Source organism: Martes martes, assembly GCF_963455335.1.
Source record: "Martes martes genome assembly, chromosome: 2".
In the NCBI taxonomy this organism is placed as follows: Eukaryota; Metazoa; Chordata; class Mammalia; order Carnivora; family Mustelidae; genus Martes; species Martes martes.
This window is the reverse complement of record NC_137889.1, coordinates 81,240,401-81,312,489: the sequence shown is the minus strand read 5'-3', so window position 1 is coordinate 81,312,489 and position 72,089 is coordinate 81,240,401. Positions and strand designations below refer to the sequence as shown.

General features: G+C 35.3%; 1 pseudogene across 1 annotated transcript; it reads right to left on the bottom strand.

The window, feature by feature from the left end:
• Positions 1 to 14,516: 14,516 nt before the first annotated feature.
• On the bottom strand, positions 14,517 to 67,782 carry LOC308338295 (cell cycle progression protein 1-like; annotated as a pseudogene). The gene is made up of 3 exons: positions 67,706 to 67,782; positions 65,787 to 67,107; positions 14,517 to 14,641 (listed from the first exon to the last, which is right to left on the bottom strand). The product of its transcript is annotated as a cell cycle progression protein 1-like (transcript).
• Positions 67,783 to 72,089: the final 4,307 nt, after the last annotated feature.

Sequence of the window (72,089 nt, the reverse complement as noted above, 5' to 3'; positions counted from 1 at the left end):
GTATAACTAGGTATGTAGAAAAAAGGTAAATATAAAAATTTTATATCATAACAAAATACTAAGGCTTTATCAATTTTGGGGTTAATTTTTTTTAACATCGTTATGGACTGAGGACTTTCAATATATTTTTGAACTTGGCCATCCAACTGACCTCACTGCCAGTACATTCAACCCATTCACTCCCAAATGTGATTTTTACTTTAATGTTCATATCTGAGACTCACTGAATAAAAGGACAGAAAAATATGAAGATAGGATATCTTCTTGTTTCCAGAAAGCAGGTGTAATTTCAAAAATGCCCGTGGTGGTGCTAAAAGAACAATGGAGCCAAATAAAAGGGCTACTATTGGTCATGTTCTAATACACTGAGGATCAAAAAAAAAAAAAAAAAAAAAAGAAAGAAAGAAAAAAAAAGAAAAGAAAAATGATAGTCAATTATAGTGGTTCTTACCAGTGAGTTTTGTCCCCTAGGAGACATTTGAATTGTCTGAAGACATTTCTGGTTGTCACAACTGGGGGAAGTGCTTCTGGCCTCTAACAGCTCTAACAGGTTGGGGCAGAGGTGCTGCTAAGCATCCCACAGTACAAGGGACAGCTCCCCACAAAAAAAGAAACTACAATTTAACTTCTCAGTAGAGCTTAAATTGAGAAATGCTGGTCAACTGAAACAAACCCAGTTCATAAACGTATTCCAAATAGGGAAAACCACATAAATGTAAAGTAAGTTTTTTTCATGCAAAAGAGGAGTAAGTTTAATACATGTTTTGAAATTGCTGTTAATGTGTGACTCAACTTGTCACCAACTAGACCATAAGACCTGACATTTACTGACCACCTGCTTGTACTCACTAATCTTTGTCTTGCATTTTGCCTTAAGCTCTTCTTCCTAGCTTAACCTCTTAAGTCAGGGAAATGAAACCCAAAAACACCCCTCAGGTGATGGAGACTGCTCTGATAAGACCTCTCACTAGCCCAGGCCACCCGGACCTTTTGAGTTAACCCCTCCCAACTCATCATTGCACAGATGGACCATGGAGTGAACCCTGTAATGATCAACAACTACCTTTATTTCATTATACTAAAATCTCTGCCCAAGGAGGAATCTCAACCTCATTTATATAACATAAATGTATGTTTAGGCATTTTTCTTTAAGGTGAAAACGTATGCCTGTCTCTACAGAAGATGAGAAGTCGTCCTTATCTAAATATTCATCCGAACTGAGGAGGGAACAGAAGGCAAGCTGAGGTCAAAGCAGAAGCTGACACCCCACGCCACCCCCATAGAATATGTGAGATAAATGTCTCAGCAATTTACAAGAACAAAGCATTTCTATCAATGACCTAGCTTCCAAAGGAAATGTAGATACAATTAAATGTCCTTATAACCTGCAGCCCAATGACAGATACTGGAAGCTGGCAGAGTTTAATGTTCCTCCAGGAAGTTCCCAACTACCTTCAAGTTAATGCCTTACTAGAGGGGTAAACAACATTAATTTGACAATGCCAAGGCCTCCCATATCCTGTGAATCTTCTTTAGCATATGAAAGTTCTTTCAGAAACCTCCCTTTTTCCTTACCTCCTCCAACCCCATAATATATAATCAGCCACCCTTCAACAACCCTGGAGCAGCAACTCTTTCTGCCCATGGATCCTATCCCTGTGCTTTAATAAACCACCATTTTACACCAAAGACATATCAAGAATTCTTTCTTGGTCATCGGCTCTGGACTCCCCCTCAACTGAACCTCACCCATATTCTAAAACCCCATCATTAACCCTAAACAAAAGGAACCCATTCACCTTCTCTCTGGCATTCTTGACTTTGGAAGTCATTCCCTATAACCTTCTTATTTGCTGCAAGTTATTTATTTTTTTTCACCCTGCATGGAGCCCAACATGGGCTTAAACTTATAACCCTGAGATCTAGGACTGAGCTAAGATCAAGAGTCAGACACTTAACTGAGTCACCCAGGTTCCCCACTTATTTGCTACAAAAAAAAGTTTTCTTTGAGGGGCGCCTGGGTGGCTCAGTGGGTTAAGCCTCTGCATTCGGCTCAGGTCATGGTCACAGGGTCCTGGGGTCAAGCCCCACATCAGGCTCTCTGCTCAGCAGGGAGCCTGCTTCCCACCTCTCTCTCTGCCTGCCTCTCTGCCTACTTGTGACCTCTCTCTCTGTCAAATAAATAAATACAGTCTTAAAAAAAAAAAAGTTTTCTTTGTGCAACAATTCAACCTGGTGCCTTTTCTGACTCACCAAAGAGCAAACTCATGCTTGTTCAACTGCAAACTAATATGTATGAATGTGCTGATTTCAGGGTTTCATTTGTTTTTATTAAGAATACGTATGGTTACAGATACTTATTGTTTGTTAACTATGTGATGGGGAATGGTAGACAGGAAGAATCATGAGTGAGCCCAGCTGAACCAGAAAACCAAGAAATGTATTATAAACAAGAAGAGTGGTCAGGCTTTACAAAATAATCAGGTAGAAATAGGTCTTAATGTTGGATTGCAGTTCAGTAGTGCAATCAAATGTTCATAAGAGAAAGTAGACAGTGAAGACTCAGTCCTCCAGGAGGGAAATCTCTGTATGGTTCTGCTAATTTTAATGCAGTACTAACAAGATATAGTGAAGTAAACTACATGAGGTATCTGTAGACAAAACTTGATGGATAAAGGAACAAAAAGGGGAGGTGCAAGAAAAGGAATCAGTCTACAAGGTCTGTGAAATAGCATATGAACCTGTTCTAAAAGAGGGAGCCACACCAACTAGTGTAGAGTTGGAATTGTAAAAACAGGTCTTGTTTTCAGACCAAGAATCAACTAGTTAATACATCAGAACCTGATATCTTGGCTTGAAAGAATGTTATTTGGGGAATATTATTTGTAAAGATTATGCTGTCCAAGAGTATGAATGAAAATGCTAATTTTGTAAACCCATAAATCCAGAGTATCAATATCTTTGTAGTGATTGAAGTATCAGTATAACAAATTAGATTTGTAATCATTGAGCTATTTTATGTGTATTTGATTTATTTTATGAGGCTGAAGCATTTAAAAGCATTTAAAAGACCTCTTACAATTACAGTCTTATTTTTATTGACATTCAGGGCTTGCCTGAGTTTTGTTTTGTTTTGTTTTAATTATTTATTTATTTATAAGATTTTTTTTTATTTATTTGACAGACAGAGATCACACGTAGGAGGAGAGGAGGCAGAGAGAGAGGCGGGAAGCAGGCTTCCTGCTGAGCAGAGAGCCCGATGTGGGGCTCGATCCCAGGACTCTGGGATCATGACCTGAGCCGAAGGCAGAGACTTTAACACACTGAGCCACCCAGGCACCCTATTGCCTGGGTTTTAATCAACTTTTATTTCATTGTTCATTTGTTTAAAGATTTATTTATTTGACAGAGAAATAGATTGTGTGCGCCCACCAGCGAGTGAGAGGAGGAGGGGCAGAGGCAGAGAGACTCCCAAGCAGACTCTGTGCTGGGCATGCCACTCAACCACCCCAAGTCAACTTTTAAATGGTCAGAATATGGGATTTATAAATGTATATTTTTATTTACTAGAAATGTAAGTAGTATATAAATATATAGGAAATTTGCCTTAAGTGTTTATAAGCTTAATAAATTGAATGATAAAAAACAAAAGAAGAGGTTAAGTGTGCCTTTGCACCCACAACAGTCTCCCAAGCCTTAGTGATGGGAAATGGCCATAAGGAATAGTGCTAGTATTAACCAACTATGGCTCACAAGCCAAATCTTGCCTGCTGTCTATATATGCAAAGCCTTACTACATTTTTAAGTAGTTGAAAAAAATCAAAAGAGGAATAGTATTTTGTAACAGGTAAATTATATGACAGCCACATTTCTGTGACCATGTTTAATCATTGTGCTATTGAAACACTGCCACACTCATTCATTTACATATCGTCTCTGTTTTTGTAGTACAATGGCAGATTAGGTAGTTGCGACAGAAACTGTATGCCAACAAAGCTTAAGATATTTACTATGTGGTCCTTTACCGGAACTTTGTCAGTTCTTGGGATAGCAGTTGTAAGCCTGGGCTTCAGGACAAGACAGACTAGGTTTAAATGCCAAGTCTGCCCCACTTGTCATGACTCTGGCAGGTTTCTTAAACTTCGAGAACACCAGTGTGAGATGGAGCCAATTTTAGTAACCACCTTACAGAGAGGCTGTGAAGGATAAATACACAACACATGTAGGCACCGAAAGGGGCTCCTGGAAATAGGGAATCCTTAACAAAGGCTTTTTATTAACACCTTCCTTACCGCCATGTCTGGAGTGATCCTGGAGGACTGCAGATGCTATCAACTTGGTAATGTGCAATTTTAAAAATTGCGCACTTATTTACAATCATTATTTATTTATTTATTTGTTTTTAACGATTTTATTTGACAGAGAGAAGAGAGAACAAGCAAAGAAAAAGAAGAGAGAACAGCAGGAGAGGGAGAAGCAGGCTTCCTACCAAGCAGGGAGCATGATGCAGGGCTCCATCCCAGGACCCTGGGATCATGACCTGGGCGGAAGGCAGATGCTAACCAACTGAGCCACCCAAGAGCTCTTACAATCATAATTTAAAACTCCTATACCTTCTAAACATCAGACCCCTGATGCAAAGCCAGTTGAACTTCCTTTGAACTCGGCCTGGGTCACAAAGAGTTGGTAGCAGAGGAGAGAATCAGTGTCTGTCTGGCAGAACCGCATGAGCTTTGGAACCACGCAGGTATCAGATGAATTATAATTCCTCCCCTGGCAATGTGGCTTATAGCAGTTCAATATGCCTTTATGAGCATTGCTTTTCTCATCTACATAAACACAAGATATATAACAGCATCACAAATGCAAATACAGGTGACCTGCTGAATCTCAAAGGATGAGATCCAGATGTTCACAATTTTTTAAAAAAGCTAAACATCCTTTCGGTGCACATGCGGGCAGGGTTGAGAATCACAAAACTAAAATGTTTATGAGAAGTCTAAGTGAGATAATGAGTGTCAAACTCCTAGCAGAGGACCCGAGACAACCAATCTTCTAAACCACAGCACTTGCTAACACTCTGAATGTCATCCATTCAGAGGTAATGGAAACTTGAAACTGGGCTTTTTGTCTTCATCCCAAGAAATGAGGAAGGACCATTTCCGTGCAGTAACAGCAGGTGACGAACAGACTTTGCATACAACTGTCCCCCAAACTTTGGGGGGAAAATATCTCTACCCAACAGTCAGTATGCCCCCAAACTCTCCATACCAGAAAACAAGATTGTTCCCAGACTTACAAAATCCTGTTAATGATCAGTAGCATGAAAAGTTTGAATATAAAGAACACATTCTCTAAGGGTGATATTTCTATCAAAATCAGACCCTTTCTCCTTAAACAGCATTGTGAGCTTATTAACACTTTAAAATCACTGGAAAACCTGTAAGGCAGTGCTTACATAGTCCTGATGTACTCAGAATGGTTCAGCATCAATACAAAGTCTCATTAACCTTATCACTTTCTAGTCCTTGAGCACAATGGGGTATGCCAGGCAGCTGCCACTGTCTGTGTGCTCTAATGCATAAACTTAATGGGCTTGGAGAACAAGACTTCCAGCAGTGCCATGAGCTATTCAGAGGTACTTTTCAGCTAGCTAATATGTTATTCTGAACCACCCAGCTATTATTGGAATGTATGGAGCCCTTAATTTTGGTTTAATGGTGTTTTTGTAAGGGAGACTTCAGTGAAACTTAGACCATGCTTTAAAAGTCCAAGAAAAATAAAAAGGGCTCTCCTTGACACATAGTCCTAGTGACATTAAACAATGCCATACGATGAGGTCCTCACCTTCCTCCTAGCTGTTACCTAACTGGTTTTGAAAGATATATTTGCCTTATGGATTCAGTTGTGCAAAGTGTAAGGAAACTTCCAAAATAAACTAAATTCCCTCGGAATGATTGTAAAATAAAGAAAACATCTTTAACAGGGCTTAATTGCCAGAGATGTCTAAAAATTTCCTTCTGAGGTTAGGAAAAAAGGAAATTAGAATATTGAACAAAGTATCTTTGTACCTGAGATCCACAAAACCACTACCACCATCCCCATCCTCACCACATCCCATAAATATAAATTTCATTGGTATAGTATGTCGTATTTAAGAGATGTTTATCATACAGGTAAGCTTTGTGAATAGCTTTGTGGAATGATGTAATCAAAATTTAGTCAGGAAACCAATCTTTAATGATTGAATTATTTTTAAAAAGACTGATTAAATGATTGATGATTAAATGATTAACATGATTAAAGTGATTAAAAATTGTTAAATGATTAAAAATTATTTGATTAATTTTTTAAAGTTAAAAAAAAAAAAAGAAAGAAAGAAAGCAGGGCTCTTGGGTGGCTCAGTCCTTTAAGCATCCGCCTTCTACTCAGGACATGATCCCAGGGTCCTGGGATCGAGCCTGACGTTGGGTCACTCCTGCTCAGCAGGAGACTTCTCCCTTTCCCTCTGCCTGCCACTGTGCCTGCTTGTGTTCTCTCTCTCTGTGTCAGATAAATAAATCAAATCCTTTTAAAAATAAAATAAATTAAAATTAAATTAAAAAAGGAAGAAAAATTTAGAAATCTATAACATGAGAAGAGATACCTATTTTATGCTGTTTGTTCAATTAGTGGGTACCACTGACATTCTTCATACAAAGATTTCTCATTTGTAGAAAATGCTATAATACATTTTGTTAAACGGAATCAGATTGGGTATAGTCTCAAAGAGCTGGGCCATGGAAGAGCAAAGCAGGGTCAATCTTATTCTGGTCAGTCAGTACAGTATACTCTCTTGTTGGAAGTTGGAACAGAAATCCAAGAATCCTTGCATCATCAAATGGTTTTTATTACTCACTAGATTGTAAAATAAAAAAATGACTTTGGTGGTCACCTAATTGAGTTCTTGCCACCCTCTTACCCCACACATTGATTATATACCACATATGCACTGACTATATACCTTTTTACTTTCCCCCTGTCTGTGGATGGTACTTTAAGGTGAATAATTTAAAGACAGTTTTCTGGACTTTTCTCTCTTTGACTTTCGCCATACCCAATCAGCTATAAAGTCATCTTTTTTTTCCCTTTATGTGTCAGATGAATTCCACTTTCTTTCCATTCGTAACATCCAAGTGCAAACTCATTCCTTCTTATTTAGGCTACTGAAATACTCAATTTCTCTCTCTCGCTATAATCTCTGTTGTACAGTACTCCTTAGTCAACATCAAAGTATTAACTTTCTAAAATGGAACTTTGGTCATTGGGCTGGGATATTCTTTGTTTGTCCCTTTGCATTCATTTTACACACTCTGTACTCTTTTCTGTGCCTGAGAGGTTAACCTCTGCAGACAGCATCAACCAATAATCATGTTTTCTGGTTTTTCTTTGAGTTTGCCAATCGGAGTTACCAACAGGAGGTTAGAAAGTGAGTAGGATAAAGAGGTAAACATACCTTTCATTCTGGCCACCACACGCTGGGCTCTGGTTTAGTGGTAGCTATAGAGCTCCAAGATAAGGACACATTCTTCTAAGATGGCAGCCTCCGAAACCTTCAACCTCTTCAAATTCTGGCAATCACATTCTCCTTCTATGTCTCCAAGTCTAATGTTTTGAGCCCCACAGTGATTTTCCCTTAATCTTGTCCACAGTCTTCCAGTCTTTTTAATTATCTCTTCAGTTGCTACCTAATATGATTCTGACTGCTATAATTATGCTACATACTGAACAGGTACTTTCAAATGTCTTCTTATGCCTCTAATATAAATTCCACTTTCCCATATCTGATTGTTAACCCCACTAAATTTGACCCTAATCTATCAATCCTGATGATCTTCGATTGTTCAGTTACAGGAGCATTACTCTGTAATCAGATTACCTCATTCACTCTGTTCCTCACATATCACCTGCGTTCCCAAAACCATTCCTTGATAAAAATAATCTGCCCTAACTGATCAGCCTCTTTTTCTCTTAGATCTGCTTTCCATGTTCCCTATTGCACTATTAGCAGGTATATTTCTGCTATATGACCTTCCTCTCCATCCATGAAAAATTGGGCCAGGCATACATAAAAGACTCAAGTTCTCAGGAATGTAAATTATTTCTGAACAAAATTATTGGGACTAGATTCTTTAGGTAATGGAGTATCAGTAATAGGATTGTGGTTTTAAAAAAGGCCCTATCCTTGAGGTTTGTTTGAAAAACTCTTCCTTGATTTGAATGAGGCACTGAGATATCATCTCCAATAAATTTTCTTATGCTAGCTCAATTTGACTTCTTTAACTGTAAAGCAAAGGAACCATCACTAACACACTAAGATTCAACATTTCTTTTCTCTTGTAATAGTAGCATGCCTCACTTTATATATTTAAAGCAATGATTTCCAAAATAGGTTGTGAGCACCAGAGATGACTAATTAGTGTGGAAAAAAATATTGGACTATTTTCTATCAAAATAACTTTAAATGATTTTAAAACCAACCTGTATTAATATTTAATATACAGAGTAATATTCGTGCCATCACTCAGCCTATAAGGCAGCAGGTGAGATGTTCTACACATACAGGAAAGAAAAGGGATAAGTGGGAGTTTTATAAGGTAGATAAGTTGACAGTGGTATTATTTCTTCTTTATTTACTTTCAGCAAAAGTTAAATTATAATAGTTTATGTGTACCCTATTAGATTGGTTTAAATGCTTATTTAAATGCTGGAGTTTTTACAACACAATGACATGAGAAAGACAGTGATTCTGATTTATTTTTGTAACACTCAGAGGATCACTGTTTATGTCATGACAAAGTACTTTAAAGACCTGTCAAGCTTAAAGATAAATAAAGCATTTTTCTTTTACAAAGATAAGTGTTCCAAATATATTGAATTTTTGGTGATAAAAAATTGCTATCTGTAGTGTGCTATCTAGCAGATATTTTTTTTAAAAATTCAACCTTCATGTACCCTTAAGATAAAAATGATATTTTAATAATAAATGAAAGTAACTCCATTTTGAAAGCAACTCCTTTGAATTTGGGTATTTGTTAAAGTTTCTTTCAGTGTGAAATTTTATTGTAAAAATATGTAATTTACATAGACTTTAGTGTTATACATTAAAACATGGAAATAGAAATTTCAAATCAGTTTCAAATTCTCCAAATAGACAGTATTATTAAGCTTTTAGCCATTTGCTCAAAATATAAAACGTGGCAGCTTCCAAACAACTCAGGCAAGAATAATCAATCTGCATCAGTTAAGATATAAAATTAAGAGCTAAATTTCAGTTAAATACTTTTCATAATTAGAATAGAAAAATGTGTATCATAATCATCAAATATTGCCAATTATTAACCTCTCCAGATAAATCTCTATATATTTCTCAACAGTAACAGGCATCCATTTAAAATCAAATATTGTAATATACTTAATTCAAAACCAAAACTTTAAAATATTCAAAAACACAGGATTAAAATTCATTTTTCAATATACTGAAACATTTTCAGTAATGTTTAATAAAAGCAAAGAAGTTTGGGTATGACTAATAAAAATAATGTAATAATTTAAAATGTCATTTATTTATATCTTATACTTAATTTTTCTCACATATATACTACATAATATATAAATATATTATATAGCAATACATGTATCTGATTTATAAATAAATTATATAGCTATATAATATAGCTTATTGTATATGTATTATATATTATATATTATTTCTATAGTATTTATATAGCATATTTATGTAATAAATATGAAAATGTATTTACAATTTACAAATAGTTACATTTTATAAATAGCTTTGTATTCATTATTCTGTAAATAAATTATACGTATATACTTGTCTATACTTGCAGGTGTTTATTTTTTTTTTAACTCTTGGGAAATGGGATCAAAACATTTCAGACATGTCAGCCTCAGTGATGGAGAATTGAAGATAAACAGAAGTGGCCCTAAGTTGATGATTTTTGTAACTGTACTTGGGGTTTTATTTTTATATTTTTTTTATCTTGGGTGTTTTTGAAATTTCCTATTGAATAGCTTCAGAAAGTAAGATAGTCCTATAGTTATAACTGTAATAGGTTAAACTTGTAAACGGACAAATAATTTATAGATTTCTTGAATAAGGGAGAAAAATACTTTGGGGAATCAAAGCCATATCAAGTCTGTCCTCTACCAAGAAAACTTTCTGAATCAAGGTTTATCTGTTCACTGAATTCCTGTCAAAGCTTGTATAATTACTCTTAATTTCATATTTATGAATTTTCATATTTTTGTAAACATTTATGTTGTCAATTTTACTACAGTTGACCCTTGAACAATGGAAATTAGGACTGGTGGTCCCCATGCAGTTGAAAATCAATGTATAACTATTGTCTCCCCACAAACTTAAGTACTAATAACCTACTATTGACTGGAACGCTTACCAATAATGTTATATGTCTTATATATTATATTGTTTTGTATATTATATGTCTTATATACTATATTCTTACAATAAAGTAAGATAGAGAAAATTAAAATGTTATTAAGAAACTCATCAGGAACAGAAAATACTTGGATAGTACTACATTGTATTTATATAATTTATATATAAATATATAAATTATAATATATATTTTATATATAATATAAATATATTGTATATTAAAATATAATAGATATATTTAAAATAGTAAATTTTATATAGTATATGTGATATATAAATTTTATAAATATATAAATATATTCTAATATTTACATATAAATATAAATATGTATATATAAATATAAATATATATTTACATATAAATATAAATGTGTGTGTGTGTGTGTGTGTGTATAATCCACATATAAGTAGACCCACACAGTTCAAACCCATATTGTTCAAGGGTCAACTGTATTTTGCTAGTTACTTGGAAGCAATCATTGTGTTTCATAGTTATGTATATTTACATTTTGATCTTCTCTTCTGTCCTTATTTTCACTTGACCCAAATAGATCTTGGTTAAATGCAACTCTTAACCTTGAAAGAAGTTGGTATAAACTTGTCACCCAGCTGGACAACGTTACTTTAAATTCAAGGTCACTGATCTCAAATAGATTCCAGTGTATTTCCATGTTCTTTTCATCCTCCTATGTTTCCTCATGGCTATGTTGTGGCTTCTTTTTCTTCAGACTTCCGAAACTTTGTTTATTCTTACATTAGAAGATCTTGCCTTCTATTTACTGAAGTAATCATAAGAAAATTTAAAGAAAAAAATTAATAAATGCACCTACACATATCCCTGCATCTATGACCTCCTTTGCTCCTGCAACCTAGGTCAGTACTTTACCTGAGCAAGATCACACTTTGGCTCACCTGCTCAGACTTAGCTCTCATAATGACCCCTTATCTCTCCTCCATCATCACTATTTCCTTCCTGGGCTTTCTCTTCATCAGCATACAAACCACGTTTTCATTTCCCTCACCTTAAGAAGTGAGTCCACACTGCCCTCCAACTTCTCCCTTTTCCTCAGATTTCAAAGGAAGCCTGATATTTGTTTATAGGTATAAAAAATATTTGTCGCTATATGCTAAATCCGTTCCCTTTGGCATGCTCAATCAGGCTTGTACCTCTACTTCTACTACAAAACTCATATCAGCATCATCAATGATCCTTTGATTGCCAAAATCAGTGTTCATTTCTCCAGACATCATTTTCCTTGATCTATAAGCAACTTTGTCAGAGTTGATTACTCTATCCTCCTGAAACTCTTTTTGTACTTCCTAGAAGATATACTCTCTGGTTTTCCTCCTTTCTCCTGGTTGTATTTTCTTTTCTTGTCTGTCTGTCATTACTTACCTGGCTGTTAAACATTGGAGTCCCTTAGGGTTGTCTCTTCTGTTTCCCACATATATGTAGTAGCTTGGTGATGCCATCCATTCAATATTTATATTTTAATATATTTATTATATATAAAATATGCATACTTTAATGTGTTATATATAATTATATATATGTATATATATATACCTTGCCCTCCCTTCAATCTACCCTCCATATATGTATATGAGAGAATAATTTCTATAATTCCACTACCCTAATAATCACTGTTTATAATTTTTGTAGTATTTCAAGTTTTTTCAAAATAAAAATAGTAGGGTATTTTTATTGTAGAAATAAAACTTATAATGTAATAAGTATAAAAATAGAGAAAGTGGTCAGAAGGTAAAATCATCTAAATACTGAAGAAGGAAGAAAGAAGGAAAAAGAGGAAGAGAAGGAGGAGGAAGGGGGAAGAAGAAGAAGAAAAAGGAGAAGTAGCAGCAGCAGCAGCAGCATACTCTTAAAACGTGAAAGCTTGTCTCTAGTCCAAGTATCTCTCCTCAGACTCCAATGTCCAACTGCCTAGTCACCTTCCGTAATAGGGTGTCAACTCAGTATGTTAAACTTTACACGCCTAAAACTGAGCTCCTTTTAATTTCCCCAAACCTGCGCTCTGACAATCTTCCACTTGAATAACTTTACTCTTGAGTAACTCTACTCTTCTATGTGATCAGAACAAAAATCTTAGTCTCTTTCTTTCCAGGGCCTTCAGTCTTTCTCCAAATAGCAGCTCAAGTGATCCTGTTGAAAACTGTCATATTATCTTATACCCATGCCCAAAATTTCTCAGTGGCTTTCCCATATTTTATAATTATACAATGGGTTTTAACAATAAATGTCTGTGGGATAACCAGAAAATTAAAAAGCTTCTGTTTGTGCCACTACCACTATTACCAGATGAAAGATTATTAAATGCTGGCCTCCTGAAAGCACCATCAAAGTAACTGGCTGATAATGCAAAACTGAAATTATTGCTTCCTGCAGTGAAGGAGAACCCTGTTTTTTTTTTTTTTAAAGATTTTATTTATTTATTTGACAGATCACAAGTAGGCAGAGAGGCAGGCAGAGAGGGGGGTGGGGAAGCAGGCTCCCTGCTGAGCAGAGAGCCAGATGTGGGGCTCCATCCCAGGACCCTGGGATCATGACCTGAGTTGAAGGCAGAGGATTAACCCACTGAGCCACCCAGGTGCCCCGAGGAGAACCCTGTTTTGAGAGGATTAGTAGCATCTCAGAAAAATGAGAAAAACTGGGTTACTAGTGAGGCTTTTGGGTATAAAATAGATTTTCCAATATGGAGGTTTATTTAGAATGGTAAAGATCATGACATGCTAGTATAGGATTGGCAAACACAGAAAGATGAAGATTTTGAGGCAAGACTCTCAGGGACAGTGTTGATAAACAGTTGTTTGATGCTGTCTGTATGATATTTATTTTCCTGGGTAATTATTTCCTGGAACAGCAGTCATGTTGATAAAAATAGTGCAAGAGAAGATATGTTATATGAAGATACAGTCAAATATTAAAGTCATTTAATGTAGGTAGTAATCCGTTATAGATGATTTTGATTCTCACCAGATACACTCACTTTCCCACTGGCTATCCATGCCAACTCTCTGACGTAAGAATATCAGAGAGTCTTCTTATGAATCCATAGAACATATCAAATATGGAACATTGGGTTGATTCACATAATATCGGCCCAGTTTGGTCATTAAAATTATTTAAATAGGTAACTGCTAAGATAGACAGTTTTTTATTGACATAATCAGATCAACTATCACTATATTTATGTCACAGAAGTATATCATCAAAATATTAATTTGAACATAAATAACTTTAATATATATCCAGAATGCAAGATCTGCTCACCACTTGCCCTGTTTCTGCCATGATCCAAGCCACCATCACCTCTCATCAGAGTTATTGCACTGACTTTGCACCGCTTCTACTCTTGCCCACCTTTCAGCCTCTCCCCTACAGAGCAACTGAAGTGATTCTGTTGAGAGCTGTCAGATTATGTTAAACCCCTGGCAGAAATCTCTCAGTGTTTTTGTTTTTATTTTTCTCAGTTTCTGTTAAACTCCACAAAAACCACTTTTTATGGGAACTTTTTCAGGATATCTTTCCATAATATATAACATCTAGTCATAAGGAATCTCCCTTGAAAAATCATTGGTAAAAGTAACATCCTGCCCACTAGACCCATCCCCAACATTTACCTCTGGGCTTGTAATATACACTCCAACCACAAGCAGCACACTTCTCAGCAGCCAAACAGGACTTTACCCAGAGGACCAATAATAACAGTCACTTCAGTCCTGCTCCTTGGAAATTCCAGCAATTAGAGCAAAGTCACACAAACCACACCCACGCTTAATAAAAACACTGGCATTTCATTGGTCAGATGCTTCAGAGTACCACCCTTCTCTTGCAGAAGCTCCACCACTGACTCCGGATCTGTTCTCTTAGGATTACAAGGTATTCCAAACTCTTCAAAGAAATGTCCATCTTCAGAATAGTGCTTCTTACTATCTTCATCTCTACCTCTTGCTAGCTCAGAACGAGCCAAATTATTTTCCATTGTTTACAAAGCACTTTCCCATCTGGCTGCCCATTAACTCTGATCTTATGTCTTAGGGCTCTGTTACTTCTCTGCTCCAGGTATCCTGACCTTGCTTTTCTTGGTCCATGTCTGGCTTGCTTGCTCCTGCCTCAGAGCCTTCACACTTGCTGTTTCTTCTGCCTGGAATACAATCCTCTGTTTAAACACATATACATTCTTTTTATTATTATTATTTTTTTAAAGATTTTTATTCACTTATTTGACAGAGAGAGAGAGAGAGAGCAAGACTGGGGGGAGGAGCAGAGGGAGAAGTAGATTCTCTGCTAAGCAGCGAGCCTAACCTGGGGCTTGAGGACCCTGAGACAATGACCTGAGCCTAAGACAAACACTTACCTGACTACGTCACCTGGGAGCCCCCACATGTGCATTTAGCTGCCTTCTTTGTTTTTATTTTTCTCCATTGCACTTAGTACCACTCAATACACTATATATCTAAGTATTTGCCTTTTTGTCTGTGTTCTTCTACTGACACATAAGATCCATGAGGACAGAAATTATTTTATTTCCGAATAGAAAACTTTTTATATCTAATGATGGTTCACAGGATCAGACTATTCAAGGAGGAACACATTAAGCCTCACATGTATTATTTACAAATGCTACATGAAAATCATAAAAACGAATGAGTTATCCCTCTTGTATGTTCTTATGATCCTGATCATGACTCTTTTAAAATGTTCAGCACATTCATTATAGTAGTGCTGTTTCTATATTTAATTTCCTTGCTGCAGTAAGAAGTCTCTTAGTTTAAACGCATGCTTTATTCACATTTCTGTGGCCAGATACCAGCATAGAATTTGATATTCAATAAGCAAGATATATCAGTGTTTGATCACTCTTTTGTGATTTTATTTACTTATTTATTTTTACGTTTGGGAGAGAAAGCAGGCATTTAAAAAAAAATGTTAAAAGCTCCTTACCACTATGCAGTGTAGGAAACCTGAATGAAGTCAAGCTCATGGCGCTGTGCTAATTACACAGTCCACTGGATGAAAAGGTCCTTTCTGTTCTTTTTCCCCTTGTGTGCCTATGACTGTTATTGACAATTCCCCTATCTCACTGTTTCCATGTCAGTGGACTTTTCTGACTTCATTTCAATTCTCAGATCCAAAGATACATAGAAAAGAGATATGCAGATAGAAATAAAATGGAAAAGCAGAACAGAGGTGGAGAAAAGAGAGATAAATGAAGGGGAGTCCAGAACAGAGGAAGGAGAAGGAAATTCTAGGTCTTTGGGGCATTTGCATAGGCATTTGCATCATACAACTTTGCTATGGCAAGAAAGTCAGTAAGAGGTAAGCTTTGGAAAGTGATCCCTTTCAAACTGAGGTGCCAGGGAAAGAATGGAAGGAAAGAGTGACATAAGGAAGAGATATACTATAGAGTGGAAGAGATGAATTCATACACTACTTTTTAAATGTTAGGAGGTGTAAATTTTGGTGTATGTTTCTCGAACCTTGAGTAACTGAATGATGATGGTTTAAATGAAACTGTCACCATTGGTGTTTTCTCTTTCTTTTTTGCTTGCTAATTAGCTTTGTTTTGAAATACTATGCTTTTAAATGTCTGCTCTCTCTAAAAGCTAAGCTAAAACTATATTTTCTTTGTTTGATTGCTGCTTTGTTTGGGAAAGGGTTCAAGGGATACCAAAAGATTGTTTTAAGAAAGGTGATTTTAGGGGCGCCTGGGTGGCTCAGTGGGTTAAGCCTCTGCCTTCCGCTCAGGGTCCTGGGATTGAGCCCCCATCGGGCTCTCTGCTCAGCAGGGAGCCTGCTTCCTCCTCTCTCTCTGCCTCCCTCTCTGCCTACTTGTGATCTCTGTCTGTCAAATAAATAAATAAAATCTTAAAAAAAAAAAAAAGAAAGAAAGGTGATTTTAGGGGTGCCTGGGTGGCTCAGTGGGTTAAGCCTCTGCCTTCGGCTCAGGTCATGATCTCAGGGTCCTGGGATCCAGCCCTGCATCGGGCTCCCTGCTCAGCGGGAGCCTGCTTTTCCGCCTCTCTCTCTGCCTGCCTCTCTGCCTGTTTGTGATCTCTGTCAAATAAATAAATAAAATCTTAAAAAAAAAAAAAAAGAAAGGTGATTTTATTCATTAGTATTGTAGTTGCCTATTTTGATTTATAAAACTTTTTCACATTAAACATTTAGCCAGTGACCTTGAAATGAGGCTAAACTCCAACTCAAATGTCAGCAGAAAGAAATGCCAGTTTATATGAAAATTTTGCTTATGAATTTTAAATGTGAGCATAATGTCCTTTGTTTTTAAAAACATCCTATTCTCTTTCACCTTTATTATTACTGTAACCTTTAATAACAGTTGTTTGAATTAATCAAACTTCAGACAGAGGGAACTTATGAATATTGCTCGTTGAAATTTTACCATTTGCTAATACTAAAGTAATTTCTAGAACTAATTCCATGACATTTAACAAAACTTCCAGGTGTATTCTCTAGGTTCTTTTGTCATATGTTTTCTTTTGCAATTATTTTAAAATATTGTTTTAATATGGTGCTCTATATAATGAAGTTGAATTAGGAGCAAGATCCTAGAAAACAATAAATTAGTGGGTGTAGAATAGAAAAGAAATTTAATCACAGTATTTTTACAAAGTTGTGAAATAAAGGTGCATTCTTTCTTTCCCCTTTTTTTCTTTTTTCCTTTCTATTAACTTTTTTTTTTTTTTTTTTTTGAGAGAGAGAAGGGGGCAGGGTGGGTCAGAGAGAGAATTATAATGGAACCCAACATGGGGCTGGGTCTCATGACTCTTAGATCATAACCAAAGTTGAAATCATGAGTCAGACACTTAACCAACTGAGCCACACAGGTGCCCTATGAATTAGAATTTATTATAATTAATGATTTATAGCTTTTCTTTTGCTTCTACTATAAAAAAGACACTACATGTTACCTTTTTCCAAATCCCTTTCTCTGTCCCAGCTAAAATGTGAAGAGTAGATAAGCATTGTTTATTGCTATGAAGCATTTAAAACTAATAGCTTCTATCATTTTCCATTAGCCACCAGGGAATATTTAGAACTACTATTGTTTTCAAATATATTAAAGAATTTCATTATAATGTTAAAGAAATTGAAAGCATAAAAAAAAAACAAACCTTAAACAGAGCTTGACTATAATAAAACTAACACTGGGTGTTTACAAGTGTCAGAAACTATGCTAAGTCTTTTACATGCCTTATCTTGTTTAAATACTACAATAACTCTATGAAATAAGTACCATGGGATAGAATAAACATTAAGACTTAGAGAGCTTTTTTTATTTACCTGTCACACAGGTGTTAATCTGTTGATCCGGGTTTTGAATTCATGTTTGTCTGACTCCAGCAGCCTAAATTTTGACTAGTGTATTGGGTGATATTATCTGTTCAAAATATCTGCTGCTCCTCTTATATGTCCCTTTGCTATGGAGGACTGTACATATGGTATATGGTACGCAACTCATGATGATTTGACTTACAATTTTTCAAATTTACAATGATGCAAAGCAAAACTCATTGAGTAGAAAGCATACTTTGAATTTTGATCTTTTCTAGGCTACCAATAAGCAGTAGGATATTCTGTTGTGATGCTGAGTGGTGGCAGTGAGCCTAGCTCCTAGTCAGCCACACAATCAGGAGGGTAAACAACCAGTATACCTACAACCACTCTGATATCACTTTTGGTAAAGTAGTCAATAAATAACATGAGATATTCAACACTTTTTCATAAAATAAACTTTGTTAGATGATTTCACCCAACTCTAGGCTCACGTAAGTGTTCTGAGCACATTTCAGGAAGACTAGGCTAATCTATGATTAATCTATGATATTTGATAACTTAGATGTATTAAATGCATTTTTGACTTAACGATATTCCAACTCACGGTGGGTTTATTGGGATATAACCCCATCCTAAGTCAAGGACTCTCTATACCTTTCCACCTCATTGACTTTAGGCTTTGATAAATGGATGATAGAAATTGACATGTGCCATTTCCAAACAGAAGATTTACAAGCCATCACATGGTTTTCCACCTTGTTATTTCCCCCTTTCCCTTGAGCTTGACAGTGTCCCCAGTGGGGCTGATCCTATAGTCTAGGTTTCAGGTGATGGTGACTCTGAACAAGGCCCTGGACAGTGATAAACACACAACCGAGTGTTCAATGTTCTGTGTCAATGGGGCTTACAAGTCATTTTTTGTTATAGCACAAATGAGCCTAGCTTGACTGATCTATTATTCAGTTTGTGCCTCTATTTGCTTATTCTATGTAGAGAAATTTATTTGTAATGTAATTTTTTTCTTTACTGCAAATAAACTAGAACAAATCAAAATCTCCTTCCTTGCAAAACATTCTGAACACATCATAAAGTCCTTTGGTAAACTCTGTAAATATGCAACATAATTAAATTATGAGGGCATGAGAATTCTAAAATGCCCACTCTGGTTGGATGCTGCAGACAGTGAATAACAACTAGAGGAGCAAATACTTTTCAGAGATTATTTTCCATTATCTACCGTTAATAACACCTCTCTTGGTACTGGCTCAACCATTTAAACTTTGTCGGCAAGCACATTTTAAAACAGATTCTGTTGACAGGTGCAGTTCCAAAGACTGCTTCGTCTTCAGTGAAATTATATTCCCTCTCCCACTCACACTCCTTCCTTTAAAATGGTACTTAACACCCACTGCCGCCTGGATGCTTTTATTGTACAGGAAAGACTAAAGAGTGATTCATCTAGTTTTTAATCTTTTGGCCTTTTTAGTGGGATGGTAGAATCACAGGAATTAGGGATAGGAAGGATCAGTTGCTTTTGCATTTACATTTTTATACCTGTAGTCAGCAGCTTCCCAACAATGAGACTGAATAAGAAATGATAGGTAGGCCAAAACCCTCTGCTACAGATAATCAACTAGCTACAGACCAGAGGGTGGGTGTGTGCTCTATTTAGAAGAATCGCCTGATAGATGTCACTATCATCTTCTTTTAAATTCAGTTTTCTTTGGCTCAGTGTGTATCCATTGATTTTGTTTTGGCCGAAATCTATTAAAAAAAAACAACAACAACAAGATAAACAACTATGAATTTCTCATTTGCAACCATTTATGTATATGGGAAGTGACTTAATGATCTTCTATTTGAACAGTCATTGCTCACTCTTCTTCACACTATTCTTCACCAGTGTTATTTACCACTGCCCATGCCCTGACCTGACTGTCGGGCTGCGAGCAAATCTGTAGACAGGAGTGCTGTTTCTGTGGTTAGAGCAGCCGTACATCAAACGCTTGAAACAGGCTAATATAAATAGATTTTAAATGATTACTGTAACCTCTTCTTTATGGGTCGGACCTAGCAAAAGCACTTTGTCACCTCCTGAGCCATTGCTTCTGGCCCCAATAACAATTTTTTGGTGGATGTTTTTAGTAAAATTGAAATTGACAACACTAAGGTCTAGATCATAACAGGTAAATTTAAAAAGTATGTGCTTTCTTCATATTAGCAGATCTTGACATTTCTCAATGATTACTTCTTGATTAAGTATAATGAAATAGTAACTGTGTTCTAGGAAATCCCATCAAAAGGAGTATAAAATACAATAATTTAAAAGGGGGTCAAGACTGATCATTTTCTTCTTCTTGTGTATAGTATCATGTATACTGGATTATTGAGTCTTCCATGTGAATTTCTCTCTTGCTTTGCTACTCATTTTACATACTGCTCTAAAAAAATCTGTGTAGGCCAGTGCTGTGCAATAGAGCTCCTTGTAATGGTGGAAATGTTCTCTAATCTGCATAATCTAATATACATTTAGCCACTAACCTCACGTGCCTAATGAGCACTTGAAATCTAGCAAGTGCAACTGAGAAACCAATTTTTAAATCGTATTTAATTTTATTTGACTTAAACACCTACATGTGGCTAGTGATTACTGCATTGGATGGTCAGGTCTAGACTGCACATAACTTACTTTCTTAGAATCATAGAACTTTAATGTTGAAAGCAGTTTATAGAGAATCTAACCCAAGTTTTCTTATTGTTAATCATCTGTTGGAGAGATGATTTCTGACATTATCTTTAGAAAAACTACTGTCAACTATAGTTTCTTGCTCAGTCTAATCACTACAGATAAGCCAGAGTCCAAAAAGTTTCTGGGTTTTATTCTTGTCAACCATATAATTGTATTTGTCAACTGTAAAATAGTTCAAGTAGGCAAATAGTATTATTACAATGGTGAATGATAAACATAACTCAGAATGCTACATATCATCTGAAATGTTTCTTGCCCTTAGAATTCATGTAGAAGTAAATACAAAACATGAAGCTGGGTATGAGTATGTATTTTGGGGGAAATGAAACAGAAAACATTATTTCTACAGAAACATTGAGAATATTTTTTCTTTGTTGCTAAAAACCATGACTATTTATCTTTGCCTCTTCAGAACTGAGCACAGTAATTCCAACTTGAGACATGACGAATAAATGTTATATGGACGTACTTAAGTGATTACATTAAGGGAGATGAATGGCATTCCAATGGTTGTTATCTTTCCCACAATAGATTAACCAATAGAGCTTATTACTTTACTGGTCCTTGATTCTGGCTTTATATTGAGGCCACCTGAGAAACTTAAAAAATGCCAAGCCCCAACTCCAGAAAAGGTGGGAGTTAAGGCATTAGTAATTTTAAAACCTTCCCAGATGATGCTAATGAGCAGCACAGGTTGAAAAAGATTATTTGTTTAACTTAATTATTATAATAAGTCAAAGTTCAAATATATTTCAGAGCCAAAATTAATCTTGACTCGAATTTATAACTTTAAAATATGCCAAAGGTGATTATAACTGGGATGATGAAAACACCTTATCACTAATAAAAATAGAAAAATAAAACTCTACTAATTTTTAAAATAATCAAGCAAAAGACAGACAAAGTCAGTGAATTCTATTTTCATTGAGGTTTCATATATCCATAGATATGCCTGAGACACTAGGAAACTCCATGTGACAGAATCAAATTTTCATAGCATATATTGTGAGTTATAAGAGAGAAATGACCCTTAAGAATGAAATAGAGAACTGGACTTCACAGCAGGACTTTGGCAGAAGGGAAGAAAGGATATGCATATGTATGTAGCTGGTATTTGAATAATAACTGTAGCTGTCAATAACTACTGTCATTTATATATATATATTATATGTGTCATTGTCGTAATAATAACTACTGTCATTTATATGTATATATTAATTATACATGCCTACTACAAGCCACACTATTCTCAGGTCTGCAAGGGTGTGTTCTTTCTTACTTCATAGAGAACTACTAGATTTTTATTGTCATAATTGGAAAGGATTAAACTCCTAGATAGCCATGATAATTGGTAGGAATCTATACTATGAAGAAACCAATATTGGAGAAGGTGGTTTGTTTGAGATTCTTTCCTCCCTTCCTGTTTATCAGAATCCTTTCTATTCATCAAGGACAACTGTGGAAATAAAAGGAATATCAGATATTTTTTTAAAGATTTTATTTATTTATTTGACAGAGACAGAGACAGAGAGGGAATACGAGCAGGGGGAGTAGGAGAGGGAGAAGCAGGCCCCCCACTGAGCAGAAAGCCCAATGTGGAGCTTGATCCCAGAACCCTGGGATCATGACCTGAGCCAAAGGGAGACACTTAACAACTGAGCCACCCAGGTGCCCCTGAAATATCAGATATGTTAATAAAACTTTAGTTAGAACTTTAATTGAAAATATAGTCTTCAGGGTGCCTGAGTAGCTCAGTGAGTTAACACCTGACTCTTGTTTTCAGCTCAGGTGATGATCTCATGGGTTCTGGAATGCCCTTCTTGGGGCTCCACACTCAGCAGGGAGTCTGCTTAAAGGTTTTCTCCATCTGCCCCTCTCCCAACTCATGCTCTCCTCTCTCTTTCTCTCTCTGAAATAAATTAATCTAAATATATATATATATATATATATAGGTCTCAATTCTAAATAGAGTTAATGGTAATATCTGAGTAAAAAAAAAAAATTGTTGATAGAGACTGCAAGAACTAAGGTATCCACTATCCTTTATTTGTAAAGCAAAGAGAATTTAGAAAATATTTACTTACTACTTATCATAAAATTCAAGTAATGCCTATGTTTATACTATATCTATTTGTTACAAAGTTGAGTTTCAGATGGTTTCTTAAAAAAAGAGATTTATTATAATTTGCATAGATATCTCTAAAGAGTCTTCTACTCTAGACCATTTACTTATTACTTTGAGGTTATATTTTATATAGAAAAGTATATTTTAGGTAGAAAGTTGTATTTTTTCACTTAAAATCAAAGTAAGTATAGCCCCTAAACCTAACATAAAACCTTGAATATATATGTACATAAAATAAATATTTGATGATTGATTTGGATGAAAAGTAAGGACATTTTATGGCAAGTTGAAATTTGGGGTGGCTTGGTAGCTCAGGAATATAATTCCCATATGAGAGATACTGTGTGTGTGTGTGTGTGTGTGTGTGTGTGCACCTGTGCACATGCATTTATGGATTTTGGATTCGAAAAGAGTTCTTAGCTTTGGAAGTAAGAAGTCATATAGATGATAAATTTTTATTTTCTGGGTCCATTATGAAGAAAGTAAACATATACAGAGCAAAAACCTCATAGAACACGACTGTATTTCCTGAAACATTTTGTGAAGGTCACTCAACAGGAAAATTAAAGGAAATTTATCAGATACATACCTGAGGATTCTGAAAATAAAAATAAAGGTTAAAATTGTTATTTAAAGTCACTAATCTTTTCATCATTTGTAAAAAGGAAAATTTCTTCTTAAAATATGGTCGATCAGCTTCCTTTCTAACAGACTCTTCAGTCCTTGGTGCCAGTTGGAATACTGCAGTACAAATAGAAGCTCCATTACCTCATGGAGAGAAAAGAGTTTGATGAACAATTGTGAGAACTGTAGAGTGGATTTCTCCGTTCCCCAGTTTCAGGAAACAAACTTGATGATGTATATTTAAGTAAATGTACATAATTCTAATTTTAGAATTTTATGTTCAGTGCAACATGATGTAAGATTTTGTATCTTTACAAATAAAAACAAATGAAAATATTTAAAAAGGAGACAATGGTTGAACTCTTTCTCTGTAGGAAGAGACAGATTAGAAGTCACAAGGGTCTATTTAAAATCCTGCATGGTGTTTGCATTTTCAGAGAAACAAACTAATGCAAGATAAATCTCTTTCAAGTCTGATGAACAATATCATCGCTCTATTTGCATTTTAGATTATAGATGGAAAAGGAAATGATATATTTGCCCAAGATTTTCCAAAGAGTAAATGTAGAGCCAGGAATAAAATGTCTTTTATTCATGGTTCCAAATCTCTTACTTCCTTTGCTTGACAAGATGACAACATCCTTCTGCAGAAAAACATACTCCAATTATATAACCATCGTTGAATCAGATTAGCAGTGGTCTAAGAATGCATATATACTCCAAACTAAAAGTAGCATTATTCCAAAACCTGTGTTCTTCATATTTTAGAAATAACATTGGCAAAAAGTTACAGAAATCATACACCAAATTAGACTTTTCTAAATAATCAAATGATTCCAGATGGAGTAACCACTGCCTTGATTAAAGAGCATACTCCAAACTTCAAATTTTACTGCTCTTAAATAACCTTCCTGGCAGTAAACATTATGCAAATACAGGCAATGAGGGGAAACCGCTTCTGAAAACTGCAGTGTGCATTTAAGTAAACAGCTATTGAACACAGAAATGTGCTTTCTGATTCTACTAAATTATTTCTTTCTAGAAACTCCAAAGTCAGGATTCTGATACACTTAAGAACATTGACTGTGAGTGAAAATAAACTGAGGCAGCAAATAAAATTTTACAGATTTGTACATATTTTAATCTAATAATTCACTGTCACTTTAAAATATACTTTTTAGACTTGCCCCACTTTCTGAAAAAAAAGTTTGTGATTCTAGAGAATGAGTTTGTTCTTCTTGTTTTCTCACTCAGTAAGTTCATGTGCAGGGCATTCCTGGTCATCAGAGGTAGAAAGATAGACTTCCTCAAAGGGGAAGCTAAAGAATCTGCACAGAAAGTTGAAGCCCCAGGGGAAGAATCTCTTATATTAACCTTAAAAATCACATAAGAGATCCTTCCACCAGACAAATGATCACCGTGAGTGTGCTCACCCAGCTCCCTCAACTCACCAGTCCTGGTTCAAAGCACTATGTTTGGCTTTTGAGTGAGTGCTCTATTAAGGGAAAGCTTTGCATGTGGGAAAAACAAAAACAAAAACAAAAACAAAAACAAAAACAAAACTCCCTTCCTTCTTTGTGAGGCTAGAAAAACTCATGGTCTCCCCTCAGAATGCAATGGCAGAATCACCTGTGTTCTCGCAGTGAAAATCAAATACTCGGAGGGCCTAGAAAGATAAAGAAAGTATGAGAAGCAGGATGATGTAATCCTGGAAGAAGTGGTTACTCTAATGACCTATCTAAAACCATTCATATTTGGGAAAAAACAATTCTCAATCAACATATTATTAAAAACCTTACTTGAAAATTTTAGATCTAAGGGATATAAAGTTTCATATTTCTTTTCAAATCTCAGTGTATTACCTCCATCTCCCTACAAGTATGTATCCCACTTGAGGGGACATTGCTCCAAATATCACCATAAGGCTAGATATGCTACATATGACTTCTTCTGACTAAATTATTATCTTTGGAGACTCCACCCCAAAGGCATATATGAGACAAATATAGGCATTTTCAAGTATGGGTCCCAGGTAACATAACAGAATTTGAAAATCATTATTTTACTTTAGGTCACTGACCCAAGCAATGGTCTCTTTTCTTATTTCCACAGAATTCAGAGATTTTAGATCATTATATCATCTATGGTGGACACTATAACCATAGAACAGGACCTTATTTCTTCATTTCACTCATTTCATCTTAATCCTTTCCTTTTATTTCCTTTATCCCTTCCTTCATTTTCGGGCAGAAGAGAAAGTCGTATTTACTAAGTTTTCATTCTTTTTATATGGTGTTTGACTGACTACAGCAAAGGAAATATATTCTGATCCTTACATCTGCTATAGTGTAAACTTAAATAGATTTAGGCTTTAATGACCTTGTCTTTATTTTTTAAGGCTATGCAATGTTTTTCTTTTATTATTTATTTGTTTGTTTGTTTGTTTGTTTGTTTTAGAGAAAGAGAGAGAAAGTGTGAGAAGGAAAGCTGTGGGGGAAGGGGATGGGGGGGCATGGCAGAGGGAAAGGAGGATAGAGAATCTTATGCAGGCTCCAGGCTTAACTTGGAGCCTGACACAGGGCTGGATCTCACAACCCTGAGATCATGACTTGAGCCCAGATCAAGAATTAGAACCTTAACCCACTGAGCCACCCATGTGCCACAACCCTGTCTTCAGAATGTGGATTTCATATTATTTTTATATTCTTAAAGCTGGCATCTTGTTTTTTGATTTATTAAAATATTAGAATACCAAGAAAAATCTTCCAGTGATTTACTACTTTTTTCTTTTACTTTTTTTTTTTTTTAAACTCCATGATGTTGAGGACTACTTTATACACAATAAAATACATTCCTTTTAAGTCTACAGATTGATGGGTTTGACAGTGAATACACCACAATCAAGATGCAGAACACTCCTCTTATCCTCTTGGTGGTAAATATCCTCACCCTATAGCTCTGGCTCCAGGTTAGCTTTATCTTTCTGTCACTATAGATTTCTTTTCCATGTTACAGAAATTCATACAAATGAACTTATACACTACGTGTAATCTTTTGTCAGCCTTTTCTCTCTTGGCATAACATTTTTAAGAGTTATGAATGTTGTTGGGTTTATCAGTAGTTATTCTTTTTTTGTTCATGAGTTGTATTTAGTTACAGACCTTACCATTGGTTTATCCATTGTCTGTATAGTAATTAATTAATCCATTCAGTTATTGATGGATATTTGGCTTGTTTTTATTTTGGGGTTAATATGAATAAAATAGTTAATGATTCAACTGTTGCTCTCTAGTTCTGGGCTGGAACATGTGTAAATATATGTTATTTCAGTTGGATATAAACTCTGGAGTAGAATGGTTAGGATGTATGCTAAGCATATGTTGCCAAATTGTTTTCCATAGTGGTTTTACTGTGTTCTCTTCCACCAGCAAGGCATGAGAATTGCAATTGTTTCATGTCCTCTCCAATACATGGTATGGTCAGTCTTTTTCATTACAACCATTCGACTGGCCATGTATTGGTATCTTATAATGGTTGTACTTTATAGTCTTAATGAATAATGATGTTGAACATCAGTTATGTATACAATAGCATATACACTATTCTTCCTAAAAAGTTAGTAAAAATAATGTAAGAATATTAAGATAGGGGTAAGGAAATTAATCATAGTTATAATGCCAAAAAATATTTTGACTTTTCACTATTTTTCCATGATGCAACATAATACAGAATATATTAATTATATTGTATTAATCATTTAGAGGTTTACCATTTGGGTAATTTATGCCTTTCTAATAATTTAAAAATTTTATATAGTTATCACATGTATTGGCACAAAGTTGTTCATAATATTACCTACTGTCTTGCTAATATCTGTAAAATCTGAAGTTCCCTTTCATTTCTAATATTGATAGTTTGTTTCTTTACTTTTTTGGTGTTTATCAGTTTAGCCAGAAGTTTACTGATTTTTGACCTTTTAAAAAATTTCTTGGTTTTATTGGTTTTTCTCTCTTAATTACTTGTCATCTATTTCATTGATTCCCACAGTTATTTTGATTGTTATTTTGATTATTTTCTTCTTTTTATTAACTTCAAATTTAATTTCTTACTTCTTTTCCTCATTTCTTTAGGTGCTAATATTGATTATTTCAGACTTTTTTTTCCTAATATAATGATTTAAAGTCTTGCATTCCCCTTTAAGTGTTGTTTTAGCTGTATTTCATGAATTTTGGCATGCTATGTTTTTATTTTTATTCAATTTGGTATATTTTCTAATACCTTTGTGACTTCCTCTTGACTTATGGTTACTTATAAGTATGTTGATTAATGTCCATGTTTGGGGAAATTTTGTAGATAAATTTCTGAAGTCAATTAAAAATTTAATTCCATTACATGCAAATATAACCTTTATAGTTTCAGGTCTTTAGTTTTATTAAGACATTTCTTATATCCCACATAGGGTCCATCTTGGTGAATTGTCCATATGCTATTGAGAATATTTATTCTGCTATTGCTGAAGAGAAAATTCCATAAATATCAATTAACTTCTATTTTTTAGTACCACTGATTAAGTCTTCTTTATAGTTACAGAAAAAGAATTCTAGACTTCACATAAAATTGTAGATTTCTCTATTTTGCTCTTCAGTTCAGTCAGCTTTTGCTCTGTGCATTTTGAAGTTCTCTTACTGGAAATATGCACAGTTTGGGTTGTATACATTAATTAATTTCCCTCTTTATGCCTTGAAATATCTTTCTCCAGGTATAATTCCTTGTCCTAAAGTTTACTTTCTCAGATATCAATATAGGTATGTCTGCTTTCTTATTATTAGTGATATACGATATATAGATATATGTTTATATTTATTGTGTATTTGTTTAGATTTATTTATTTGAGAGAAAGAGAGACAGAGGATGGGCAAGTGGAGAGGGGGGAGGGACAGAGAGAAGGAGAGAGGCAGACTCCCTGCTGCGCATGGAGCCATATCTCAGGACCCTGAGATGATAACCTAGGCTGAAATCAAGAACTGGACACTTAACTAACTGTGTCACCCAGGCGCCCCTATTTATTGTGCATTTATTATAAAACTTAAGTTTGTCTTGACACTTGAAATGCATTTCTTATAGAAAGTATATGATTGGGTCACGCTATTATATGTCTGATAATCTCTCCCTTTTACTTGGAGTCTTTATAGATATTGTTAAGTTAAAAGCTATCATTTTGTTATTTGTTTTATATTTGTACCTCTGCTATTTTTCCTTTCTCTTCTTGACTTCTTGTTTTTTTCATATTCCTTTTTATTTTTTCTGTTGCTTTATAGCAATGGCTTCCTGTTTTATTGTTTGCTGATGTTGTAGGGTTTTTTGTATGTGTCTTTAACTGATTGCACTGTGCCTTCAAATAATGTTATATTGCTTCACATAAAATGTAAAAAAAATTACAATAATATAATTACACCTTCTCATTCTTTCTTCTTTTGTTTTCATACATGTGATTTATAACATATGCTACATATATATGAAAACACCATTATATATATTTTTATTACATTTGTTTTAAAAGTCATATATTTTTATAGATATTTCAAATAAGAATAGCATATTGACTCAGCATTTTATTTACTCATATATTTACTATTCCCAACATCATTAATTTTAGTAAATCCAAGTTTCCCTTTGTCATCATTATACACTAACCTGAAGAACTCTTTAAAATACTTCTTGTAGTACAAGTCCGCTAGTGATAAATTCTGTCTTTGTTTGTTTAAAAAAAATTCATTTTGCCTTTCTTTTTGAAGTACATTTTTACTGGGTATAGAATTCGGGATTGACAAATTTTTCTCTTAGCATTTTGAAGATGTTAGGCCATTATTTTCTGGCCTCTGTGATCTTTGTCCCTCTCTAAATAATTTGACTTTTGCTCTGACTTGTGTAAGAAATTTTCATTTATTGTTAGTATTTAACAATTTGATTATGATATGCCTAGGCATTTTTTCTTGGTATTTAGCCAAATCAGGACTCATTAAAACTTCCAGCGAGTGACATATAACTATTATTTACCAAATTTGGCAAAATTTTGGCCTTTTCCTTAACTTTTATATGCTTCCCAATACTCTTCCTAGAATTCCAATCACACATTATTAGACAGTTTGGTATTACTGACACCTGGGACAATGAAGTAGTATAACAGGTCCCAGAATCACTGTTTATATTCTTGTTTTTAGTCTTTGTATATTTTTCCCTGGGGGGGTTCATGTTAGAGAAATTTTATTTCCACATCTTCAAGTTCGCAGACCTTCTTTCCCACGTGCCATGTCTGCTGTTGAAACATACAATAAAGTCTTAATTTCATATAGTGTATGAGATATACAAAGCTCCTGATGTTCCATTTGGTCCTTTCATGTATATCTCTAATTTCTGTCATTATGATGTTCATGTTTTCCTTTAAAGGCTTGAGCATATTTTTTTTAGTTGTTTTAAAGTCTTATCTAGTAATTCTATGATTGCTGTTATTTTTGGATTTGTTTCTTTTGCTGAAATTTCTTCCTTTTATGGATCATATTTTCCTGTGTTTTCACATAGTTAGACATTCCTGATTAGAAGTTAGATATTGTGAATTTTACATGGTTGAATGCTAGCTTTTGTTGACTTCTTTTAAGGGAAATTGGACTTTATTCTGCTGATATGTAAGTTATTGCTAATCAGTTTGGTCCTTTCAAGGCTTGTTTTCAGCTCTGCTCATAGTCTATAGTAGTTTTTAATCTAAGGCTAGTTTATCCTTTGTATTAATTATCTGTATTTAGATATTTATTCTGGTAGCTTCCTACTTCCGGGTAGTTATCTATTGCTATATAAAGAATTGTGCCGGGGCGCCTGGGTGACTCAGTGGGTTAAAGCCTCTGCCTTCGGCTCAGGTCATGGTCTCAGGGTCCTGGGATCAAACCCCACACTGGGCTCTGCTCAGCAGGGAGCCTGCTTCCCCCTCTCTCTCTCTGCTTGCCTCTCTGCCAGCTTGTGATCTCTGTGTGTGTGTGTCAAATAAATAAATAAAATCTTAAAAAAAAAAAAAAAAGAATTGTGCCAAAGCACTAAAGCTTTTAAGAATACACATTCATTACCCTACAGTGTCCATTGAATGGGAATCCCAGCACGAGTTCTCCTGGCTTACTGCCTCTCATAAGGTTATAATTAAAGTGTCAGCCAGGGGTGCAGTTATCTTAAAACTTGACTGTGAAAGAATCCTCCTCTCAGGTCTCTCACGTGGTTGTTCACAAGATTCAGTTGCTTATAAGGTATTGGTTGGAGCTCTTTCTTATTTCCTTTTGCCAGTTGATCTTATCCATAACACAGCTCACAATGGCAGCTGGCTTCCATTACAGTAAGCCAAAAAGAAAGCAAGAGAGGAGGCAAGTAAGATTTAAGCCATACTGTTTTCTAATTTAATCGAAGAAGTAAAACTTCACCATTTTTTTGCTATATTCTATAATTTATAGGCATCTCACTATGTCCTGCTAACACTTAAGAGGAGAAGATCATGAATCGCTGGAAGATTGGATCATGGGTGTATCTTAGAATACTAGCACATTCCTGCTGCTAAGGCGTAACTTGTTTCATATATCCAAATTATCCCATGTTGAGTAAAGACTCTGAAGTCTGAGTTGTCAGACTTCACCAACTCCCAGACCTGAATGAGGTCCGGGAATTGTTTAGTTTCTAGGTTTCTCACACTGCCTGACCTCATGGAGTTCATCCTTACATAAGTTTTGCTTAGTATTTCACAACAGGATCAAGCAGACACTTTTACAGATTTTGGGGAGCACAATCTCTGCATAGCTCCCTTTTTTTTTCTAATACCATGTTCTCTAAATTACAGCCACCTCCCCATTCTCTGCCCTCTGTGTCTTTTACTCAGTGTTACTGTTATGTTTTGTTTTGCTTTTTCCTTTCTTCACTGTGGTCTAGACTCTGCCTGTAGGCAGAAAGCTGGGTCAATTATAGGGCTCATCATATTTGTTTCCTTTATCTTAGGAACCATAGTTCATGCTGCCTGTTGTCTCATATTTGGGCATGGATGTATCATCTATCATGCTTGGTTTTGTAGATGTTCATGGGAGAATGGCAAGTCCAGTCCCAATTATTCCATCATGTTCAGAAGCAGAAATCTTCTAGGAAGCTTTATACCAGCTTTCTTCTTCCTCAGATATTATGTTTAGTATAGTTAAAATATCTTTTTCTTATACAAATGTTAGCCTTGCATAAATACTAAAATAAGGCTTAGAAGTTGAAAAGAAACTAAATTAATAGGAGTTACAAGTACCCTACCAAAGTGATTTCTATAAAATTCCTTAATATAGCATCATAATTTTTTAAAAATTCAATTAAAAAAAAAACCTTTCAGGAGCACTCATTTTATCTTTTTTGAAAAGTAACTATGAATGTCAATCTAACTGTAATATAGTTCATTAAAAATTCTTAACCATGAAATATTTAATGGGACTTCAAATTGTTAATGTTGCCCATCTTTGTACACTTTAAATCCTAAAAATGTCTTCTACAGGAATTTTTTTTCCCATGCTTCACTTTATGGTAATACACTTTCAAAGGTTACAAGTGAAAAGTTCATCAGATTAATAATAGCTGATGCTGTACTCTGCTAAACTCCCCAACATTTTCCTTTTACTGTCATTCATTTACCACATGGCTACCTAAAATGCCCTTGATTTGAAAATAATTAACAAAAGAGCAAAATTTCCTTTGCATTTATTTGTTTCTTGCTTTTGTGTCTAGGAGAACATTTATAGCCTTCTTTTCCCTAGCTCCTACCTGAGGCTGTTCCTGGGAATGAGCAACCACTGTAAAGGATTATCTAGTTACTCTAATTTCTACACTGCTCATTGCACAAAGACAATGTTTCTCCTAGATGCAGGTTTGGTGTATACACAAATTCAGCCTGAATGCGTATGCAGGAGGAGGAATAGTTACTCAAAAACTGATAGGAAAGTAAAATTTCATATCTACTCCTTCTTCCCCTTACTGTAATGCAGGCTCAGCCTGCACAAAAGTTCTAAAAAGTGCAGAGGTTATTCAGAACCACCAAGCTGCACTCAATACGACCTCTTAAGATACAGTTCACATATTCCTAATGTTGAGATTCCACATTAGATAGTTTACAGGACTTTTTCATTGTTTTGTGTAAAAAGTGAGTAAATTAGATAGGATGATGAGTGTTAAGAAAAAAGATATACTCTATGTGTCATAACATTTGTAAATAATATTTGTATTGGGCAATAGTATTTGTATTGGGCTATTGATAATATTGATAATAGCTCAATATAACTTCTCTTTTTCATTTATCTGGCTCTTTTCTTTCTGTCCTTCTATGTCGTCTTTCCATTTGTCTGTTTCTTGACCCATGCTCTTCTGCTGGTCAGAAGAGTATTCTAAAACTTAACTTTTTGTTAAGAAGGCTAATTTTCAGTTTGGATCTGAGCTGAACATAGTTCCCAAATTGCCCTGAAGTAATGACTGTGAGGATATTTCTAATGTAATATTTTTAAGCATGCTCCTGGGCTAACAATGTTAATGGTTTAACTATATAATCAGTTTGAACTCAATGTCTAGAAGACAACTGTGGTTTGTTGGCATAATATAAAAAAGAAGGCACAATATCCAATAAGTAGAGGTGAAAAGGTAAGCAAGATTTTTTCACTGGTTAAGAGTGAGTACTATAAGTACTATGTTTGGAAACATGTTTTTGTTAATAAATTCTGATTCCATTATTAATAAAAATAATATCTTTCTTTGGTAAATGAGTTCAACTAGGAAATCTACAAAGCTAAATAGAACCTGTTTATCGTCTATATTTTCATTGTGACTTGCAAATGGAAATGTTTGCATATTTTACATATTTCAACATTTTACAATCCTATAGTGGAATATTAAAAAAAAAATCTGCAACACAGAATTGGGCAACTGTGTTTGACAGTATCTAATCCTGCCTATTCTGGGAGTTACTGAACTTCTGGCTAAATGTGGAGGAAGCAGACAGCTGCTTCTGTTGTTTCTCTTCCCACAGCACAGCAATGAATTTAAACATGAAGGTGGCATTTGAATACTAAAGCATAGTCATTCTTCTCCTGGCTAAAATTGAAGTACTAGCAAATATATAAAGTCAGAATCAATCAATTTTATTTTAATTAACATATCATTATTCAAAATGGGTGGTACTTGTTTTCAAAGATAGAGTTAAATCTTCCCTTGTAAATAACTTTTAATCAAATTTGAACTAAAGCAATTTCTACTTCTATACAGAACCATGGGATTGTAAGAGTTACATTTGCTATTTGCTTTAGACAATTTATAAAACAAACATTGACAAAGTATTTTGGTGTCATGAATACTGCTAAATTTCCAAATTTAACTAGAAGTTCTAAACATAAAGTTCTAAAAATATATCAATTGCTCAAATGAAGAATGAAATTACCTTTTGAAATCTCATAATGGGAATCTAGGGCGGATAATTTCACAATGAGGTATTTCTTATTCATCAATTTTAGACAGATTCTTAGCAAGAAAAACATGCAAAAGAATATAATTTATAAAAATTCATTTTTAATATCATTTGACAAAAAATATTGGATAGTTAGCTCCTTCTTATATCTATAAGTGGAATTAAATATAAGCTATTTATAATAAAATATGAGATCTCATTTTATTGTACTAGTGTAGTGATACCCATATAATAATTTAGTCTGCTATTCTGTATTGCTAAGGATAGTTGCCAGTGATTCCAAATTATTAAGAACAAAAATTCAGATATTGCCCACAAGAGATTCCAACCAACAGGAAAATATAATGTTCATTTGACATAGTTCTCTCTGTACAAAATGAGAAATTACAATTATTTTTTTTAACCTGAGTTAACCATTGTTTTTTGGGGGGGGTTCTGATATAAGAGTTCTTCTATTAAACAAAACAAAGCAATAGACCAGAAAACCCATAAAAAAGCAATGTCTAATTCATGCTATTGTGAGAGAACTCACGCCTGTTAGAGTGAGCCTCTACAAATGACCCTGGACTGTTCTTCTTTATTGTTATTGTTGTTGTTTAAGATTTTACTTACTTATTTGAGAGAGAGAGAGAGAGAGAGTACAAGCACAAGTAGGAGGAGGGGCAGAAGGAAGAGGGAGAGGGGAGAAGCAGACTCCCTGCTGAGCAGGAAGCTAGATAGGAGGCTTTATCCCAGGTCAGGATCCTGAGATCATGACCTGAGCAAGGGCAGAGGTTTAACCGACAGAGTCTCCCAGACGTCTCACCCTGGAGTGTTCTGTTCCTCTTTGCAGTAAATTCTATTTATACTTTCCATCTTGTAGAACTTTGTGGTTGGATGTACTTGGGCTTATTCAACATTTGCAGCTAGACTGTATAGAGTTAGCCCCACATTCATGAATAATTAGCCTATATTATTCTAGCTTTCCAGTAGAGTGACTTGGGGTTGCCTAATTGCTTATTTAGTAATTTGTTTCTTATTTATTTGTACCCTGCTTTCTTACATAAAAAGGTTATAAAGTGATTTGCAAAGCTGCATACAATACATATACACAAAGTTGTGTGTAAAGATGCATACAAGATAAAATATATTAAAAGAAAAGAATGGGTAAAAAGGGGACAGTTGGAGGCAAACACAAGAAAACAGTTTGGAGCCAGGAGTTTAGTGTGGAAAAATCCAGAAAATGATTTAATTTGATACAGGTGAGTCACAATTATGGCCTAGGTTTATTTAATAAGCAGTTTAGGAAAGGAACAAGGTAAATTACAGAATTCCCAGGAGCAAAACAAACAAATGGGACAGCTGTGGCTTATTTGAATGTCTACTACGAAAGCCAACATGCTTTGGAGTCAGCAATCTGAGTTCAAATTCTGCTTTGTCACTCATCACTGATGTAGCTTTGGTCATGTCATTTTACCTATACATGCCTCTGATTCTTCATCTATCAAGTAGAAATAATAGCAATAAAACTATTAGTGGGTTGCTCAGAGAAGTAAATGAGTTAATCTACAAGTGCTTTGTTCAGGGTCTGACATATAACCCTTACTCCCTACATAATGAATGAGATGAATTATAACAAAAAAGTAATTTTCAAATCTAAAAACATGGGAATATGATTATAAAAAGGATTTATCCATATCTGTAAGAGTACATTTAAAAGTGATTTTAAGATTATAAAGCAACAGTATTCTACCATGAGTTAAAAAATCTAGTTCTTATCCTGTTGCTTCTAACATCTGATTGACAATGAATCATTTGTTTAATAATTCAGAGTTTTAGTTTCCTCATCTCCAAAGATCATCTGGACAAGCTCAGGGTTTGTTCCAGCCCTTGTATTATCTTGTTCAGACAAAGCTTTTTTTGTTGCTGCTGCTGCAATAGATTCTTTAACAAGGATAGTATTGATTAAAATCAAACTAAAAGAAAGAAAATGAAGATCACTCTCAAAATACTATTAAGACTCAGGAAAAATGAATTGAGACCAAGTCAGCAAGGAATTGCCAACTGACCCTGACCATACTGAGACGAGATGCACAAGTCCAGCTGCACTAGCAGAAAATGTATAGGAGACACCTGGTGATAAGATAAAATGAAGGGCATCCACCTGCTTAAAAGCAGATTGAAGGATTCCTTCCTCAATACCAATGAGAATGCAGTGAGTTAGTCAAATCCAGATGCCATCTTAGAAAGTCCAGAAGGAGGAAAACAACTGGAGAGGCAGCTTGATTTTTAACTGACTGAATATTTATCCAAAAAAAGACCATATAATTTGGAAGAATCCAAAACATTTTTCTGTAAAAAGCTTTACATTGTTTTGTCATAGCCCAACACTAATGAGAAGACTGGATTCTTGGTGAAATTTCTTGCATATCCAAGTTAACAACACATTGATTTTCAAGCCCTCACATGTTATTTTTTAAATTATACCCGCTATATACATACTAATAAGCTAGAGAGAAGTACTTATTCCAATTTCAAGGAGTATAGAGGCATTTTTGTCTATGAGTCCAGTGAGATGGCAGTTACAATGTCATACTACCTTTTCTTAGCTTGAGCTGATATAATAAAATACCATAGACTGTATGGCATAAACAACAGGAATTTATTTTCTCACGGTTCTGGAGGCTGGAAAGTCCAAATTCAGTGTAATGGATCTCTGGCAATTACCTTCTTCCTGAGATGCAGAAAACCACTTTCTTGCTAAGCCCTTACATGATACAGAGAAAGAAAGACAGCAAGTTCCCTAATGTATCTTTTTATAAGGGCACTAATCCCATTATAAAGGCCCCACCCTCATAACCCCATCTAAACCTAATTATCCCCCAGAGGTCCTATCTTCAAATGCCATCAAATCAGGGATTTGGGCCTCAACATATAAATTTGGAGAGGACATAATTCATTCAAATCATATCCTAACCAAAAAGATACCAAAATTGCTGCATTTCTGCATTGTTGGTAAAAATAAGGATGGAAGGAGACTACCCATTCACAAAGGAAGATTAAAAGCTGTCAATCTTTAAAACCTAGATATTAGGTTATCCTGAAGCATAGACACACAATTACTTTAGAGTCTGATCGCTGTGTGAATCCCCATGTGAAGTTTGGCAAGGGGCTGCTGAAATCAGCCAGTGTACAAGAACCAGTTCTGCTCACCCAGGTCAAAGCCCACAGCATCCTTAAGCCAACTCAGGAGCAAGCTGTGACCCACTTTATAAAGTGCAGCATTAGTTCCAGCAGTATCAGAATGGATGCTTGGCCAGTCTCCAGATTCCCAAAGAAGATATAGAGGAGTTTTAACAGTGCCATTTTAGGAACTTTGTCCTGTCTTGAATAGACAAGGAAAAACACTTTGGAAAGCAATCAAGAAATCTTGTGAGTCATACTGCACTATCATTTTATGTAATTTTTTTTTTCTTACTTGTTGACATGGTATTTGTGGAATACCAGGCATGGTTTTTATATAACATCTATTTAAAAAGAAAATATGCTAGGGGTAGCCCTAGTCAAATGATGGCAGTTACTTTGCAGAGTCACTATCATACAATAGAAAATTCACTCAGCTAAGAATCTAGATTTTAGAGTCTAATCAGTTGTCATTAAATAACTGCGTGACAATGATCCAGTCACTTAATCTCTAGACCATAAGTTTTGTCATCTGTTAAATGGAGCCCATAGTGACCTCTTTACTTTCTTCTTTACTTGTCTTATATAAATACTCAATAGGATAATGTCAGGGGATGGGGGAGCTTTAAAACCTAGAGATAGTATATAGGTGCAAGGCATTTTTTTTTTTCTCTCTCTCTTTCTCCTCTTAACATGCTACCTTAAAATCCTCTGATTGTTCTCAAACTAGCACAAGGATGGGTAAAATACAAGTAAAAGTTAGAAAAAGAATGTGAATATGTGAAAGCCTAGCTGGTTATGTACTGAATGGTTTGAGGTTACTTTACTTTTACTGTTTTAACATTTGCTAGAATGAACGTGTCACTCCTAGGGACTCTATCTTGTATTTCTGCCTTCTAAAATGCCAGACTGTTTCATGAAGGACATTCCATTCTGGTTGGTAGTATTTCTGTCTGAACTATTTTACAATCTCTAGTGGGCCTCTTTTCACAAATTAGAAAACCCTATTCTAGAGTGGATGCCTTGATATCTTGAAATTAACACCCTTAAAACTTGAAGTTTAGTGTGTCCTTAGCTCTCTTTTCCTCCAATGACTGAAGCTTTAATCACTAGAGCATGAGCAAATCCACTGTTCCTTATCTCAAGACCTCTTGACCAAAGACATGCTTTATAATTTAGGTGATTTTAGATTTAGAAACAGGTAGTATTGTGTAAATTGTATAATGTATCATGATACCCCCTTCACCTCAAGGAGTGAATGTAGCACCTCAAAGTCAAGTACACTAATATTTTGGCAGTAAAGCAAATGAATATTCAAAAGTGTGATAAATGAAGACCGGAAATGGTCTCACATCAGTTCAGGTTAGTATTTGCAGCCAAGTAAGTTCAAGTCAGGCTAGATGTTACAGCCAACCAAGTTTAAGAAGTTTTGGTTTTCAGAGTTATTTGGATATTAGAACTGCAGATAATAGAGTATATAGATCTATAGAAGGAAAGACCTGAGGCTCACTTTTTATACTCAGCCTCAAATCCAGAAAAATTGCCAACTTTTCCAAGGTGGAAAAAAACAGATCGTCTCTCAGTTTCCATATTTACTTCTCAAGTCTGTGTTTGATGTTAACCTTTTGGTAATGTCAATACTGGTCATGGATTTCTTAAATATACCTACATTTAATTTGTAAAGGACCTTTGAAATCACATGATATAATACTTTTATTTTCTTAATAATAAACTTACCTCAGAGAATTTACATGAAGCTTTGAACATGGAGAATCAAAATATATATGTTGGAGTCAATTAGATGGGTCTCTCTTCAAATCCTTCTTCTGCTTCTTGCTTTTAGTCTAAAATGGAGTAAGGTACTCCATTTTCTTTGCCTCAGTACTCTCATCTGTAATGTGAGGGTTATAATACCTCTAGTGCAGGCTTTCACATTTATTAGTGAATGTTTATTGAGTGCCAGCTTAGCAGGCACTTGTCTAGGCACTGGGAATACATCAGGATTGTTTTTAGCATTATGTGTGACAGTATGTATAAAACTTAGCACAGTGGCTGGCGCTTTATAGATAGTAATTACTATAGTCAGTTATTTTTGTCATCCAATGGTAGAGTCATTGAAAAAAACCTCAGCACTCCAGGATCACAATTTATTTATTCTTTAAGAAAAATGGGGAGAGGGGCACCTGGGTGGCTCAGTCAGTTAAGCATCCAACTCTTGATTCATCTCAAGTCATTGTCTCGGGGTAGTGGGATCAAGTCCTGTGTCAGGCTCTGCACTGAGCGTGGAGTTGTCTTGATTCTCTCCCTCCTTCTCCTCTGCCCCCGCCCCACATTCTCTAAATAAATAAATAAATAAATAAATAAATAAAATCTTAAAAAAAGAAACAAGAAAAATGGGGGAGAGGTGGATGTAGAGGTAGACACTGTGGTTTGTTCATGCTAATATGCCCAGGAGTAATATTGGATTAGAATTTTACAATATTAGTGTTTCAATATTAGTGATTTCTTGGTCCATGTTAGAGATTGCCTAGGTTTATGGTGCCCTTAAAATGTCCCAATCTTGGGAAATGTCCTTCTAAAAGGGGTAGAATCTCAGAGATTGCCTAAGTTACAGACTACCCATGTTAGTTGGGTTTGTCAGGATCATTCTTTTATTTCTTTCATACTTGAACTAGAATTTTATTGCTAAATGGGAACATAGCTATTTTTAATAATAACCAATGTTCCACTATTTCTATCACTGCCATGATGCAATAGCATTTTTTTTAAGAAAAGAAAAGCATAATGCAAACATTTTGAGCTAATGAAAAAGGTTAATTGTTAGTATACCATTGCTAATATTAATAGTCAGCAACTTACATGTTTTGTTGGGTTAGGTGCTATCTGAGGATGAATCAGCAAGATATTATTTACATTTTGTATGAAATGGAATGTTTGTTCCTAATTTTTTTGCCTCTTAGTGAATTTTATAATTTTTAATCTTTCCTGTGCAAGTCAGTTTATTTTAGCTTTAAGTTTAATTTTAAAGAAAGCATGAGAGACCAAGAATATTTTTTACCCCAGGAGATAGAGTGTATGCACTTTGCTTTTCACTGGAACTTTTCTGTAATTGAGTGCTAGTTGTGGAGTTTTTGAAGCATGTGGGAGCAAACTGGCAGTCAACTTAGAAATGTTCCCTGCTTTCACTCAAATCATAGACATGACTAAACTGGAAGCATTTCATTCCAATATAGAATAATGATATATTTAAAATTTTGGATGAAGAGAATGAAATACCTGTGAGTCATAGAATTCTGACTCATTTAGGTGAAACAGCACTCAACAAATTGATTTGAATGTGTGTGTATGAATGTGTGTGTGTGTGTGTGTGTGTGTGTGTGTGTGCAGTAAAAAAAGGATGTAAACTAGTTATTATTTTAAAAATTATTCAGATTTCTACTAAGGAAATACATTACAATATCCTGATAGAAAAGCTCTATTCAGTTTACTGAATCATATTTATAGAAGCTCCATTTTTTTCTATACTTTTAAGATTTTAATATTATTGAGGAATTTTGGTGGGATGGAAGAGACACAAGTAGTTTGAGGAGAGTGGATCCTTTTATTTTAAAATCCTGTAACAAAGTGTTTGTTCTAAGATGAGTTTTGTTTTAGGATTGAGCAAGTGACATATTTCCCAGGGAACTTTCCAGTGATTTCTAAAGAGTGTAGAAATTATCACTCCAGCTTTCCAAAATTTCAACAGCACAGGTTTGAAAGATGGAAGGTTATAAAAATAGTTTGCAAAGGGGCTCTCAATACAGAATAGTAAACTGAGGGAAAAAAAAAGTTTAAGTAAAAATGCTTTTCCTTGGCCTTGTCTTTGAACAGCAACATTCTGCATTGAAATGATAAAACACTGGGATCTAGAAGTTCTAGAGGCAGAAAGAATAGCAGCAGCTGACAACAGTAGTCACTCCTCTGGCCCTTTAAGTGAAGTTGCACAGGAATAAATTTTAATTATGGCTACCAGTTCCATGTTGCTTAATGTAAAGGGAGTCTAGGCAGGGAAATGCAGTCTAAATCAAACAAAGCAAGTGAAAACCTCAGAAACCCACTGAGATGATTATTTATTAAGGAACATATATAATTCCTAAAAACAAGTTTAATAAATATAAATATTAAAGAAAGACTATAAGCCTCTCTCGTTGCAATTTCCCAAATTGAACATATGCCTTACCTTTTATGATAGAAAAAATGTCATAAAGACTTGGAGTATAATATCAATTCCTGTTTTCCAGTTTAGTAATGGTGATAGTGGTGGTGAAAAGGGAAGGTAGATAGGTGATATATACCTAACTTTTTCATACTAAACAGTATTATTTACTCAGTCCAGATAAAATTCACCAAGTGAATTTTTTAATTTGAATCACAATTTTTTATGTTTTCTTTTTGATGACTTAGAATACTTTGAGTATGAAAAATTGAATTTAGTATTACTCTCCAACTTAGATATTGTTGTATTTAATATAGTTGCATAAAGCTATATAAATAGTATATAAATAGCCCTTAGTTACTCTTGAAAATCAAGTAAGTTGTTTGAACTAGGAAAAAAAATGTCAATTCTCTCATACTCACATATTGTAGCCTCTGAGAATACAATTTATGGTTGTATGAGACAACCTTAATGTATAATTTCATTTTGTCAAACAGGTCCACAAACTATTCTGTTAATGTATATTTATTTTTCTTTTTTGGTATTGTAAACTCATATCAGACACACTTAAAAACAACATAATAGGAGAAATTGTTTTCCCTTTTTAAGGAATAATTTGTAACATTAACAGGATACAGTGGGAAACCAGAGTGAACCAAATCCATTAATAATTTAAACATCCCAAGGTGCGTAACTACCAGCAGACCCAGTAGATTATAAAAGACAAAAGCAAAAACATTATTTTCTAAAGATGTAAAAAGAAAGTAGGTCTGAGAAAAGGAGGACAGAATCAACTTTCATGCCTGCTTGGTGATACTTAGCAGGCCAAAGAAAAATAAAACAATCTGTCTCTAATGCTCAGAAACCTGCACAAAGACCTAATTAGAGCCTAGGTGACAGCACTGAAGGCAAGTAAAGGATTAAGAAAGAGAAATATAATGGCCATTTTTACTGAAGTATTTTGTTTTCTCTTGAGAAGTTACACCAATGGACTGAAGAATATGATGCTCCACTTTTCATATAGTCTAAGAGACTGGTCTTAGGAATTTATTTGAGGCAGCCACTTGACAACTACTCATGCCACTGGAGATGTAAGTGTAATCAAAAGTCCTGAAATTTTTAAAAAATATCGTTTATACTTGGATATGAATGAGTTAATACATACCCTACACTCAGATAAAAATTACTTTCTAGGGGCGCCTGGGTGGCTCAGTGGGTTAAGCCTCTGCCTTCGGCTCAGGTCCTGGTCTTAGGGTCCTGGGATCGAGCCCCACATCAGGCTCTCTGCTCAGCAGGGAGCCTGCTTCCCTCACTCTCTCTGCCTGCCTCTCTGCCTCCTTGTGACCTCTCTTTCTGTCAAATAAATAAATATATAAAATCTTTTTAAAAAATTACTTTAAAAAAATTATTTTCTAAGTGCTTACTACGTACAAAAAGAAGACAAACATTAACAATTTAGAGGGAGCTTAGAAGTCCGCTCTACCTTTTTTTCCTGAGCCCTTGACATTGAGCACTGCTGGAAAATGGTCAGCTCAGTTTTACTATCCTGTTATTCCTTGATGGTTTAAGAAGGTCTCCACTTTCTTAAAAAGCTCAACTAGGAGATTCAGACACATGTTGTGCTTCTAAGGATGTTTCTTCTTCTTCTTCTTTTTTTTTTTTGAAGACTTTATTTATTTATTTCACAGACAGAGATCACAAGTAGGCAGAGAGGCAGGCAGAGAGAGAGAGGAGGAAGCAGGCTCCCTGCCGAGCAGAGAGCCTGATGCGGGACTTGATCCCAGGACCCTGAGATCGTGACCTGAGCGAAAGCAGAGGCTTAACTCACTGAGCCACCCAGGCGCCCCAGGATGTTTCTTCTTAAAAAAGTAGAAATAATATGCCTAAAGTGTCAGCCAAAGATGTAATTTAATGTAGTGATTAATTATAATAACCGTGATAGGCTTGCCATCGAACTAAACAAAATTGTAGAATAAAGACTAAGAAGATTGTTCTAGATGATTTTGATAAACAAAATTTGTATGTGTTGGCTATGGATATAGTTTGGAATAGTAGTTTTCAATTTTCATAGCACATTAAAAGTGCCTGAGAAAATTTTAATACAAATTACTATGTCACACACTAGATTTTTTAAATATGGGAACCCAGAGACTATACTTATTAAAAGTCCTCCAGGTGGTTGTGATATGTATTATGGTTTGAGAACAACTAGTCTAGACTGAGAATTGTTATTTTATTTAATCCTAGATATGTATCTTTTTTTTCCTATCTGAATCAGAAGTATAAAAACTGTCATATATGCGATTAGCTTTATATTAGAGAAATTATCTAATATTTCTTCCAATATTAACATTTTAGTTATATTTGTGTGTAGATCTGACCTGTTTAGGATTTTTTTCTATAAATAGTTGACAAACATGTTTGAATTAAAAAAATAAAATAATAACTCCACCTTACAAATAACCAACTAATTGTGAATTGAAACAATCCATTTTTTTTTCGCTGATAAAACTTACCAAAGATATGACAGAAATGATTATGTTTACAGTGTTTCAAGTTTCAGGAAAATATCACTAAGTCGAAAACACAATTTTTTTTTTTTTAAAGATTTTATTTATTTGACAGAGAGAAATCAGAGCTAGGCAGAGAGGCAGACAGAGAGAGGGGGAAGCAGGCTCCTGCTGAGCAGAGAGCCCGATGTGGGGCTCGATCCGAGGACCCTGAGATCATGACCTGAGCCGAAGGCAGAGGCTTAAACCACTGAGCCACCCAGACGCCCCGAAAACACAATTTTTTAAAAAGAGCATGCATAGTATGGAATGAAATTTATTAATGAAAACCAGTCCATTCCTTGACCAGAAATCCACTTCATCATAAGATTTCAAAGACTTGACTGTGAGGCTTTTCTGTACTGTAAGATCTCATTCTTACTGAATACTCAATTCTACTCAGGCATCATTTTTCTTCACAGTGATTCAGAACTGAAGCACATCCTTGCTTCCTTGATTGCCCCCAAACAGTCTTTACACAAACAGATTTAGTTAAAATTTCTGGAAAAGAGAGGGTATTACAATATCATACCACAAAATAAACAAACATGAATTTTAAAAGCCCTGTTTATATGCATGGGTGAATACTATATATGAATGTATGTATAAAATATACTTTTTTCTTATTTTGAGATAATAATCATATATTCAAAAATGTGGTAGTTACTTTTAATTTTAAAATGAAGTGGAATAAGACACATTAGGAACTACCTCTTTCCTGACTGGGGAAAAAATAGCTTGACACGATTTAAAAAAAAAAAAAATAACCTTACTAAAACTTCCCGTCCTTCAGTTTTCTGGTCTATAAAATAAGTGTAATGCTAGTACCTACCTTCTAGTATTTCATAAATACACTCAATAAGAATTAGCTATTATTACTTTCTATCTTTATTTCAAACTCCATGATTATAAAGAATGCTCCATAATCTATTAGCTCTACCACTAACCATGAATTCATCTAAATAATTCACTTTGTTTTTCCTCACCAATTTGGATTTTAAATTATTTTATAAGATAAATTTGTCAACAAGGAGAGAATTTCCTGAGAAGCAAATATAAGAACAGTCAATCCTCATTATTTTGGGATTCAATAATTGTGAATCACCTCCTTGCTAAAATTTATTTGTAACCCCCAAGTCAATACACAATGGTGTTTTCACAGTCATTTGCGGACATGTGCATAGTGGCAAAATTTTTGAGTCACTGACATTTTCAACTGAGAACTAACAAGGCAATGCTCTGCCTTCTTGTTTTAGCTCTCACACTGTAAGCAACTGTTCTTTTCATGGTCTATTTGTTGCCATGTTTTTCTCATTTTCATGCTCTTTGTTGGTGATTGAGCTGTTTAAAATGGCCCCCAAGCATAGTGCTGAAGCACTGTCTAGTGGTCCTGAGTACAAAAAGGCTATGATGTGCCTTATGTGTCTCTTATGGAGACAATGTGTTAGATAAGCTTCACTCAGGCATGAGTTACAGTGCTGTTGACTGCAAGTTCAGTATTAATGAATCAACAATATGTCACAACCAGAAAAAAAAAAAAAAAAAAGAGGAAATTTGCAAATCTGTACATGAGGCCGCTCAAGAAAGTGTTTAACTAACATCTATAGTGTGTGATGAAGTTATGGATAAGACGGAAAAGTGGCTCAAAGGTGGGTTAATGAAATGAAAGCAGACCTTTTTTTTTTTTTTTCTTTTTTTTTAAGTATAGCAAATAGCGTTGTTGTGAGGTGTAAATGTTGACCCATGGTCAACAAAATGTTAAATCCTTCTTGGCTACTGCTGCCTGCCTCACATGTTTCACTGGAGAATTTTGCAGGTCAGGAGCCTCTGGGGAAAAATTTTAAATTACTTGCTAAGTAAAAAAGTGTTACGTGGAAGAGTAAGTTTTCAATACTGATGAAACTGGACTCTGGCTTGTTTTACAAGGACTTTGGCAAATGAACCTATTTAATTCAATGGCCTCCACAGTCCCTGGCCTTAAATCATTCAAAAGCCATATAGTAAATTATTGATGAGAAATTATATTATTATATATATTTAATATATTTAAATATATAATATATATATTTAAAATATATATATAATATATATTATATATATATTTAATATATATATTTAATATATAATAAATTATATATTAAATGAGGTATCTTTAAACAGAAACTAACATAAAACAAGGTTAGGTATTTGTTGATGTTGTGATTAGAGGCTTGCAAGAACCTAACACGGCATTTCCCCAAGGAGCAAAGGTTCTGTGTTTCCCAATTCACTGTTTTGAGATGAACTTACATAATTGCCACAAATGACTGTTGACCATATCTGTTTTGATAGCTACATTTTTACTTTAATTAGATTGTGTCGTTCTGCTTTTAGTTTTATATGTTTTTTCTCCTATCTTCATACTTTCTCATTTTAGAGTGTATTATTCATCATTACTGCCAAGATTAAATCCTCTACTGGGCTCTTTTTTAAATTTATTTTTAATTTTCATAATTTTTTTTCAAGAGAGCAAGAGAATACATACAAGTCGGGGAAGAGGTAGAGGAAGAGGGAGAGAATCTTAAGCTGACTCCACACTGAGCACAGAGGCCACATAGGGCTCCATCCCACGACCCAGAGATCATGACCTGAGCTACAATCAAGGTCCACCACTCAACTGACCATGTCACCCAGGCATCCCACAACTGGCCTTTTTAATTTCAGTTATTCATGGTTGTTGTTGTTCTATATAAGCCTCTCAAATCATTTCCAATGTTCTTCATTCTTATTTTAAGTTTCAAGTTTTCATCCTTTGTAATCATCTTTCAGTCTAAAGTACTTTCCTCTGAATTTCTTTAATGGAGATCTGCTCATGACAAATTTCTTAGTTTTCTTTTATCTGAAAGCATTGTTATACCTTCATTCTTGAATGATATTTTTGCAGGATGCAGAATTCTTAATAAACAGTTTTTTTGTTTTAGTATTTTAATGTTTCTCCTACTATTTTCTGGCCTCCACTGTTTCTGATGCAAAAACCAAAGTTATTCCAAGGAACTGTTCCTCTTGAGTGTAATTTATCATTTTTCTATGGTTATTATGACGATTATTTCTTTATCTTTGGTTTTTAATAATTTAAAATGATGTGGAGGTTTTTTTTTTTTTTTGCTATTACCACACTTGTAATTTGGTGAAATTCTTGAATATAAATATTTGTATCTTTTATCAAATTAGAGAGATTTTCAACCATTATGTTTTCAAACATTTTTGTCGCTCTCTGTCCTTTTTCTAGAATCCTAATTACATATATGCCAGACGTTATGATACCGTCACATCAGTCCCTTGGGTTGTTTTCATATCACACATCAATTCATATATTTCATTTATATCATTCATTTCATATCTTAACTTTTCCTCTTTTCTATTCATTATTTCTATTCACTTCAACTTCACTAAGATTTTTTTTTTCCTCATTTCCAAATTGTTGATAAACCTAGCTAGGTTTATATATGAATATATGTGTACTCACATATATTCAGATATTATACTCTCAGTTCTAGAATTTTCATTTTGTTCTTTTTAAGAGATTATATTTCTTTGCTGAGATTTTGTATTTTCTCTTTTGTTATAAGCATATTTTACTTTATGTCCTTGAATGTAGTTAATTATGACAGCTTCTTTAACATTCTTGTACGTTAATTCCAACATCTGGGTTAGTCACTAATGATCACCCTTTCTCTTGATACTAGGTCATATTTTCCAGTTTCTTTATCTGTTTAGTGATTTTTATTCTGAGACCTTATGGACTATATGTTTTAGAGGTCCTGGATTATTTTATGTTCTTCTGAAGAGCAAGGCTTTTTTAGTATTAGCAAGTAGTTAGCTTGGACATTCTCAAATCTCAAACTATGAAGTCTTAGTTCAATTCTTTTTACTCCTAGGTGATCTTCTTATTAAATATACTGTACATGTAGAGTCAGCATTTGTGCACAGAAACTTGTTCACAAGGCTTCATGTTATCTGGAACAGCTCTGCTTTTGGGATACAAGTCAAACTCAGGTCTGTTCCCTATATTTCACTCTGGGCTTAGGCTGTAGGAGTAGCAGCTGTCTAAGGTATGTTCTTCTCCCAATGCCAAGGTTGGAAACATTCAAATGAGCAAACAGAAAAATGCAGTGCTTCTTAAGAACTAGACTTAAAAATGGCCTCAACCTCCTCACTCCCTCCATATTCTGTTGATCAAGGCAAATCACATGATCAAGTTCAATACCAACGGATAAGAAGATATATCCTTTACATAGAGGAGGAAAAAGCTTATATATGAAACAATAGCCACATTTAACAAATTAGTATCAAAGCCTTCAACTTAGCTGTGAGATGGGTAAGAAATTTATTCTTAAGGTTGATTAAATCTATTGAGAAAGATATATAAAAGTTTTCTCTATTGGGGTACCTGGGTGGCTTGGTGGGTTAAAGCCTCTGCCTTCGGCTCAGGTCATAATCTCAGGGTCCTGGGATCAAGCCCCACATCGGGCTCTCTGCTCGGCGGGGAGCCTGCTTCCCTCTCTCTCTCTGCCTGCTTCTCTGCCTACTTGTGATCTCTCTCACTGTCAAATGAATAAATAAAATCTTTAAAAAAAAAAGTTTTCTGTATTGTGGGAATTTTATGATAATACTTTGCATGATCCTGGATCCTTTCTATTTCTATGCATACTCCTTCTCTCCGTCTCTGATTAAAAAAATAATATCAATGTGATATTACAAAAAAAAGACAAAAAAAAACAAACTAGACTAATATCCGTCTTGAATATACACACATACTTTCTTTAAAAACTATTCACAAATAGATTATAATCATATGCAGAAAGGGTAATATACAGCTTTGTTGTCAGATTTACCTCAGATATGTCAGGTTGACTTGACACATTCAGAAAAATTAATCAATGTCATTTATTTTAATAATAGAATAGAGCAGGGGAAAAACACATGATAATGTAAATAAATGTGAAGAATTATTTTGTAAAAGTCATTACCAGAACAAACTAGACAGAGAAGCATTTCCCTAATGAGGAAAATTACAGCTACCGCGGTACATAGTGATAGAAGACTGAATGCTTTCACCCTGAGACAGGAAACAAGGCTAAGATGTCCACACTTGCCATCAATGTTGATCATATACTGGAGGTCCTAGACAATATAGTAAGAAAAGCAAAAGACATAAAAAAAATTTACAGATTAGAAGGGAAAAGCAAAATGGTCTTTTTTCATAAATGCATGATTGTATTATAAGCAAAAGCCTAAGATATCTATGAAAAAGTACTAAAAATAATAAATGTATTTGCAAGATCATAATGTAAAAAATTAATATATAGAAATTTCTATATGAGAGCAACAAAAGTTCTAAACAAAATAAAAAATTCAATTTAGTTAAAAAAAGCAACCAAATAATATGAAATGCTTAGGAATATTTTAACAAAATAGGTACAAAGCTAAAAATTATACTGAAAGAAATAAAAGAGAATCTTAAGTAGATGAAGCTATAAACCACAATTATGAATTAAAAATACTTCAATAATGTTAAGATACCAATTTATCCTAGGTTAATCTACAAATGCAACACAAATACAATACAGCAAATATTTTTGTAAATTTTTACTCTCATTATAAAACCCACATGGAAACACAAATGACCTAGAACAGCCAAAGCAATCTTGAAAAAAAAAAAAAAAGAAGATGGAAAAATTGCATTACTTTATTTCAAATCTTGTTGTAAAATTACAATAACCAAGATAGTATACATTTGACAAAGAGACAAACATATATCTCAATAGAACTGAACTGAAACTCCAGAAATACACACATTATAGCCTATTGAATTCTGAGAAATGGGTAAAGGTAATTCAGAGATGAAAGGAAATGATTTCAAGAAATGAGACTTCAAAAGGAGGTTGGAAGATGGTGGCAGAGTAGGAGAACCCTAGGCTCATCTTGACCCACTAATACGAGATAACTATCAAGTCATCCTAAAAATCCCGGAAATTGACCTGAAGACTGGCAGAACAAACTCCACAACTAAAGGGAAAGAGAGAAGAGGCCACGTTGAAGAAGGTAAGAGGTACAGAGATGCAGACGTGGGAGAGAAACAGATCATAGCCACTGCAGTGGGAAGAGAGCCACAGTTTCAGAGACAAGATGAAAAACAGACTAGCATACAGGGGAGTGCACAGGGAAATGAATTTCCATAGCAACTTGCTTGGAAAATGTGAGGGGCTGCATTTCATGAGTTCTTGCAACCAATGGGATAGAGCCTGGAGGGCGCTATGCTGCTCTTGGAAAGAAGACAGGCAAATAACTATGAACATAAGGCATGGAAACAGTGCTCTGAATTGCACCCGAAGCATGCAATGCCAAGGGTATTTGGTCATCTCAGAGCACATCCCAGAGAGATACCATTCACAGAGAGACCCCCTTCAGGAACAAAGGAACTGGCCAGCAACGTTTCCCTCACCTGCCCCTCAACTCCTCAGCACAAGCACAGTGCCATCTGCAGGAACCAGTGCAACACTGCCTAGACACTCCTTATGCTACCTAATTTGCTTACAAGAACCCCCACCCCCTCACTATAGTTAAAACATAGTTTAACACTTAGTTAACACTTAATTAAAACACACTACATTCAGGCCAAGGATGAAATACTCCCACAACAAGCAAAGAAAGCCTCTGCAGGAGACTGGCCTGAAGGATAAAACCCACAGGATGAAAATAGCAGACAATATGCAGCACACATTGGAGACTCTCCTAGATGTACTAGACCCTAGGGAACACAGGACACTCCATGGCAGGGCACTACATGACCTCTTCTTCATAAAGCCATTACCCTTAAGAATAAGAGATGTTGCTGACTTTCCTAAGACAGAGAAACAGGCACAGAGACTTAGACAAAATGAGGAGACAGAGAAATTTATCCCAAATGAAAGAACAGGACAATGCCACAGCCAGAGATCTAAGCAAAATAGATATAAGTAACATGCCTGATAGAGAATTTAAAGCAATGATCATAAGGATACTCAGTGGACTTGTGGAAAGAATGGAAGCCTGAGTGAGACTCTTAACACAGAGACATGGAATAACATAGCAGAGATAAAGGCTCAATAAACAAAATGAGAAACACATTTGATGGAATGAACAACAGGTTGAAGGAGCAGAGAATGGATTGATGATCTAGAAGACAGTAATAGAAAGTAGTTAAGCTGAACGAAAGAGAGGAAAAAAGAATTATGCAAAATAAGAATAGATTTAGGGAACTCAGTGAATAACATTCATATATATATTCAAATATAATAGCATTCGTATTATAGGAGTCCCAGAAAAAGAAGAGAAATGGGCACAGAAAATTTATTTGAGGAAATAATAGCTGAAACATCCCCAATTTGGGGAAGGAAATATATGTTCAGATCCAGAGAACTCTCATCAAAATCAACAAAGGCAGATCCACACTGAAGGCAGTTCACTATATTGAAAAATATGATGATAAAGAAAAAGTCTTAAAGCAGAAATAAAAGGCAGGAATAAATGATATAGAAACTAAAAAAAAAAAAAAAACTAATAGAACAGATCAGCAAAACTAGGAGTTGGCTCTTTGAAAAAAAATCAATAAAATTGACAAACCTCATTCCAAATTTATCATGAGGAAAGGAGAAAGGACTCAAAAAAAAAATAAAATCACAAATGAGAGAGGAAAAATAACAACCAACACTACAAAGATACACACAATTATGGGAGAATATTATGAAAAAACATATGCTAACAAATTGGACAACTTACAAGAAATGGATACATTCCTAGAAACATATTAACTACCAAAACTGAAACATGAAGATATAGAAAATTTGAACAGAACAATAACCAGTAAAGACATTGAACCAGAAATCAAAAAAACTCCAACAAATAAAACTTAAGGACAGATGGCTTCACAGGTGAATTCTTCTAAACATTTAAAGAAGAATTAATACCTATAGTTCTGCAGCAATTCCAAAATAGAAAAGGAAACAAAACTTTCTAATTCATTCTATGAGGCCAGCATTACTTTGATACCAAAATGAGATAAAGACACAAATAAAAAACAAAACAAAACAAACAACAACAACAAAAACTACAGGCTAATATCCATGAACATAGATGAAAAATTATCAACAAAATACTAGCAAACTGAATACAACAACACATTTTAAAAAAACATTCACAATGATCAAGTGGAATTTATTTCTAGGTTGCAAGGTGGTTCAATATTCACAAATCAAAGTGATACTTCACATCAATCAAAGAAAGGGTAAAAACCATGTAATCATTTCAATAGATGCAGAAAAAACATTTGACAAAGTACAGCATCCATTCATGATAAAAACCCTCAAAAAAGTAAGTTTAAAGGAACATATCTCAACAGGATAAAGGTCATATGTGAAAAATCCACAGCTAACATCATCATCAGTGGGGAAAAACTGGAAGTTTTAACCCCAAGGTTAAGAACAAGACAGGAATGTCCACTCTGACACGATACTCTAGATAGAACACCCAAAAGACTCCACCAAAAAAGAACTGCTAGAACTGATAAATCAGTAAATTTGAAGAACACAAAATCAATATATGGAAATCTCTTTCATTCATACATGCCAATAATGAAGCAGTAGAAAGAAAAATCAAGAAAACAATCCCATCTACAATCGCACCCCAATTGATAAGATACTTGGGAATAAAACTAACCAAAGCAGTGAAAGCCCTGTACTCTGAAAACTATAAAACGCTGATGAAAGAAATTGAAGATGACAGGAAGAAATGGTAAGACATTCCATGCTCATGGATTGGAAGAACAAATATTGTTAAAATGTCTATACTACCCAAAACAATCTATATACTTAATGCAATCCCTACCAAAATACCAACAGGATTCCTCACAGAACTAGAATAAATAATCATAAAATTTGGATGGAGCCATAAAACTCTGAATAGCAAAAGTAATCTTGACAAAAGGAAAGCAAAGATGGAGGCCTCACAATTCCAGACTTCAAGTTACATTACAAAGCTGTAGTAATCAAAATAATATGGTACTTGCACAAAAATAGACACATAGATCAAAGAACAGAATTTTTCACACAGAAATAAACCTAAAATTATATGGTCCATTAATCTTTGGCAAAGCAGAAAAAATAGGGACGCCTGGGTGGCTCTGTCATTAAGCCGCTGCCTTCAGTTGGGGTCATGATCCCAGGGTCCTGGGATGGCTTCCCGCATCAGGCTGCTTGCTCAGTGGGGAGCCTGCTTCTCTCTCTGCCTCTGCCTGCCACTCTGCCTGCTTGTGCTCGCTGGCATTCTCTCTGACAAATAAATAAACAAATAAAATCCTTAAAAAAAAATAGCAGAAAAAATAACCAAGGAGAAAAAGACAATCTCTTCAACAAATGGTGTTGGGAAAACTGGGCAGCTACATGCAAAAAAGTAAGCTGGACCATTTTCCTATACCATACACAAAAATAAATTCAAAATGGATTAAAGACCTAAGTGTGAGATCTGAAACCATAAAAATTCTATAAGAGAACACAGACATTCACTTATTTGACATCAGTCATAGCAACATTTCTACATGTCTCCTGGGAACAGAGGGAAAAAAAGCAAAAATAAATTGTTGGGACTACATCAGAATAAAAAGCTTTTGCATAATGAAAGAAATAATGAACAAAATAAAAGGTAGCTTGTACAATGGGAGAAGATATTTGCGATGATGTATCTGATAAAGGATTAGTATCCAAAATATATAAGGGACTTATAAACTCAACACCCAAAAAACAAATAACCCAATTAAAAATGGGCAGAAGATATGTGGACAGATATTGCTCCAAAGCACACATCCAGATGGCTGATACATGAAAAAATGCTGAACTATCTCTCATGGTCAGGAAATACAAATCAAAACCATGATGAGCTGTCACCTCACACCTGTCAGAATAGCCAAAATCAACAGCACTAAAACCAAAAAGCTGTTGCTGAGGATTGGAGAAAAAGGAACCCTCTTGCACTGTTAGTGGGAATGCAAACTGGTGTATTCACTCTGGAAAATAGTATAGAGGCTCGCCAAAAAAGTAAAAACAGAATTATCTTATGATCCAGCAATTGCACTACTGAGTATTTAGTCAAAGAATACACAGACACTAATTCAAAGGGACACATGCACCCTTATGTTTATAGCACTATTATTTACAATAGCCAAATTATGGAAGCAGTCCCAATGTCCATCTGTTGATGAATGGATAAAGAAAAGGTGGTTTATATATACAATTGAATATTATTCAGCCATAAAAAATAATGAAATCTTGCCATTTGCAATGACATGGTGGAGCTAGAGTATAATGCTAAATGAAATATCAGAGAAGGACAAGTACCATATTTCAGTCCTGTGTAGGATTTACGAAACAAAGCAAATGAGCAAAGGGGGAAAAAAAGAGAGGGGCAGAGAGACAAATCAAGAAACAGACTCTTAGCTGTAGAGAAATCCAACAGTTATTAGAAGGCAGGTGTGTGAGGGTAGTAGGTAACGGGGATGAAGGACTGCACTTGTCCTGATGAGCACAGGGTGATGTACAGAATTGTTGAATCATTATATTGTATACCTGAAACTAATATAACAGTGTATTCTAACTAACTGGAATTAAAATAAAAGTTTAAAAAACAAAAAAACAACAATAACAAAGAAATACAATTAAAGAAGAAATGTATTTTTCCAAGCAAATAAAAAGAAAAAAAAAAAATGAGGCTTCAACAATAGGACATCTATACCATAAAAAATAAACCTTAAATTCATTCACATGATACCTGAAAATTATTTTGAAATAAGCCAAGAACTAAGTGTAAAAGTTGAAATTATAAAATTTCTAGGGGAAAAAAAAGAGAACATTTTAAAAATAATAGATAACTGAAAATTTCTTAGATAGGGTATCAGAAGCATGAAACAAAAAGAAAAATAATAATAAACTGAACTCTATCAAAATAAAAATTACCCTTCTAAAAATAAGCTTAATGACACACAACCAGAAATTAGGAAGAGCTATACACACACACACACACACACACACACACACACACACATATAGAAACACATACAGATACACTTGTATCTAGAATGTATAAAGAACTTTAGAACTCAATAAATAATACAATTTTAAAATTTAGTAAAAATTTAAGAATAATTCTTCAAGTTTTTATTTAAATTCCAATTAGTTAACATACAGTGTAATATTAGTTTCAAAAATAATTTCTAAGATATACAAAATGTTAATAAACATCATTAGTTGGAAAAGCAAAGTAAAACTTAATGAAATGCAATTACACGCATACAAATGACTACAATGAAAAATGATGAGAATGAGTGTTGTCAGTTATGTAGAAAAACTACGTAGTTGGTGGGAAAATATAATGATCCAACCATTTTGCAAAAACAATTAGGGAGTTTTTCATAAAGACAGACAGACATTTACATATGACCCAGAAATTTCACTTCTTGAGATTTATCCAAGAGAAATGAAAACTTATGTCCTCACAAACACATATAAAAATGCTCATAGCAGGACCCCTGCATGGCTCAGTCATTTAAAGGTCCAACTCTTGATTTTGGCTCCAGTCCTGACCTCAGGTTTGTAAGATCAAGCCCCGTGTCTGGCTCTGTACTAAACATGGAGCCTGCTTAAGATTCTCTCTTTCCCTCTGCCCACCACTCCAACCTCGCTCATGCAGATGCTTTCTCTCTTTCTCCCTCAAAAAACAAATGCTCATAGTAACTTTATTTATAATAGTTAAAAACTGAAAGCAATTCAAATGCTGATTAGCAAGAAAATGGATATTATTATACATAGCAAAATGGAATACTATGGTTACAAAAAGGAACCAAGGAAACATACAACTGTATTGTGCTGGAAAAAGTCAGAAATGTTATGCTGAGGAAAGGGAGCTAGACATCACAGAGTATATACTTCGTGATTGCATTTATATGAAATTCTAAAAAGTTCAAAATAATCTATATTCATACCACTAACATGTATGAGGGAACTTTTAAGGATGAGGCAAATATTATTTATCTTAATCAGGAGAGTAATTTTACAGTGTATACACGTGTCATAACTCCTTGAATTGCACACTGTAACTGGATACTAGTTATTCTAAAGTTGACAAAAGGAGACTAAAAATCTGAAGCTTCGTTTGTTACATTTCATATCTTGAATTAACATTTGGTAGTAATTAATAAACTCACTTGTCAGGCATTGTTATAAATGTTTTACAAGTATGAATATTTAATAAAGCTGGTATACAATTTTATTGCTTGAGATCATTACTGCTGAATGATTTCCTAAGTATTCTTTCAGGTCACTATAATCTTCACAGCACTGCAATGTAGGCTGGGCAAATGTATTGTCCCCCTCATTCTAAAAGTTAAAAAAACTTGAAACATGTTGAGGTTTAAGTAATTTATTAAGCAAAGTCTCTCAGCTACTAAGCAGTAGATTTGGAAATTTAATCTTATCATTCTTTCTGCTAATCATTCTAAATAATTCACAAATTGAATTATTGAATTGAATAAATTGTATATTTTTGAGTAATTTTCAAATTTGGAAATTTATGTTATTTGTCCTTGCACTTTTAGAGGAAAAGGCTTGCATAGTTGACTCATCACTACTTAACTTTGTTCTCATTTTACTGCAGCTATTGTAAACAACTAGTCCATTTGCAACCCACATATGGCAAGAACATTACCTCCCATGGACTGTGTTTATCTTGGGTGGTTAATGATCCCAAATCCAACATCTACCAAGGTTATAGCTCAAGGAAACTTTCCAAAGCACTCATTAAAGAGATTTTTTTTTTCCTTCTCAGAAGCAAGTTCCATATGAATTCTTGCTTTCTGACTCATCTGCCAAATCCAGCACATTGCTTTATGCCCCAAAGGCACCAGAGGATCGAGCCAACCCGTCAAATTCCTGCCATAAATTTAGCTTAAACTATGAGAATATTTCTCCAGGGACAGATACTTCACACCCCTCAAGCAATCCCCTGGATATTTTAAATATTTTTCTCCTTATACGAGTGGTTTTTATTTAAGACTAAGCAAAATAAACTTCTGAATTAGATATTTTCTTTATCATTGTGCATTTGCTGTTAGTAATAAGTAGAGATGATTTAGATGTGTGTGCATGCATGTGTGGTTGAAAGACAAACAGGATTGGAGGAGAAGGAAAGAAAGAGCCGGAGAGGGAGTGAGAAAGGGGAAGGGGGAGGGGTATCAGGGAGGGGGAAAGGGAGCAACAGGAATACAGAGAAGAAGAAAGAGGAGAAGGACCAGAATGGCGAGAGGGAGGGAGGAAGGAGAGAGAAGAGCCTATTAAAATACATGTGTATTATCTAGACATTCTATAGAGTGATTTTTGTGTCATTTAAGAATGTTTACAGAATATTTTTTTTCTTCTGAGATACTTTTGGAGGAGTCTAAAAAGTAATTTACTTCAGGCATAACATATACCCTGGCTATTAATTATATGATTTATGGATAGCTACATTTCCAATATAGAGAGTTTTTATGGAATACATAACTGTAAGAAAATATTCCTATAATGGGATAGGTAGAAAATGTCCCCCGCTCTAAGATGTCCATGTCCTACTCCCTAGAACCCATGCATATGTTACTTTACATGGCAAAAAGGACTCTACAGTTGTGATTAAACTAAGAATCTTGAGATGGAGAGAGAATCCAGGATTATCCAGGAGGGCCTAAAGAAATCTCAGGGGTCCTTACAAGTTGAAAGGGAGGGAAGTAGGAGGTCAGAGGGAAATGTAAAGATGCTATGCACTGCTGGCTTCTGGGATTTTGTTTGTTCATTTCCTCTTTTACTTTAATTCCAGTAGATTTAACATACAGTATTATAATAGTTTCAAGTGATTCAGCTGACTTTTGAATGCAGAAGAGGCTACTAGCCAAGAGTGCAGGCAGCTGCTGGAAAATTCAAGGGAATAGGTCCTCCCCTAGAACCTCCAGAAAGAATGTAGATCTCCCAACACCTTGACTTTAACCTAGTGAAACCCACTTCAGACTCTGTTTGGCACTCCAGAACTGTAAGATAACAAATTTTGGTTTTTTTTCTTTTTAAGCTAACAAATTTGTAGTAGTTTGTTACAGCCATAATAGGAAAAATAGACATAAGAATAGACAGAAAAAGTGTTTTTTTTTTCAGCAAAATGTACCCTTTATTTACTTAGATGTGTATTTACTCCTAGAAAATAAATGCTTTTCTAGTTTTAAGCAACTATGAGAGAACCGCTGTGTTCTTCTACACTCACTTGCCGGAAGGTAGAACTGGAAGTCACATGTATGTCTATGAATGGAAATTAGAAGGGAAACTCAACAGAAGATGAAATTCTGAATAGTGTTTAAATCTTTCTTAGAAAAGTAGACATTGCTGTGTAGAAATATTCAGATGCTGCATAAAAATGCCTGTAAAAACACTAGCAAAAACCACTGAACTGCTTTACCAAATATCACTATTGAGGAAATGTCTGAAAAATATCACAAAGTATAAAATCATATATTAATACAAATGCCAGATTTTAAATATAGACCTTTAGTTTTCCTCATAGTGTGGTTTTCAAATGTGCAAGAAATTTCACAAAAGAACAAGTCAGCAAGCTCCTAAAAAGGCAGCAAATTCTTCACAAGTCAACCATCTCTTGAACCCACAAAAAGACAGGAAGCAAGTGTAAGATTATAAAATGTTAAAGATGAAATTCCATCACAATGTACTTTTTTCAAGCTCTCCTGAAAATTTAACAAAACTATCAATGCTAGTTGCACTTTGTCATATGATATGAGTTTGCTTTAAGCTCATTTCACACACAAAATCTGTTGCACACCCGGCTTCCTTAAAACTTATAGTTGAACACTTCCAGTGCCAAAAAAAAGTTCAGGAAAGCTACAGGAAAATGTGTTAGTAAGCTTTTGCTTGATACATTTGAGCAATAATGTGAAGTCATCAAACTGATACTTAGAAATGATAAAAAGACATTATCTTGATATTTTCATTTTAATTTTAGCACCTAACATTGTAGAAAGTATCCATGTTTCTGTTACTATTTTCTAATTTGACTTTATGATGATGATCAAAATTTAGGAGTCAAAAGGTAACTGTCCCAATTCTATTTCAAATTTGCCATATGTCTTCCATTTGTGTGACCGTATTTATGCCATTTACCTTCTCTTTTATAAGATTGTGGCTGAGTGTGCTTTTGCTCTTGTTTTCCATGCCTTGAGTTTTCTATATTTACCATACATTGCTTTTCATCTGGTTGACTGGGTCCATATGGAGGGAAAAGAGTGTGACCAAAGAAGTGTCTATATAGGGGTGCCTGGGTAGCTCAGTTGGTTAAGCAACTGCTTCAGCTCAGGTCATGATCCTGGAATCCCAGGGTTGAGTCCTACATTGGGTTCCCTGCTTGGAGGGGATTCTGCTTCTCCCTCTGACCTCTCCCCTCTCATGCTCTCTTTCTCTCAAATAAGTAAATAAATCTTAAAAAAAAAAAAAAGAAGTGTCTATGTATATGTATCCATCCAACTTTTCAAATACCCCATTGGTATCTACTTGATATTTCTTCACGTCTTTAAGATAACCCGTAACATCATTACCAAAGTCAGGGAAGAACTTTTGATCATGTGTAAAGATACCCTTTAGGAAAAATTTATTAATGAATTGATCAAGTTCTTTCCAATGATGAAAACTAGCCAGGAGGAGTCAATATGGCGGAGAAGTAGCAGGCTGAGATGACATCGGGTAGCAGGAGATCAGCTAGATAGCTTATCTAACGATTGTGAACATCTATAAATCCAACGGGAAATCGAAGAGAAGAAGGGCAACAATTCCAGAAACAGAAAATCGATCACTTTCTGAAAGGTAGGACCTGCGGAGAAGTGAATCCAAAGCGACGGGAAGATAGACCCCGGGGAGGGGGCCGGCACCTGGCAAGCGGCGGAGTAATGGAGCACAAAATCAGGACTTTTAAAAGTCGGCTCCACTGGGAGACATCGCTCCAGAGGCTAAACTGGGGGGAAACCCAGGTGGGGTCAGCATAACCCCAGGTCCCGCGGGGTCACAGAAGGACTGGGGGTGTCTGAGTGCCACAGAGCTCGCAGGTATTAGAGTGGGGAAGCCGGCTACAGCGACAAAGCCGAGGAGTGAGCTCTAAGCCCAGGGTTACCTTGTGCCGGTCGCAGGCTGGGTGGGCTCAGAGCGCGGCCAGAGGCCACGGAGACGAAAGCGACCCAGCGCTTTTCTCCAGCTCCAGCAATTGACTGCTTTCCTCAAGGCGCGACCGCAGGCCAGGGAGGCGGGGCGGTAGGCGCTTTGCTCTGAGAGCGCACTGAGGAGCGGAACCCCAAGCTCTCGGCTCCTCCGGGCAGGAGACTGGGAGGCCGCCATCTTCATTCCCGTCCTCCGGAACTCTACGGAAAGCGCTCAGGGAACAAAAGCTCCCGAAAGCAAACCGAAGCGGATTACTTAGCCCGGCCCCTGGCAAGGGCGGTGCAATTCCACCTGCGGCAAAGACACTTGAGAATCACTACAACAAGCCCCTCCCCCCAGAAGATCAACAAGAAACCCATCCAAAACCAACTTCACTCACCAAGAACAGCGGAATTCCACAGCAGGAGAAAGCAAATCTTATCTGGACAAAATGACAAGGCGGAAAAACTCACCTCAAAAAAAAGAAGAGGCCGTACCGAAGGCTGGAGACCTAATCAATACGGACATAGGTAACATGACAGATCTAGAGTTCAGAATGACAATTCTCAAGGTTCTAGCCGGGCTCGAAAAAGGCATGGAAGATATTAGAGAAACCCTCTCTGGAGAGATAAAAGCCCTTTCTGGAGAAATAAAAGAACTAAAATCTAACCAAGTTGAAATCAAAAAAGCTATTCATGAGGTGCAATCAAAAATGGAAGCTCTCACTGCCAGGATAAATGAGGCAGAAGAAAGAATTAGTGACATAGAAGACCAAATGATAGAGAATAAAGAAGCTGAGCAAAAGAGAGACAAACAAATACTGGACCACGAGGAGAGAATTCGAGAGATAAGTGACACCATAAGATGACACAACATTAGAATAATTGGGATTCCAGAAGAAGAAGAAAGAGAGAGGGGAGCAGAAGGTATATTGGAGACAATTATTGGAGAGAATTTCCCTAATATGGCAAAGGGAACAAACATCAAAATCCAGGAAATGCTAAGAACGCCCCTCAAAATCAATAAAAATAGGTCCGCACCTCGTCACCTGATAGTAAAGTTTACAAGTCTGAGCGACAAAGAGAAAATCCTGAAAGCAGCCCGGGAAAAGAAGTCTGTAACATACAAGGGTAAAAACATTAGATTGGCAGCGGACCTATCCACAGAGACCTGGCAGGCCAGAAAGAACTGGCATGATATATTCAGAGCACTAAATGAGAAAAACATGCAGCCAAGAATACTATATCCGGCTAGGCTATCATTGAAAATAGAAGGAGGGATAAAGAGCTTCCAGGACAAACAAAAGCTGAAAGAATTTGCAAACACCAAACCAGCTCTACAGGAAATATTGAAAGGGGTCCTCTAAGCAAAGAGAGACCCTAAAAGTAGTAGATCAGAAAGAAACAGAGACAATATACAGGAACAGTCACCTTATAGGCAATACAATGGCACTAAATTCATATCTCTCAATAGTTACCCTGAATGTTAATGGGCTAAATGCCCCAATCAAAAGACACAGGGTATCAGAATGGATAAAAAAACAAAACCCATCAATATGCTGCCTACAAGAAACTCATTTTAGACCCGAAGACACCTCCAGATTTAAAATGAGGGGGTGAAAAACAATGTACCATGCTAATGGACATCAGAAGAAAGCTGGGGTGGCAATCCTTATATCAGATCAATTAGATTTTAAGCCAAAGACTATAATAAGAGATGAGGAAGGACACTATATCATACTCAAAGGGTCTGTCCAACAAGAAGATCTAACAATCTTAAATATCTATGACCTTAACATGGGAGCAGCCAACTGTATAAACCAATTAATAACAAAATCAAAGAAATACATTGACAGTAATACAATAATAGCAGGGGACTTTAACACCCCCCTCACTGAAATGGACAGATCATCTAAGCAAAAGATCAACAAGGAAATAAAGGCCTTAAATGACACACTGGACCAGATGGACATCACAGATATATTCAGAACATTCCATCCCAAAGCAACAGAATATACATTCTTCTCTAGTGCACATGGAACATTCTCCAGAATAGACCACATCCTGGGTCATAAATCAGGTCTCAATCGGTGCCAAAAGATCGAGATCATTCTCTGCATATTTTCAGACCACAATGCTCTGAAGCTAGAACTCAATCACAAGAGGAAATTTGGAAAGAACACAAACACATGGAGACTAAACAGCATCCTTCTAAAGAATGAATGGGTCAACCAGGAAATTAAAGAAGAATTGAAAAAAATCATGGAAACAAATGATAATGAAAACACAACAGTTCCAAATCTGTGGGACACAACAAAGGCAGTCCTGAGAGGAAAATATATAGCGGTGCAAGGCTTTCTCAAGAAACAAGAAAGGTCTCAAATACACAACCTAACCCTACACCTAAAGGAGCTGGAGAGAGAACAACAAAGAAAGCCTAAACCCAGCAGGAGAAGAGAAATCATAAAGATCAGAGCAGAAATCAATGAAATAGAAACTAAAAAAACAATAGAACAAATCAACAAAACTAGGAGCTGGTTCTTTGAAATAATTAATAAGATTGATAAGCCCCTGGCCAGACTTATCAAAAAGAAAAGAGAAAGGATGCAAATAAATAAAATCATGAATGAAAGAGGAGAGATCACAACCAACACCAAAGAAATACAAACAATTATAAGAACATACTATGAGCAACTCTATGGCAACAAATTTGACAATCTGGAAGAAATGGATACATTTCTAGAGATGTATAAACTACCACAACTGAACCAGGAAGAAATAGATAACCTGAACAGACCCATAACCAGTAAGGAGATTGAAACAGTCATCAAAAATCTCCAAACAAACAAAAGTCCAGGACCAGACGGCTTCCCAGGGGAATTCTACCAAACATTTAAAGAAGAATTAATTCCTATTCTCCTGAAACTGTTCCAAAAAATAGAAATGGAAGGAAAACTTCCAAACTCATTCTATGAGGCCAGCATCACCTTGATCCCAAAACCAGACAAGGATCCCACCAAAAAAGGAATTACAGACCAATATCTTTGAAGAACACAGATGCGAAAATTCTCACCAAAATACTGGCCAATAGTATCCAACAGTACATTAAAAGGATTATTCACCACGACCAAGTGGGATTTATTCCAGGGCTGCAAGGTTGGTTCAACATCCGCAAATCCATCAATGTGATACAATACATTAATAAAAGAAAGAGTAAGAACCATATGATACTCTCAATAGATGCTGAAAAAGCATTTGACAAAGTGTAGCATCCCTTCCTGATTAAAACTCTTCAAAGTGTAGGGATAGAAGGCACATACCTCAATATTATCAAAGCCATCTATGAAAAACCCACCGCAAATATCATTCTCAATGGAGAAAAACTGAAAGCTTTTCCGCTAAGGTCAGGAACACAGCAGGGATGTCCGTTATCACCACTGCTGTTCAATATAGTACTAGAAGTCCTAGCCTCAGCAATCAGACAACAAAAAGAAATTAAAGGCATCCAAATCAGCAAAGAAGAAGTCAAACTATCACTCTTTGCAGATGATATGATACTATATGTGGAAAACCCAAAAGGCTCCACTCCAAAACTGCTAGAACTTATACAGGAATTCAATAAAGTGTCAGGATATAAAGTCAATGCACAGAAATCAGTCGCATTTCTTTACACTAACAACAAGACAGAAGAAAGATAAATTGAGGAGTCAGTCCCATTTACAATCGTATCAAAACCATAAGATACCTAGGAATAAATCTAACCAAAGAGGCAAAGAATCTATACGCAGAAAACTATAAAGTCCTCATGAAAGAAATTGAGGAAGACACAAGGAAATGGAAAAATATTCCATGCTCATGGATTGGAAGAACAAATATTGTGAAAATGTCTATTCTACCTAAAGGAATCTACGCATTTAATGCAATCCCTATCAAAATCCCATCCATTTTTTTAAAGAAATAGAACAAGTAATCCTAAAATTTATATGGAACCAGAAAAGACCTCGAATAGCCAAAGGAATATTGAAAAAGAAAGCCAAAGTTGGTGGCATCACAATTCCAGACTTCAAGCTCTACTACAAAGCTGTCATCATCAAGACAGTATGGTACTGGCACAAAAACAGACATATAGACCAATGGAACAGAATAGAGAGCCCAGAAATAGACCCTCAACTCTATGGTCAACTAATCTTCGACAAAGCAGGAAAGAATATCCAATGGAAAAAAGACAGCCTCTTCAACAAATGGTTCTGGGAAAATTGGACAGCCACATGCAGAAAAATGAAATTGGACTACTTCCTTACACCACACACGAAAATAGACTCAAAATGGATGAAGGACCTCAATGTGCGAAAGGAATCTATCAAAATCCTTGAGGACAATGGAGGCAGCAACCTCTTTGACCTCAACCGCAGCAACTTCTTCCTACAAACATCGCCAAAGGCAACAGAAGCAAGGGCAAAAATGAACTATTGGGATTTCATCAAGATCAAAAGCTTTTGCACAGCAAAGGAAACAGTTAACAAAACCAAAAGACAACTGACAGAATGGGAGAAGATATTTGCAAACGACATATCAGATAAAGGGCTAGTATCCAAAATCTATAAAGAGCTTATCAAACTCAATACCCAAAGAACAAATAATCCAGTCAAGAAATGGGCAGAGGACATGAACAGACATTTCTGCAAAGAAGACATCCAGATGGCCAACAGACACATGAAAAAATGCTCCACATCACTCAGCATCAGGGAAATACAAATCAAAACCACAATGAGATACCACCTCACACCAGTCAGAATGGCTAAAATTAACAAGTCAAGAAATGATAGATGCTGGCGAGGATGCGGAGAGAGGGGAACCCTCCTACACTGCTGGTGGGAATGCAAGCTGGTGCAACCACTCTGGAAAACAGTGTGGAGGTTCCTCAAAAAACTGAAAATAGAGCTACCCTACGACCCAGCAATTGCACTCCTGGGTATATATCTTAAAGATACAAACGTGGTGCTCTGAAGGGGCACGTGCACCCGAATGTTTATAGCAGCAATGTCCACAATAGCCAAACTGTGGAAAGAGCCTAGATGTCCATCAACAGATGAATGGATAAAGAAGATGTGGTATATATACACAATGGAATACTATGCAGCCATCAAAAGACATGAAATCTTGCCATTTGCGACGACGTGGATGGAACTAGAGGGTATCATGCTTAGCGAAATAAGTCAATCGGAGAAAGACAACTATCATATGATCTCTTTGATATGAGGAAGTGGAGATGCAAGGCGGGGGGGTTGGGGGGAGGTAGGAAAAGAAAAAATGAAAAGATGGGATTGGGAGGGAGACAAACCATAAAAGACTCAATCTCAAAAAACAGACTGAGGGTTGCTGGGGGGAGGGGGGATGGGAGAGGGTGGTGGGGAAATGGACATTGGGGAGGGTGTGTGCTATGATGAGTGCTGTGAAATGTGTAAACCTGACGATTCACAGACCTGTACCCCTGGGGATAAAAATACATTATATGTTTATTAAAATAAAAAAATTAAAAAAAAAAAAAGAAAACTAGCCAGTTTTTCCAATAAATACATTTCAATTAATTCTTTGAATTCATCTATCCTAACTGGATTCAACACTTTCGTATTAAAAAGGTTATTGAATTCTGATTGAGCACATTCAAACACACCAGAACAATACCTGAAGGAATCATAATTTTCACTACAGTCATGCTCAGGACTGCATTTCTGTCAGTTTTTATTTTTTCTAAATTCTTCAGTGAATTGGTTTGTCTTTCTTTCCCTTTCTTTGTATAATAGGCCTCTATTACTCTGGTTTTTTGTATGTGCCTTATACTGTGGGTGTAAATATTCACTAAAGACTTTTGTTAGGTTTTTCTTTTAGCTGATTTTACTTCTGTGTCCCCAACTCTTTTATTAGCCTCTTCATCAAAGATATTCTTGGTATATCTTTGAAATGCCTGAAAATGGATTTAACTGAATCTGAATTTTTTACAGATTTTATTTCACAGCTTCTTTAGCCTGTTTAATTTTTTTTTCTTTATGATTCTTCACAAACTCCATGGTGGAATTCTTCATGACATCAAATGTTTTCTTAACTGAACCCAAAAATATTTCTTTCATCTTATTTTTAGCCCTGTAGTTTCCTCTACTCCCTTTTTTCCCCCCATTAGTTTCTTGTTTTACATTTTGATCTTTTGCTTCAATATATAGTCTTTTCCACAAATCAGAACACTACTGTTCAAAGTTTAGCTCTGCTCCAGCTCAGTGAGTCTTTCCATAAGATTTCTATTTTCCTTTTTTTCAGTCAATAGATTGGTAGTATTGCCATATGACTCACTAGAGCTCTACCGCTGGAGTTCCACCTTTAAAGCCGTGGTTATTAGTCATTCTCTCTCCAGTTCCTCCATTAGCACCTTTGCATCTGCCAAAGGAACCTCCCTTTGATTAAGGAAGCTGTATGTCTTCAGCTTTTCTTCTTCCAGATGCTGTTTAAGTTTCTGATTTTCTGTAATTAATTCAGTATCTGTCCTTTTATCTTTCAATATCCTAATCTGTTCTTAGTTTCCTTAACTCTTCCTGTAATGAAGATAAGGCTTTTACTTCCTTCTCCAGAGGTATGTCTAAATCCTGGTTTTCTGTATCAATATTCTTTTTCTGAGTTTCAAAGGACAACTTTTCTTCTTCAGTTAGGTCTCAACATCTTGCAAGATTTCCCTTCTATGACTTACAATCTATGAAAGATTCTTTCTTGTTCCTGTTGACATCGGAAAGATAATCATTCATATCATTCAGTTCATCTTCATGTATCTTTCTGACTGTTGACTCTTCTGAATCTGAATTGTGCCATAGAAATATTTAAATCCCATGCCAATTGCCATCACCAAAGCAAGTATAACGCACTTATTGAGACCACTGCTGAATTGGCATTTACACAACTCCCTAGAGGTTCGGTTTTTTGTTCAGGGAGTATCTGTTTTTCAGATTCTGAACTAGAAAGTCTGTTTCCTAGTATGGCATGGTCTAAAGGCAGAACTAGGGTAAAGACTGATTTCATCACTACTTGATTGATCATCACTAGTCTGGGATGAAAATGAAAATACAGTTTCTGACTGGCAGAAGGTATACTGGCTGCAAGAAGAAAAGCTCTTTTTTAAAAAAAAAATATTTTGTTTGCTTGTTTGTTTGTTTTAGAGAGAGTGAGAAAGAGAGAGAGAAAGAGAGAGCGTGAGCAGGAGGAAGGGCATGAGAGTGGGAGGGAGAGAATCTCCAGGAGACTCTGCATTGAACTGGGAGTCCCACAAAGTCTCCATCCCAGGACGCTGAGATCATGACCTGAGCCAAACGAAGAGTTGGTGGCTCAAATGACTGAGACACCTAGACACCTGTAGCCCATGTGAAAATCTTCTGGACTCTGAGCTTTCTCAACAATTATAGCTTCTTGATATCAAATATCTTCTTAGCTTATGTGGCCCAAGGGTTATAATACCAGAATCATGACTGACAGTTCCAAAACAAACATTGTCTTCAGATGACTTTTCTTCTTCTTTCTCAAGTGCTGATTTTATTTCCTCCAAAGCTGGATAAGCAGTTTCTTCCATTTACATATGCCATTTTGGCTACTCTCCCCCTGCTCTGACTGCAATACTTAGAGCCCCTCTTGCTCTAAAGACGTGCATTCTGGAGCAAGCTCACAGCTATCACTGGCTGTACCATGTTCAGAATTTACCATCTCTTTATCAGACCCCTCATGATTGATGACATCCAACCACAACACGAATCACTGTCACTGGAATTTTCTGACATTTTTCAGGTCTGAATGGGCAGTACCATGTCCACCTGAGTCTGTTGGCTGTCACAGAGGCAGTGGTCCCAGCCTGCAGAAAGTACCCCAATCTTTATATTTCACATCCTGTTCTGTTAGTGGAAGACAGTATTGGTGGTATCAGTTTTTAAGGTGACAACACTGAATTGTTTCCAGCAGAGCAGCACCACCAGCTTCAGAGAATATTATCCCTCCTGCAATGTTTGAATTTGAGACTATCTTCCCAGAGTGTTCGATAGTATCTGAACCCTCAAGGTCAACAAGTGCTCCTAATACAGAGAAAGTGTTTAATAAATACATGTTGAATCAATAGTTAGAGAAAATGGTTGCCTATGAATAATCTGTACTAAAGGGACTTGATGAATTAAATCACCTCCTCTACTAGCTGGTAGGTATCTGAATGTCACCTTGTATTTCTGTGGAGTAAGGAAGAGTGCACTTCTGAAGAAATTAGAGTTTTTGTAAGAGACAATTTAGACCCATATATATAATTTTTTTTTAATTTTTAAGATTTTATTTATTTATTTATCTGAGAGAGATTGAGAGTAGAAGGAGAATGAGAGCATGAGCAGGAGGAGGGGCAGAGGAAGAGGGAGAAGAGAGCAGGGAGCCCAATGTGGGGCTCAATCCCAGGACCCTGGGATCATGACCTGAGCCAAAGGCAGAACTTAACTGGCTGAGCCAGCCACCCAGGTGCCCCCAAACCCATAAGTTTTAGAGCTAAGTAGTATAAGAATGAAGGGACATATGAGAGATACACAGAGTATGGTGATCAAGGATGCAGGCTCTGGTATCAATCTGCATTGACTCCAATACTGAATCTCTTATTTATAAGCTATGTGGTTTCTGGGAGGTTACTTCACATTTGTGTATCAGTTTCATCTTATGTCAAATGAAGAGATAAGTAAGAGATTACCTTACAAGCTTACTATGAGGAATGAATGATTCAGTATAAGCAATGTGCATAGAAACATGAGAAATATGTACTGGACACAAAAAGGAGGTCTAGGTAAGCCCCATGAGGTGAAATGGAATGTTTGGGACTGCAGTGAAAATGATGTGATTTTTATTAAAGCGATGTGATTTTATGAGAAAAAGGGCTCCTGAGATACTGAAGATAAATTTCTCTATTAAAACATTTCCCTAGAGGTAGCCCTGGGCATTAAAACAACTTGACATTACCACTTTGCCAGTTTAGGAATATTTTCTACTTTATCATCTCTTCATACATACATGGGTTTTAGATGAATTTTTACCATTTTAAAGTCATAGGCTCATGTTACTGACCTCATTAGCAAGGGGCAAAGAAAAGCTGTGTAGTCCGCTGATAATAAAAATTACTGTGGCCTCTAATGATTAATCAATTGAAATAATAGCTGCAAAATGCTTTAAACAAGGTAAGCAAGCACAAAATAATGGCTGTTGCTAAATACTCACTTGTATATTACACCAAGTCAAGATAAAGCTGCTCCTGGAATTTGGTCACTGGACACAGCCAGTTTGTAGACAGTACCACTCCAACAGGACACTATTTATTAAATGACTGTTCACTTTATAGCTGTTATTGATAAAATTCCATTATTTCTTTTAACATCCTTCTCACTCTATTTTTTAAAAATGTTATTTTTATTTGTTTTTATTTGGGGGGGGCAGTAGAGAACTTATTTTATTTATTTATTTATTTTTAATTTAATTTAATTTTTTTTCACTGTTCCAAGAGTCACTGTGTATGTACCACACCCAGTGCTCCATGTAATACGTGCCTTCCTTAATATCCACCACCAGGCTCACCTATCCCCATATCCTCCTCCCTTCCAAAACCCTCAGTTTGTTTCTCAGAGTCCACATTCTCTCATGGTTCATCTTGCCCTCTGATTTTCCCCAGCTCACTTTTCTTTCCATCTCCCAATGTCCTCCATGTTATTCCTTATGCTCCACAAGTAAGTGAAACCATATGATAATTGACTTTATCTGCTTGACTTATTTCACTCAGCATGGTACATACAATAAAATGTACAGGTTTTAAGTGTTCATTTTGATAGGTTTTGACAGCTGCATACATTCTATAATCACCATCCAAAACAAGGTACAGAACTTTTCCATCATCTTAGAAAGTTGTTCCTGCTCATTATCAGACAGTAAGAACCTACTTTATCATCACCTTGGTAACAAAGTTAACCACTTTCTAATTTAATGACCTCAAAAGTATTCTGTTTGTTCTTGGATTTCATATACATAGAATCATAGAAATGTATTCTTTTGTGTCTGGTTCTTTTTGTGCAACATAATATTTATGAGATTCATCCAAGTTGTGAGTACATCAGTAGTGTGTTCCTTTTCGTTGCTCAGTAGTATTCCATTGAGTGACTACAGTAGGATTTGTTTATCCATTTCTTCTTCATAGTAATATGGTTTCTATCATGGGGTTATTATGGATAAGGATGCTGTGCATATTCTTGTCAAAGATTTTATGTTGACATATGTTTTCATTTCTTTTCAGTAAATACTTGATTCAAGATGGATTGTGGGCCTAAATGCAAAAACTAAAACTATAAATTATCTGAAAGAAGTGATAGGAGAATATCTTCAAGCCATTCAGGGAGGTAAAGATTTCTTAGATAGAGACATAAAATGGTAACCAGAAAAGAACAAATTTGGTAAATTGAACTTTGTCAAAAAAAAAAAAAAAACTCTCTCTCTGAAGATGTCATTTAAACAAATGAATAGGCAAATCAAGGAATGGGAATAAGATATTTGCAATTTGTATAACCAACAAAGAACTTTTGTTCAGAAAATATATAGAACTATAACAGTAAAAAGACAAAGGGCCTATAAAAGGGGGGACAAAACATTTCATTGGATATTTGACAACATAGTTACCCATTAGAGGACTTGTATTACCTCATTTCAGGAGTTATTTTACTGAAGAGTATTCTCACAATGTGATATTGGCAAAAGGATACAGAAAATGAATGCATGGAACAGAACAGATAGCCCAAGAAGAAACTTAGATATATATTTAATTAATTCCCCTTTTAAGCCATTCTGCTGGTGCTAGTTGCCCCAATTGTCTTTTTAATACCTCAGTATTCTCATTGTTCTTCTGTTTCTATGAACTCCTCTCATAATATCACAAAATCGCTCCCAAATTTCCATTTGCTTCTAACTCTTCTCTTTTTCACTAGAGCATATGTTTAAGAGATGCTGTTTTTCTCAACAAAACAACAGAATATGCATAGTTGACTGGTAACTTACTTAATCGTTTTTTTTTTTAAGATTTTACTTATTTTCATAAAAGGCAGAGAGACAGAGGGAGGTAAAGGCAGAGGGAGAAGCAGACGCCTCACAGAGGAGGGAGCCAGATGCAGGGCTTGATCCCAGGATGCTGGACTCATTACCTGAGCCAAAAGCAGATGCTTAGCCAACTGAGTCACTCAGGTGTCTGTAACTTATTTAATTTTATTTGTACACCCGCAAAATATTTGTTAATACAAATATATTTCTCTTGGTTGGTTAAGGAAATGTATTAAAGTGAAGCTAACGTTGCAAGAAAGTAAGGTTAACATGAGAAAAGGGTGAGAAATTGTCTCATAGCTCTCCTTGTCACACTATATAGGAGACCTTGACATCACATCTGTGTATAAAAAGGCTACTATTTCCTGACAATTAAAGTCTCAGACATCTCACTGGAAATGATATGAGATATACTACTTTAGCTCAAACTAGAACCCATATAAGCCAGTCTTTCTTAATGTTAGATTTATTTAAATGGCCTCGGTTTCTAGTCTCCTCAGTAATGTGTGTGGTCAGCTATTAATGGTAGTTTTAATTACATGATCTATGCTTGAATATTAAAAACGGGAGTAAGCCATAGTAATCAGTAGTAACAGGGAAAGAATGATAATCTACAAGCTTCTTAAATATAAAGCTTCATGGTCTTTTTTTCAGAAGTAATATGAATCTTGATTTGGGTAAATATTTCCAGTTCTACAGATTACTTCCCATAATATGAATCAAAGAGAGAAAACGTCACTACCGGGAGATTTAAAATGATTTTATTTGTTAAACTAAAAGAATTCCCAACTGGGGGCTTTTTGTGCATTTCTGAAAGTCATACAATGATAGTTCTATTAGAAGTCTGCTTTTACATTTGAAAATTTATTATCATTATCCAGAAGCCTGAAATCAATAAATTAAAAGAAAATTGTACCCAAATTAAAAAAAAAGAAAAAAGAGAGAAAGAAAGACCTAAATATGTCATTGAGACAAATAATTATAGCCACCAGCA